Source organism: Corapipo altera, unplaced genomic scaffold, assembly GCF_003945725.1.
Source record: "Corapipo altera isolate COAL_440 unplaced genomic scaffold, ASM394572v1 53, whole genome shotgun sequence".
Taxonomy (NCBI): domain Eukaryota; kingdom Metazoa; phylum Chordata; class Aves; order Passeriformes; family Pipridae; genus Corapipo; species Corapipo altera.
The window spans coordinates 5794314-5851975 of record NW_020884900.1 but is presented as its reverse complement, the minus strand read 5'-3'; the positions used below and the strand labels follow the sequence as shown (position 1 = coordinate 5851975).

General features: G+C 40.6%; 2 protein-coding genes across 5 annotated transcripts; one reads left to right on the top strand and one right to left on the bottom strand.

Annotated features, from left to right (window-relative positions):
• The first annotated feature begins 1168 nt into the window (after positions 1-1168).
• Positions 1169-34627, top strand: LOC113950113 (putative threonine dehydratase). 4 transcript variants are annotated; one of them, XM_027649491.1, is made up of 12 exons: positions 1169-1342; positions 5634-5660; positions 8883-9225; positions 14278-14394; positions 15298-15539; positions 19826-19991; positions 20443-20539; positions 21441-21516; positions 22209-22334; positions 23564-23731; positions 24042-24099; positions 31970-34627. In XM_027649491.1, exons 1-12 carry the CDS (start codon positions 1242-1244, stop codon positions 32066-32068), a joined length of 1620 nt encoding a protein of 539 aa, XP_027505292.1. In that variant the 5' UTR covers positions 1169-1241; the 3' UTR covers positions 32069-34627. The 4 variants fall into 4 exon arrangements, with proteins under 4 accessions (XP_027505292.1, XP_027505294.1, XP_027505293.1 ...); XM_027649492.1 differs by having other exon boundaries at positions 1247-1536; XM_027649493.1 differs by lacking the exon at positions 5634-5660.
• A 6145-nt stretch (positions 34628-40772) lies between these two features.
• On the bottom strand, positions 40773-46652 carry TMEM254 (transmembrane protein 254). The gene is made up of 4 exons (XM_027649490.1): positions 46507-46652; positions 44932-45035; positions 43636-43695; positions 40773-41238 (listed from the first exon to the last, which is right to left on the bottom strand). Exons 1-4 carry the CDS (start codon positions 46606-46608, stop codon positions 41118-41120), a joined length of 387 nt encoding a protein of 128 aa, XP_027505291.1. The 5' UTR covers positions 46609-46652; the 3' UTR covers positions 40773-41117.
• Between the last annotated feature and the right edge of the window lie 11010 nt (positions 46653-57662).

Sequence of the window (57662 nt, the reverse complement as noted above, 5' to 3'; positions counted from 1 at the left end):
AAGCGCTGGCAGCAATGTGCTGCTGAGTTGGGGACATTTGTAGCACATGGCACAACCACAACCTGTCCTTCTACTGCCTGGAAAGTGAAGAATTAAAAGGGTTTGGGGTGGGAGAAAGTAGAAAAAATTGTGAATCTGGGGCTTCATCAGTTCTGATGAAGTCAGGGGAATATGGGCTTGCCTACCACACCAGCGTAGGGAAGGCTTCACCAGCATAGCTCAGACTTTCTAGAGATCCCAGAAGACTACCTGATCATTTATTCTGACTCTCCCATATAAATCAGATTATAGTATTTCTCACGATATCCTGTGGGGAGGGTTAGGTCACAGCTTGGGTTAGATTTTATTATGTGTCTGTTCTCTGTCTTGGAGATTAAGGTTTTGTACTGTACTGGCAGAAAGCAGAGGGAATTGAGGGTACACTCAGTCCTGGAAAGGGACACCTGGTCCATCTTCAAGCAGCCTGAAGCCTGTGTTCCCTCAGGACTATATTCTAGAGGATTAGTTACCACAGAAGGACCTCCTGCCCCATTCCCACTGCCCAGTCATTCCACATCTGGAACTGTGCCTTTTGCTAGTGCACTCTCAGGGCAATGAAAAACAGATTTAGATGGGGATTTACGTACATATATACACACACACATACACACACACACACACACACATATATATATGTTGCTCCAGTCTTTTCCATAGATGGTCTTTTGTATCTGTATGATCTTGGTATCTACGTTTCTCTGCTACAAGGACTTGTGCCAAGAGAAGACCCAAAGGAATTAATCGGTTTCCTCTGTGCATCAGTCATGAAGACCCATGTCCCTTGGTGCTGCCTTAAAGGATCCCTGCAGTGACTCAACCACCCCAAGCCTGGCATCCCTTCCTGCCGCTCTGCCCATCCGGGTGCCTGCTGCTCGGTCGCAGGCCCTGCGGCAGGTCGGGATCATGCTCCACAGCTAAGCAGTAAGTAACTAAAGCTTCAAGTGCCCTGCTAACAGAGCGTCACCCAAGCATAATCCAGGCCCTGACTCAAATCGACAAGGACAGGTTGGGCTCTGAAATAATCTCTTTAAATAGCAGCAGCCATGTCTTTCAAAGGCACTTCTCCCCCAGCCAGCACTGAGAGCTGCTTACAGCACGTCACCTGCTATTTCCCACCCAGCCAGTGCAGGGCTGACACTTCTCACAGGCAAGTGTGTCCCCTGCCAGCAGTCTCCCAGCTTTGCTTTGCACCAGGAATTACAATGAATTTTGCAGCACAGTTTCTCTACTCCAGGGTGTTAAAAAACAGAAGTCCCAGGGAGCGCTTCAGGGAAGATGAAGACTACGACCCTTTCTGGCAAAGGTTGGAGAATATTGCTGTCTGACTTAGAGCTAGAGCTCTCCTTTATCCTCCTCAGGGGTCACGGTCAGCCCTTGGGGTCCACCCAGGGCCAGGCCAATGGACATGACAACCCCTGGACCCCTCCTGCCTCCTTATGGTGTCGTAGTTGGAGTTTTGCTTCGCCTCGTTGCTTATTTAGTCGCTCTGCTGTATAGGTAATGCTTTCTTTTTCCTTTCCTTACTTTCTAAAAAAAAGTAAAAAAAAAAAAAAAAACCAGGAAATTGTTTGTGATTTTCCAATATCTCCAAGGGTTCTGTGGGTATGAGTTGCTCTTGCAGTCATCCACTAGAAGAAGGGGAGATTTGAATACTTGTAGCCCATGGAGTTCAGCTTTTATATTTCTTCATGAGCACAGTATCAGAAATAATCTTAGAGAGGCTAATGGACTGCTGAAAATTTATCTTGGGTTAGCCTGTGTCAGATCCTGTTATTACAGGTGTTCTGTGGTTGTCTTTGTTACGGTGCTTATGGTGGTCTTGAATTCCTGTTTTCAGGAGGATGCAGATGGAATTTAAGAGTCATTTAGTGCCCTTGTGTAGCATGAACTGAGGGTGTGCATCCACATGGCATGGTTGATTTGTGCAAACTCATTCTTAACCTTTTCTGTAGTTATTTTCTCACCCAATTTTATTATTCTGACACCACTAGCAAGATCACAACCTTCTTTTGCCAGATGTAGTACAAATAAGAAACAATTCTTTCCTGCATCCTCCCAATAGTCACAGATGTTGCTAATATTTAGAACACAAATTGTTTCAGTGGGTTCAATGCTGTTAATAAACCGTCATGGAAGACCAAATGGGAAGACAAGACCACATTTCTGCACTGCCAAAATGGCTTGCCCAAAGTTGCACATGATGTGACCTGTTCTGCAGTGAACTGAGAATCTTAAACCAGTCCTTTCAGCATAGGACCGCTCTTTCCTCTAGTTTGATTTATCCTATTTGTTCTTTATTACAAGTGATTTATGGAGATGAGTTAGTCACTAGAAAACCTCTAAACTCAGAACACATTCAACTTAGGGAAAAAGTTTAATTACTGCCAAACCTTAGCTGCCAAACAGTGTGCAGTGTTTGATAGTGATCATTTGACATTCACAGCTGTGAATGTCCTTTAAGAACTTTCAAGAGGGGTGGGTCTGTGTGAGAGACAGTTGTTTACCTCTGCTTTACCACCTTCTATGAGAGGTGGCCTTCTGATTTGTTCTTGCATTCAGATTACTTTTTCTAATGTTATGTATTTGGCAGCTGACCCAGTTGCCATTGCCAGCAGTAAGCAATGACATTTATATAGCGTGTACAGAAGACTGGCAATGGATTATGACCAGAGATGAAGGCAAATATAGTGCTAGGCTCAGGCTCAGGCTCTGCTAAATCTGACAAACTAAGGAGAGATTTTATCAGAGGTGATAATGCAGCTTGGTTATTTCTTGTATGAGCCTGAGCTTATTTTGTTGCTGGTGTAGCATCACATGGTTTTGTCAGACCTGTGTACAGGGAGTAGAGTTATAAAGGCCTGCTCAGTCTCAAGGTTTGGTTATTATGCACCCATCTGTGCTGGATGGTCCCAGTGCATACACTTTTGTGATACAGGCTAGTTGCTAAGCCCTGATCTCTTTGTCTTTAAGACACTCTAATAAGTCACCCTGCGGAAGTCTTAGGCAAGTCACTCGATCTGTCTGTGCCCCAGTTTCTGTCAATAAAGTTGAGCTAATATTTGCTGAATTTGTCTCTCTGTTAGAGGAAGATGTTGGTGATTCCTGTATGATTTAAGAACAACCACCTTGTATAGGGTTTGGGGATATAAACATCAGACATGCATTTTAAATTTCCATCCAGTTCGTGCCACTAGTTGGAGTGATACAGTCTCGAATGGGTGTTTCTAAGTACTAGTGTTACACAAAATACTGATAATTCAAGGAAGTAATGTTTGAGTGCAGTATTGCCTTTGATTTGTTTTAATTGTACTGTCAAAGAGAGATCTAGCATATTTCTTCCCTGTGCCTGCAGGAGTGTACTTGTCACCCTGTAGTGCTGTGGAGGATACTCAGACACTATACAGTGCAGTAACCTAGAATTCCTGGCAGTGAAGATGATTGTTATGATGCTCCTTGCCATTTTTATCTCAGCAAGCTTCAATTTTTCTACCATTTCTCTTTCATAAAGTCCCACTTGCACAAATTGCTAAGATGCTTTTGATAGTTGCTGCTATTGCAGTATTTGAATGTGTTTGGGGACAGAGAGAAAAAAGTTAGTATGGAACACAAATGTTTAGGAGCTCTAGGGAAAGGGGATTGCAACAAAAAAGGAAGGTATCAGAGGAGTGCTGGGACATGGAATTATAAGGATTAATGAAGCTGGGGAAGTTCTGGATAAAAGGGATTTGGATGAGGGAAAGGGTCCTCTCTGTCATATCCTGGGATTACCTCTTCCTCACTCCTTTGAAAGGAGATCCCAGCTGCAGTCAAATTGCAGTCATAAGCTGAGCAGGCTGCTACTTGCAGGAGGCTGCTCCCCCTGCCTCACCCCCCTACATGACACATCTCTGCTCAACACATTGAGGAAAGAGGCAGAAGTGACTTTAAAGAGGTCACCTTTTGTTGTAATAAGTATTCTGAACTTGCAGGCATAAGACCTGAGCCCATTTATCCAGAAAGCAGATGACAAATATGTCTAAAACTGTATTTTACCAATGTCTGTTGGTCTGTGTGCTCCAGGAAGGTGTTCAGGGGGCTTGAAGATGACAGCAGCATATAGGTATGAGCTTAAGAAACCCCTACACCCAAAACATTAAAGAAGAAGGAAATAAAAAATCCACATATAGAGAACATGTGTATATGTGTGCTGATGAGTTAATAACAGGCTAGCCCCTGTTCATTGAGGCAGTTTGAAGGGGTATTCAAGCTTAACATTTTGCCACTGATCAGCTCAAGCAGGGCATTGGAGTTAGAAATTCTTGTAATTGCAAATGGATATACGGATGCTACAGAACTTGTACCATACTGTCAGTCTCTCTTAATGGTGAGTATTATTGTGAATGCAGATGATAAAAGCTGCTGGACAAATGACAAAGAAATGCCAAGTTTTCAGTCTTACCCTACAATTTGTTTCCTTTTGTTACAATTTCATTTCCATCTGCAAAGCAGTACAGTAACATGGGAATGTATGTCCATAATTCCAACTCCATGTCTGCCTGAAAATGTGTTGTTGTTTAAAAGAGGTACAAAGGCCGCCCAATGGGCCAAATGCTGCCGTTGGTTACATCTGCAATTAAAATGGCAACACTGGTCAGGCCAAAGAGCAATCTACCTCTGTGTGCTCTCTAGCAGTGACCTGTAATGGGAGCTGGGAGAAAAACAAAAGCCACCTAACATGCCTTCTCTCATATGCTTTCATGGAGTCTGCCAAGTGAGTGTTTAGGGGCTTCCTGAATCTCGGGTTGATTCTTGAACAGTGTGTTTACTGGTCACTACTTTCATGTAGTTGCACAATTCTTTTAGGAGCCCATTTATACTGTTGTCCTTCATAGAATCCTCTGGCAACGATTCCTGCAAGGTAATTATTTTCCCTAAGAAGGCAACTTTTAAGTCTTCTGCCTGATACTTTAAGGCATTCATATGATCTCCTCCCTAACATTTATACTGGGAGAAACAGTGACTAATCCAGGGAATTTGTTATTCCCTGGACGACTGTGGCTGCCAGTTTTTTGCTGCTTCAGTTTTAGAAGTTGAGGGGATCCAGTACATCAGTTTAACTTGTTTAGTCTGTGTCATGGATCCTGAGGGAGGCAGTCTGCATGTGCTTCACTCAGCGGGGACAAGTAACTGTCCCTCATTGCAGGATAACTGCTTGGACACTTCTTTCTCTGTATAACAAAGGCAACAGTTGTGGTCCTTAGGTATAGCATGCACTACTGCTTTTTATCTTCCTAAATTATTTTTGCTGGGTTTATTATTTTCTTGATTTATTAATATTGTTATTTTTTAAAATTTGTTTTCCCTAGTGCTATTTAACTTGATGAAAATTTTCAGCATGTTCAAAAAAACAAACTGGAAATAGAAAAATTATTCATTCCGAATTGTTGCTTTTTATCATTCTAAGAGCACGTTCCAGTACACACTGTCTTTGCATTCACTTTGAGACTTTAAAATACATAAAGCTATCTGCTTAAACAAGTGATATTTTTTCCTGTGCCTGAATTATTTATGGAATGTCAGCATTTGGATCGTCTCTTTTTTTTTTTTTTTTCCAGTTATGCTGAGCAGCTGTTCTTGAAAAAGTAGGTTTATAAACTGTATTTTCATGTTTGCTTTTACTAATCACTTTAAAGGTAAAATGTTGCAATTTATAACCATATAACTAAGCTTGCCAGCTGGGTATTTGTCTTATGGCTGGAAATAAACAGATTTTTTTAATGAAAACTTTCCTAGACAAACTCCAAAAAAGGAAAAGCTCCATTTGAAAGGAGAAATGTTTTATTACGCTGTGGTTTGTATTTATGTTGGCTCAGATCTTCATCTGGTGGGCATGATTGCTGGAATAGGGGCTATATTTTGTTACTGTGCATGAGAAGTCACATGCTGCCTTTTTGTGAGTACTTCCATGGTTTGCTGCCTGCTTTGGCTGTTCCTGCAAAAGAAATCCATATAGAGATAATCTCTGCCAAACATATGAGCTGCTTTTGAGGCAAGAAATTCTTTTGACCCAACAGGAATTTTAGGGCTCTAGGAAGGTCTGTGGCAGAGCCAGGTGGGCTCAATATGGAAAAACACCATTTACTAATGTAAATGAAAGATATGGGTGTAGAAGGAGAATCAAAATTATTCTGAAATAAATGCATACAATACCTGCATATGCAGTAGCATGATGATATTCCCTTGGTAAAGAGGCTGCTGACCTTTCAGATGCAAGTGGATGATGGTTTCCGTATTAAATATTGAAATGGTAATATTTCAGATGTGCTTTAAACCCAGCTCAAGCTTAAGAAGCTGTTTGACTTTTGTTCTTCTTCTCCAGTGGTCACAAGGTGTTGTCCCCATCAAGGTCCTGAGCAGATACTCACTGTTCATGAGAGTGGTGCTGCAGATCAAAGACCAAGAAACTGATTTACTTCTCTCCTTTTTTTTCTGTTAAAAAAAAAAAAAAAAAAAAAAAAAAAAAAAGAAGAAAGAAATCCAAGAGTAGGACCAAAAAAATCAATATCCCATTTTGGTCTTTCTTTTTGCAGATAAAAATATTTGGTGGCACTAGGGTGGTGAGGCATTACTACTTTCTCACAGAATCCTGTTTCATCAGTATAGTTATTGTGGTCATCTTTGGCTAGTGTTTTTTTAATGGGCTTTTTGTAGCTGTTGCAACAGATACAATGAAAAAGTGAGACCTTTTCTCCCATCTCAAATGCTAGTCAATAAAATTAAGAATTGACCCAAAAAATCATGATTTTTTGGTCTGCCTATTTTTTTTTTACGCTACATATACCCTTTTAACCCATTTCCAGTGTAAGAAATATAATTCATTGCTAATGCTTGCTGAACATTTTAGATAACATGTTCAGAAATAAGATGTATATGTTCTTTTTTTTTTTTTTTGAAGTGGTTATGGGTTACTGTGATATGGAAAATGAGGTTTTTGGAGGGAGAGGTAGGGAATGAACTCTAACAGTGCTGTGGCCTCCTAAATGATGCTGCTGTTGTTTATGCCAGGGGCTGTGCTGTAACTGGTCTGTTACTTTACTGTGATCTTTACTGATCTTTAGTGTGTAAAGCTGATCTGATTCTCAGCTTTGCATTAACCTGACTAATATGCACCAGAACTAACACTGGAAGCTTAACACCTTTATGAAATGTTTCAACCACCTAACCCCAATGGAGCAGAAATGCAAAAAAGTATAGAATAGAGCTACTTGATAGTTATTTGTTTTGAAGATAGAATGCCTGCTGTTTGGGTGTGTCAGCTTTAAGATACAGTATGGGGAAAATATTTTAAATCATAAGTTTCAATATAAACAAGTTACGTGCATATACTTTATGTATCTAAGAATATTAGTGTTCTCATTAATTTTGGAGAGAGAAGACCTTGCCACAAATATTGTGTCCTGTGAGGGTATACAGAATGATTGATGCTACTTGGTATATTGCTTGATTCAAATAACAAAACATTTTATGTTGCCCATATTGTTATGTGAATTCCTCTGTCGAACAATTGGAAGTGTAATAGGAAGCAGAGCTACTGGCACAGATTATTCAGACCATTAAGAAAATGAATGATACTGCCCAAAGTGGGGCAATTGCTCAAAACCCAGCTGTTTCTAAATATTTAAAAATTCTCTTTGGAATTATAACAAAGGATATTACAGTGCTGATCGCTGCTGTAAAACTAGGACAGCATTTGCTTTAGCCAGCTCTGCTGATAAATTTAACTGCATAACTTAAACATAAATTATTTTATGAAGAAGGTAAATATTTTTTTGTGGGAGATAATGGGGAAATCTCTGACATAATTCAACATGCTTGTCTTTTAGAAAACCCTTTCTACCAGATGGATTAATACTGAGTCATGTAGAGGAGCTTATACCATTTGTGTAGCCACAGACCAAGGTGGTATCAGCTCTTCTTCAAATCACTGGTCTTCTGCTTAAATGCTCCTTTTTCTCCACATTATTCTCCAAATTCCAAGAATTCCTAGAAGTTCTGCATTTATTTCTTAGTAAGGGTGCAAAATCCTGCACTACAGTGTACTGTACATTGTGGACCACAGAGTTAAGCATTTGAAGGTAGGAAAACTGGCAAGTTTTTGTAGCAGTGTTGTCTCTCCTAAATTCCTCGGGGAAGGAGGTTTGTGTGGCATCACATTGCTGTCTTATCTGCATGTGTTTTTATCTATGAAGTGTTAACTCAGAGATCAGGATCTTCAGCTCTGTACTAGGATATAGCTGTTATCCCTTATCAAAGTAATTTCCTTCCCGCCATGAGGCGGCTGACGGTTGTCAAGAGTGTGCTCTGCAAGCATGCAAGGGCAGAGCAGCAGAACCTCTTGTGTACAACGTAGTGACATTTGTTACTGCTATTAGTAGTTTATGGGAATGGTCTGCACAGCTATTTTGCCTTTTTTGAAGAAGATAGAGCTGCATACAGAAATTCCAGTTGGAATAATTCCAGTTATTCCAAAATTTCTGGAAGCACTGAACAAGGATCATTGCCAGTTGAGTGCTGAGTACTAAGGAAGGTCTGGCTGCCCAGACAACATAGAATATATATTTGTTACTTTCTTGGGTATGACAGTTTCCCAGTTTGTCCACGTCACGTTATCTGTGGCTTTTCTAACAGCTGGAAAGTTACAGTAGCTTTCAGTGCACCTACAAGATAGGTAATATGACAGTAATAAATTCAGTCTATTTAAGGCTTGCAAGGAGCAACTGAGATGTATATCCTTCTTAAATGCTAAATTGTCAAGCCTTTAATCATCCAAGCTCTCCTAACAAGTTTCTTTAATTTGTTTTTAGGGATGACAATAAAATAAAGAAACAAGATGTCCCGGGACTTTGTGATCTTCACCGCTGTAAGGATGGGTTGATGAGAAATGGCCTTATTGCACAGAAACCACCCTCTATCAACCCTGAGAGACTGAAGGATTTTGGTGAGGAGGATTACCTGAACGGGGATGTGAAGACCTGGGAAATGAAGATAGTAAGCCGAAATGAGGAGTTACTTACTGATACCCTTTCCCGCAACCCTCAGTCAAGCAGCACAACCATCCTGTCAAGCTGTAACAAGCTGATTCGATTTGAAGATATCAGTGCAGCAGCCTTCAAAATCCAGTGCGGTGTTCAGAAAACCCCCTGCATGGTAGGGAGTCTTTATGGCTTTGTATTCTCTCACTGTTTCTTTTCTTGTTCCTTATGGAAACTGATCTGAAATGAAGGAAGAGCATGTGTGAGCTGCAGCAGATAGACCTGTGTAAGAAGACTCATGTTCATACTAGTTGTATTTAACTGTCAATTTTCTTCTTACCTGTTTACACTAACCTAAATCCTCAAAGATATCAGCAACCTGTAAACAAAGGATAAACCACATTAGGCATAGACTTAATGCACTGTGGTATTATGCTCCCAGTGAAAAACTCCTGCTACAAGAAACCAGAGTTTGTGACGATGGGCTACCGGTGTTTGGGTAAAGAGTCTTGTGGTAGTGTCTGCTTTGGAGCCAGCCCCTATATTTGGAGATTTTGAAGGTACAATTTACCTTCTCAGCCTGGCCAACCTGGCAAGGCTGGATATGTTCTGTAATGAGGTGGTTCTGCCATGTGTGTCTTCAACAAAATAAGGACGTGAAGATGGACACACACAAATGTGTGCACCTGGGATCAGTCTAGGAACGAAAATGACTGAGGCACTCCTATCAATGTAAAGCTTTTGCTAAGGCATAAGAGAAGTACAGTGGCAAGCTATATAATTCATAGTGTATTTCTACTGTTGGGAGCTCTTCAGAAAGTCTACTCTGGGCACTCTGTGGTTAATCTCCTCTGTTCCCTTTGGTGTGTGAAAAGAGTGTCTTTGCCAAATGGCAATTCCTAGCAGCAGCCCCAGATCGCGCTCTCAAATGAATTCTTCTCTGTTGCTGACCAGGACACCCCACCAGCATCAACAGCTGTGGATTGTTTTTCTGGCATGCACAGGGAAAGGACCTTGCAATCTTGGTCCCTGCTTGGGGTTAGCTGTCCCTGGAATGGAGTGGTTGGGTCCTCAAGGTGCAGCAGTTTACCCTGGTTCTTAGTGCCTGCTGATCCAGAGATATCATAACTACTTTCAGTGTGATTTTTTTAGCCTAGAGTTCCCAAAACAAGGATAGCTGTGCTTTTTGTAGCACACTACTGAAGAAATGTGTCTTGTGACAGAGGACATGACATAACACCATTTGGGGCAGTAAGGTGGCACAAAAGGTTTGGCTGCAATGCAAATGGAAGCATTTTGCATTCATATACTGCCTGTTTAGAGTGACATGAGAGTAAACAGTCCTGCCAGCTGCACCTGGGTTTCCTTTCAGAGTGGAAAAGTTGGCTTGCTCGGGAATGCAGCAAGGCAAGCGAGCAAATGTGCAGCAAAGGTGGTTGGGGGGTCAGTGCATGGGTGAACAGGGGGAGTGTACCAAACTCTTCATATGGTATCTTTTGTCACCAAAGCTCTCACTGTCACGTTTGAGAGTAAGACAGAAGTGTCAGTCTTCTCTTTTTGTGGAGAGACTTCCCAGGAAGAGAAGATTTGAATTTATATTGCACTGCCCTTCTCTGTATTTGGCAACTCTGGTCATATTTGTTAGATGGGTTTAATCATGTTGTAAAAAAATTAGGTCTATGGGCAGGGAGCGGGAGAGTGTCATGGCTTAATTTGGAAAGCAGAACTATCTAACACTTTGCCCTTTGATAGCCATCTGTTCCCTGCACCTCATGGCGTTGTGCACTTCTGCCAAGCAGTTATAGGATACTGCCTGTGTACATCTGCCAGTGTGAGACTGCAGCAGCCTTGGCCATGTGAGTTGCTGAAGGACCACATTCACACCTTCAGCTCAGATGGATCAGATCAATAGCTCAAAACTAGTAAAGTTTGTCTTGGCCCCATCCCTGAGCCATCTACTTGCTCCCAAGGTATGACATGAAAATGGTTGGTATGAAAATTAACCAACCAACACATCCTAATGCAGGCAAGACTGCACCATAGAGTCCAGTCCATCAGGTGTCTGTGTAACACAAAACTTTTCATAAACTGATAGTGCTCCTGCTCACAAATAGTTAAGCTCACTTTGGCCAGTTCACACCATTTGTTCTCAGACAGCTTTGCCCCTTGTGCTGGTTTTTGGATAGGGTGGAGTTCATTTTCTTCACAGTAGCTGGTATGGGACTGTGTTTCAGATTTTTGATGAAAATATTGTTGATAATTCAGGGATGTTTTTGTTAGTGCTGAGCAGCTCTTATACAGAGTCAAGGCCTTTTTTGCTTCTCACCCCACCCCCGTGAGAAGGCTGGGGATGCACAAGGAGTTGGAGGGGACACAGCTGGAACAGCTGACTCCAACTGACTCAAGAGACATCCCATCCCATGTGACATTGTGCTCGGCAACAGAATTAGGAGGAAAATTTGCTGGGGGGCCTGCTGCTTGGTTGGTTGGTGGTGAGCAATTGTTTTCAACTGCATAAATTGTCTTTCTTGGGTCTTATTTACCTCTCTTTGTTATTGCTTTTAATGACATTGTTGTTGTAGTTGTTAATACTGTTGTTATTATTATTATTACTATTATTACTGGTTTTATCTCAGCCCAAGAGATTTCTCACTTTAACCCTTCCAATTCTCATCTCCCCAGCAGGATAGGGGGAGGAAAATGAGCAAGCGGCTGGATGGGGTTTGGTTGCTGTCTGGGTTTAAGCTGATGCCCCTCAACTTAAATAGTTCTTTTCTCTTGGGTGTCCCTGGCAAATTTATGCAACTCAGTTGTATCCCCTTTCTGCATTTACTGTGTCAAGCTAAATAGGCTCACTTTCTTTAGTCTCTTTTTATGAACATTGTTTTTGAAAATTATCAGAATAGTGGAAAACCTATATCCCCCCTTGTTTTATTGTGAAAATAGCCCATGACTGTTGTTATCCAAAGTAATGTTCCTGCAGAAGTCATTAGTGCATTTCATGCATTGGTTCAAAAGCACAGAGTGGTGTCAAGAATAAGTGGTGTCAGATAACCCTTATTTTAACTCGTTGTTGAGAAGTAAGAGCCCCTTTCAGGGATATTTGTTTAGATTAAAAAAGTGAGCATGACTATAACCCATTCAGTTAACTGAATGGAGAAACACTTTGCAGGGTGATTTCTTATCTACGGGTAAGACCATGGATGCAGCATCCCGGTTCCTTACACAGGAGTTTGCCTGGAGAGGCTTCACGAGTGAATTGTAACATATCAAAGAGGTAGTGAGTATAGGAAAACAAGGAATTGACATTAATTTGGACACTTGATTTGGTTACTGATTTGGGAATTTAAGGATTGTTTTGTGTTAGCTTTGTGGACGCCAAATGGAGGGTGTGCTGTGTGTTGTACCTTAGACATGGTATCTGTAGTCCTTAGAAGATCACAGTGACAAAAGGGAGAACTTACAGGCTGGTTCAGTCAGTCTTACAAGGTCACACATTGGGTCAGTACAGCTGAAAATAGCACTGACAGCTGATTTGTTAGAAGTAATTGCTATATTTAGGCTATGTGAAAAGACTCAGTTAAAGGAAGCAGAAAAGGATAACCTCAAGAGTTAAAACATTGAGTATCAAAATTAAAGAAAAATAACAATCTAAAGTACACCACCTCTGTGGTACAGAATGACTTAATTACACATTTTTAAATGTAGGAGACTTAGCAACTTTATAAATTCACAGGATTCATCTTCTTAAATCCTTTTTCTTATCATTCACTCTGGGATCCAAGATTCTGCACAAAAAAAAGTACAGGATATGAAGAACTAGTAGTGTTTCTTGTATAGTGTTCTTATTCTATTTTGCATAGGCATTCTCCCTAGATTAGGCTGTTTAGGATATAAACTATTATCCTATTAGTGTACTAAGCACTTTCCATTGTTTCAGTTCTGCAGCCAGATCTGCAAAGGAGCAGCAGGTGGTAGCTCCTGCCAGGATTTTCAGAAGCAAAATAGAGAATCTGGCCCCACCTGTGGGTGAGGAACTTAACACATGCTTGTAAATCCACTAAAAAGGCCTGAAACATTCACCTGAAATATTCAGTTTAACTGTATATTTTAAAGCAAATATCTGTTTCAGATATATTTAGTTGATATAAATTGACTTTGAAAGTCCCACAGTCTGAAAAATGTATTGGTACATATTACACTGTATGCGTGACACTGCCAGATACTGTTTGAGATAAATATTTTGTCATAGTGTCTTTTAATCTCTCTCTCTTTGTGACTTATCATAAATGAGTACTTGATCCCCTAAATCCCCAAGTCTTTGTTTGCTTTGGCAGCCAATAGAGGACATGAAGCCAATTATGAAATAGAGATACAGTAAGCCCAGGGAGCTGGAACCCACAGGCTTACTGCAGCTCTATTTCATAAGTTATCTTGTTTAAAACTCTTGGCTTAGTGAATATGGTAATAGGAAATTAATATGTTGATGTATTCTTGGAGTATCTTATTAAAAAACTTAATAAATATTTACCGTTAAAAAAATATTTAAAAAATCATGCACTTGGGCACTGCATCATATGTAATGTGCTTGCTAATTCCTCTCAGCTCAGGGATCCTTTCTGTTCCAAACAATAAGCGTTTTCAAACAGCTACTGCTTACACTTGCAATCCTGGGAAATAATTTTTTAATTATTTCCATCATTCTTTGGGTAAGAAATGCCTGTACTAATGTTGTACTGGCCTTAGTGTGCAAAACAGGCAACAAGGAGTAGTGAATCAGTGGCAGAAAACACGGCAGAGCCATAATGGGGCTCAAGGAGGAATTTTCTCATGGCTTTTCTATCTATTAGATGACAACCTTATTTTTTTGAGTATTCAACATCCAGTTCTGGCAAGTACTGGAAGCATGAACTTTTAAATAATTGAAAATACTTATTTTAATATCTGTATTTGAACAATAAGACCAAAACAAGTGCTCTTTTCGGAATTCACAGTGGCATGTGGTCCATATTTCGCTGCTGCGAGTTTGAATATGACTTCCATAAGCCAGAAGAACCTGGTAGGTAACAACACACTGCCATGTATTTCTAAAGAAACAGATGACAAATTTTACTTTTTAGAGCTCACATATAGCAGTGGAATGCATGCCTCACCAGGCAGCTGATGAGACGTGGAAGATTTTTCTTAATTTTAGCTACATCCCCATAATATTATTTATATCCTCCAGTATTCTAGGCTATCCAAGCAGTATGGAATGGACATCTACCTGAAGAAGGAGTACCTCCAATACACAGGATCTGTGAAGGAACGAGGTGTACTTTACCTTCTGACATCATTGCCTCAGGTATAACAAAATGCCAATGCTCAAAAAGAAATAGATTAGTTCTGCTTCACAAAAATTCAGCAGAGTTGAAGATAAATTTACCTGTAATCTCCATGGAATCACAATGTTTCTTGCCAGAAACCATTGCACTGAACACAGTATGTAAACATAGATAGATCTGCAAGTATCTGAATGTAAAATACTACTTTAGTTATGACTGACCGATCTGCTGGCAAAATGCTTGAGAATACTTGAAAGAAAATCTTGCAAAAAGCAAACATCAGCGTTTTTCTGTGGCATTTATGTGCGGGTGTTTCTATGTGTACTGTGGTTCTGACATGTTGAAACCGCCAAACTCATGACTGATGATGAAATTGAGTTACAATGAGTGATGTGAAGGATCTAGATCACCGATTGATTTTGTAATGAATTTCAGTATCATTACAGAAATAGCTTGTTTATCGTTTGTCATAGGAGGTTATTGAGTCTCTGCAGCAATAATAGTCATAACTGGCATGACCCAGCAGCCCAGAAAAGTGGCTATTCCTGCACCTTTGTAATAATATAAATGAAATCTTCTATTAAAAGGAAACTTGAAATGAAATAATTTCATACAGGCAGGGAAGAGTTATCGGTTCTAAAGGGACCAGATATCAGCTCTTCTGTGATCAGCTGGATCAGCTATACCCAACCGAACAAGAATTAAACCCAGAGGAATGCAGGAACGGGGATTGATCTTGTGCTATTTTAGCTTTGTGCGTAAATCTTGAAGTGACACCAGACACAAATATAGTGTACCATAATATCATGATTTGATCAGCTAGTAGAGGGGAAAAAAGGAATTTAGATCATTAGAATGATCCATATTCATATGGGACAACAATGTGACAATATAACGTGCAATAAGCAACCCTCTTTTTTTAGGATCAACAAAGAAAAGGGGTGATCGTGGCTTCAGACAGTAACTTTTCCATGGCTGTTGCCTACCATGCCTCAGAGCTCCGTATTCCAGTCTTTGTCATCATGTCAACCAGCACGTCTCCGGTCAGGGTGAAAATGTGCCGTGAGTACGGAGCCATGGTTATATCCTACGGAACCACTGCTAAGGATTCCCAGATACACGCAAGAAGGTTGGCACAGGAGAATGGTTACCTCTACCTCGAAGAGTAAGTGGAAAGTCAGGCTGATTAGAAAGAATAGATTAGTTGTTTGCACAGCTCTGCAAAAACAATTAGTTTTGTTAAATTGTGGTCACAGGTCATCAGAATGTTCCTATTACCAGGAATATGGACTGTTCCCAGGCACAAATCATGTGTCTTTCTGTAACAGCTGGGGATGGAAACCAAAATGAAACTGTTCTCTTCCCCCAGATTAGGCAAACTTCCTTATTAGGAATTTCTATGGGCTAGTATGACAATGGATATATGTTAATTCTTTAGGAACTCTGTCAGAAAGCACTAAGGCTAGTGTTCATTTTTGGTCTTGCTGTTTGGAGTTAGGTGGGTAAAAGTTAATCTTTAATGCAAAGGGTTCAGTGGCATAATGTAGAGCAAGAGAAGGTTAATACTGTAAAATTTTCACATATCTGATGTGAGAGACAAAACTGTGATTCTGCCTTTAAAAAAAGATGATTAAGAGGCTACTTCACACATATATTTAAAGTAATTAAGGATGAGCATAAGTCTAAATTTGAACTATTTGAGGCCAACACACAAGTCAGATCTAATAAAAGCATGACTAGAATGAGATAAGACAGGCAAAAATATTTAGAACAGATAGATTTTCCCTTTTTTCTCTGCAGTCTCTTCTTCCTTTTCCTTTCCTTTTTCTTTTTTCTTTTTTCTTCTTATTTTTCTTTTTTCTCTTTTCTCTTTTCCTCTTTTCCTCTTTTCTCTTTTCTCTTTTTCCTTTTTTCTTTTTTCTTTTTTCTTTTTTTCTTTTTTTTACCTTTCTTCAAGTAAGATTTCCTAAAGCACAGAGGGTTGAATCATTAACATGAGGTAGCCAGCAGTCTCTCTGATGCACTGAGCAGGAATGTTATTCTCCCCCCACCATCACTACCTCTGTGCAGGCTTCATCCACCCCCTCATGTTTGTACAGCATCTCCTGCAGCGAGCACCCGTTCCCCTTTGACTCCTGGGCACTGCTGTCTTGAACATGGTAATAAGAGTGATGTTGCTTGGAAAGAGGATCCCAGAGTGATCAGAACAGAGGAAGTCCTCTCTTCTTTCCCAGCTGGTGTATTGGGAAGTCCATATTAAAACTCGTACTGTTCAAACGGTGCTGTTAGCTCTGCCAGTGACACACGGGGCTGGTTCATATGCCCTGTCTGTCACCATGGGCACAGCCTTGTCCCAGACTGGGACTTTCAAAGAAACACATGAATGAGGTGTCCTATATCCCAATGAATTTTATACCCTTTTAGGCTCCCTTGAAAACCACAGCTTTCCATAACTTTGTGATTTCCAAATTTCTCGCAGCCATTTTTCAATTAATGTGTTAACTCCCAGCTGGCTTGCATCAGCTATCACGTTTGCACATAAGAACTAAATTGTCTTATTGTAACTTCATCTTTAAATCTTTCCCTCCTCCCCAAATAATTATTTGTTACATAAGGTAGATATTCTTCAGTGTCATGAAGCTCCAGGGACAATGCATGTGAAGGAATTCAGCATCTAGCTCTGAGAAACTCTAAATGTACACGCTACCATTAATAATATTAAAGCACTCTGATTTATTTCAGGTTTCAGATTGCAAGAAACAGAGTTATTCAGTCTATTACTATGTTTAACTAAAACCTCTCAGATGCAATTTTTCACATTTTGGATTAAAAAAAAATAAGAAAAAAAAAACCCACCACAACTGCAAACCTTTTCATGATGGGATGTCTGAAATGTATCTTGTTTGGTGTAGACTGGGAGAGATGTCCCAGATAAATGTATGCCTATATGGATAGACAGTCTTCTTCAGTGTGTGCCTGACACACACACTTTGTCACTTGCCAAAGCTGTTTTTAAAACAACAGCTGATCTCCCATGCTTTAGAATGGAACTTCTGAAATGTCATTTTGTTTCAGTTTAATTCTAGCTTCCATAAAATCCCTAGCAATTTCGTCTCTGAATCTCCTTACCCAATAATTCATTCTTTCCTTCCTGAAGTAGACATTATGTGACTGTCCTTGCTTGTACCTGCACGGGCAATGCCCTCTAGCTGGGTGTGTCATTGTCAGTTCTTCCCATTTCTTGAGTGCAATTAAAACACTGTGTTATGCAAATCATATGCAGGAGTTCAATTAGAGGTAGGGCACTTTTTATACAACTGCAACTTCCTGGGAAATTCCAGGAAGGGAATGTGATTTTTCAAATTGGAATTCAGTCATTCAGTCTGCCTAATTGCTGCCTAGGTGACATGAAATTGTTCGTAAATACAGGGGTTCAGGACCTCATTATAAATGCAGTGTGACTATAGCCAATAGGTAACTCAGTACCTCTGCAATGATGTGAGAGAGATTCCTTTGTGAATCAGAGAGGTAAGAGTGCTGCAGATTGAATTACACACCTTCCTTCCTTGAGAGCCCATTTTTTTCTTGTTTAAGTCCATAATCAAATGCTGATCAGACCTGATTATTTGTGATTTGGTTGGTCTGTTGCTCTACCTGATGGCTTCTGAGCCCTTTACTTGGAATGGATGGGAACGCTGCCTTCTAGCTGCCACACCAAGATTTTATTGGGAAACTGAAGCCTGACAGCCTGTCTTTGATTGCTGATATATCACATGTTTCAGAAGACAAATATCCAAATTTCTAGCTCTGGCTCAAAAATGCTTGTTTAAATTTACAGCCTTTAGATTTAGCTGCCCTTTTCCTTCATTTTGCTTCAATGGTATATGATACTTAAAAGAGATATGTTAGCTTTCACAAAGCAAAAGTAATCAGCCACAGTGCAAAGAAAATCACCCATTTTATTATGAAAGCTGAAGGCTGATCAGTGAACTGGTGTTTTCACTGGATGTTCGCAAGGAACACATTGTTATCTGAAACATTGATTCAAACTGCTAATAGTACTCCATGCCCAGAGCAGTCTCCTCCAGACAGTTTTCAATTGTTAGAGAAGCTTTACTCCTAAATTGAATATCCCAGATCCTCATTCATTTTTGCAGGTCCCTGTGGCTTCCCACGTAATCACAGCAGAAGTAGCTCCACAAACTCGATTCTGAATCTTATTTGGGAATAAGACTCCAGAATTGTTCAGGAGACCACTGATATATTCTGTCACGTACAAGAAGGAGGAGAGAGCTCCTTCAATACCTTCATAGGGGCAATAAATTCAAGGGTTCAGTTACCCATCCCACTATTATTTCTTGCCTTTGTCTTTAGCTGTGCTACAGGAGTGAAAGTTCTTTACTCCCATCCTTTCTTATGTAGTTATATAGTCTCTTACCCTGAGGACTTTTCTGTGCTTTGATATATATGTGAGGTAACTTCACAAGGGCCTTGGTCTCTACCTTGCAGGCATTCTGTGCTCCTGAGCTGAGCCTCTCTGTACGTGTCTAACAGTAATAAAAACACAGCTTCCTAGTACCCAAACATCCTTGGGTCAAATAAATCAAGTGAAGTCATTGGATCTATAATTCCTTTTGCATGTCTTTTTGCCTGAAAAAACAGACCATACAGAGAGCTCATATTTTTTTTCTCATATATCATTCTACATTTACATCATTGCTAACTTATAAATAAAATGCAAAACAGCTTTTAGAAATAGATCCAACTCAGTTGTGTGACTGTATAGTGGAGTTTTCTTCAATCTTTTGACTCTGTCCATGTTCTGCTCATTATATTACCTTTGGATGATAGTGTTTTACCAGTGAGTATTTTGGCATGACTAAATACTTCTCTTACCCTTCCACAGTCTTTCAGAGTAATGTGAAGATATCAGATATTGGCCCTGGACTGTGGAAAGACAACTCTGTAGAAATCTGTTTGGAATTTGTGATGCTGAACACAGTGCTTAAATTTCATGAAAATTTCTATTTACCACAAACACTAAATGCACTAATAAATAAAGAGAATGAGATTTCCTTTTGAGACTTTGCTTTTAGTTTGGACTGCAACAGTTAAAATTTGTGAAGCTGAAGGAAGTGATGGCAATGGAAACATGACTTCTGCCCGCCAGCTCTGTAATCACCTGATGCTGGTAACAACAGAGTTAAGTGCTCTTCAGCCTGAACTCTATTTAAGGGGCTTTTCAACAGCAGGAGTTTTCTCCCAGTGGCTAACAGCATGTGATGGTCTGTCTGATGGCACCTTTCTGTTGTATCCCCTCCTCCCCTCATGTGCTGGTGATTTACTTTCACATGTGTTCTTCTGCTGAACGATGTTTTGAAAGTGATAGATTGAATTACTATTGCACTGACAACTGTGACCTCTGCTGATCTGTGCCCTTCCTTCCCACAGGGAGGATAGTGCTGTGTACCTGTCAGGCCTGGGGACCGTGGGGCTGGAGGTGTATGAGCAGGTGCCAAAGCTGGATGCTGTGATTTTCCCTGCAGGAGGCCACTGTGGCTTGCTGGCAGGATCAGCTGCTACGCTCAAATACCTCAACCCACATATTTCTGTAATTGTAAGTTTCCTTTTACCTTTTAAGTGTTGCATTTGGGCAGCTTTCACCACAGATGCTTTCAAAAGACAGTAGTATCTAGTGATACACTTGCAGAGACTGAATATGCGGGGGACAGGAACTATCTGATCTTGTGGGGTTTGCCTAGAAGAGCCTCTGAGAGACAGGGAAGCTCCTGTCTCTTGGCTGCTTGGTTTGATTTCAAAAAAAAAATGTGGGAATATGTTTCCAAAACAAATGAAATCCAGCTCTGTGTTTTGAAATAATTTCTTACTGGAAAAATTTGGTCCTAATTAAGCCACGGAAAAAGTTTATTGGTAGCTCAGTTGTTACGCAACTCAAAATTAATTGTTAATTTGAAGAGGAAACTTTCTGTAGGTTTTGGTGTCTACTTTGGTGGTGACTTCTATTATAACTGGTTCAATAAAAAAGTGACAACACTTGTCTTCCTCAGGGGGTTGAATCTGAAAGTTTCCCTGTATTGCAACATTCCTTAAAGGCTGGCCACCCAGCTGAAGACCAGGCCTGCAACAATCATCACTTTTATGGAGGTGAGAAAATGTGTTATTCTTTTGGAGGTAAAATAAAGGTTGTAATAGATTTCTTCAACTTTATTATTTTCTCCTTCAGTTCAAACATGTATTAAGGGAAATCTCTGAAAACTCAGAATTTAGTTCAAACTGTGAGAGCAACTTCTGCCACACTTTCCCCCACCACCTCCCTGGAGTACAATGCTATTTCCAGTGCACACGAACACTTAGAAATATGAGAATATTTATCTGACCATTGTGCTCACAAGCAGCATCTAAAACAGTGAAATCAATGAGAAAGTTCTTGTGCAAAAGATTGAATTGTGAAAAGGCAGGAAAATGGAGTGCTTAAATATTTAGACACACAGAGCTGTTCTCAGAACAACAGTGTTTATAAATTACACAGTTTTTTCCACATCATTTGCTCAAAAAAATCTCAACTGTTAAGCAACTTAAGAACATTCTGTTTACCTGATGTCCAAATCTCTGGAAGTTCTGGGTTAAATGGGAGTTTTATAAAAAACTTTTTATCCCTCTTGGTAAACTCTGCCTGTGTCTGCACCCCTTTGCTAACTGTCCTGCTGTAGCTAACAAGCCCAGTGCCGTGCTTGGGTCTTCTCTCCTTCAAATCTCATTGAACAGTGAAAAGCGTTGGGCTGCAGGGTCACTCTCACAGTGCAACAGAGCCAGTGAAGTATCAGAATTTTCTTGGAGGGATCCAAAATGGCAAAATCTTCCTGTAAGATTTGGTCTTTCATTACCAAACGAATTTTTGTCATATGAAAAAAAAAATCAAGCAACCTAAGGTCATCTAACAGCAGTGTGCTGCATTCATTAAGGGCACAAACCAGCCAGGACGCCAAAAAATCTTGAATATGTCTAAAGCAGCCAGCTTCATAGTTTTTTCTTTTGAAATCTGCAGATGTGAGTGGAGTTTGCTTTGGCAGCAATTCTTTGCAGCTGACTGGGAAACTTGTGGATAAAGTTGTTGCTGTGAGGTAGGTGAAGAAATGAATAGCATTAGACGAACATTGTTGTAAATGACAAATGCAGTGTACCACCAGGGTATGGTGGTTCTGCTTGTGCAGTGGAGAGCAGGTTGGCAGGACATGCCACCATGCACACATTGTGAGAGTATGGGGATGGGGTACCTTTCATTTCAAGAGGGGCACTGAAGACATTGAATCCAAACCCACATATCACACAATCATAGAATATCTCATACTGGAAGATACCCATGAAGGATCATCAAATCCAACCCCCTGCTCCTCGCAGGATTACCTAAAACTAAACGATACACTAAAAGCATTGTCCAGACTGGGCCCTTGGCCAGTACTTCACCTGCTGCCAGGTGATGCTCTGGGTGTAAAACTTGTCCTTATTGTGTTCTTTGACACTTGAAGGCAGCCCTTGGCAAAACTCCTCTAAATCTTCACAGAAAGGCCAAGTTTGTGGAATATAGTTACTACTAGGATTTAGTTAATATTTATAGTAAAAAAACCCATCCTGTCTTTCAGTTAATAATGATTCTGAGATGTACAGTCACTCCCAACAGCACAGTGTTCTGTAACGCTACTTTGAGGTCATATGTACCTGGGAAAATGGAAAGTACCTAGTCACACATAAATGTATTATCTTCTGCTTTTGGTAGCTCTTTTGATTTGTTTTGACACAACTTTCCTGCTTTCAGGGAGGAGGACATCCTCATTTCCATGCTGAGATTGCTGGAGTATGAGCGAGCCACAGTTGATGCAGAAGGAGCCATTGGACTTGCAGCATTGGTGGCAGGGAAACTGCCTGAGTTGAAGGGTAAAAGGTACAGCAGCTGTTTCAAACAGAGAACCATGGCAGAAGCATGGGGCTGAGCACTTTGGTCCCAGGAAATGGTGAAAAGCTACTTGTTCTATGAGTGACAAGGTCGTTCCTGCCCCTGAACTGGCAATGGGCTTGTCAGTGGTGCATGATTCAGGCTGAATAGATCAGTCACAGGTCATAAGACTATGCTGAAGAAGACCAATGTCAGCCAGGAGACCTGAAAAATCTTTTCCTCTATTTTCAAATGGTTGGGGGAAAGGCAGTTACACACAGCTCCACGAGGCATGGCTGCTCCTGCCAGGACAGTAACCTGCTCTTGTCAGCCTGTTGCCTCCTCCCATTCCACTTGTGAAAACCAGCCCTGTCTGTGGTGAGACAGAAGCTAGGCTATCTTCAGTAGTCACCCAGTGGCATCTACCTTCCAGTCATGAGAACTGTCCACATAGTCAGAGGGATTATCCTTGTGCTTGATGTTGAACATGTGGGTAAGTGCTGCCTTGCCTCTCAGCTTGAGGGTTCAGCACTTAAGTGGATTGAGCCTTGTCTCAGGACATAGTCCAGGATGTATTTAAACATACATGCCCTCAAGACAAAATAAAATTTCCAGTGCACAGCATTGTACACTAAAATACTGCTGAGGCACTTCTTCAGAAGAGGCTGACAGAGTACATACAGAGCAGCAGTGCATTCCAATTCAGTACAGCTAAAATAAAAGGGAAAATGCAAAGATTCAGTTTTAAAGAGGTCAGGTTTGACTCTGCAGAGAGAGATTATCATGGGCTGACTATGTGGCTCTTCACTTGCTCTTCAAACATTTCTGCACTCATTTTTCAAGTTGAAGTGAATTTAATTAATGGGTACAGAAAGCATTGACATATATGTTGTCTGATCATTAAGAGGCTGAAACTTAGAACTTCCAGGGAAAAATTATGTCAAACTTCAAAACTTGAAACAGACCTAGAGTTCTCCAGCTAATTATCTCTAGCAAATTTCAGATCTTCAGGAAATGCAAAATGAAAACATTTCAGACCAACTAATGTAGCCAGTTTCTAGGCTCCCCCTGCCTGCTCACAGATGATACTGAGCACCAGCAGCCCCTCTGACATATAATACATATTTATTGCGGTAGGTTCTAGCAGACCTTAAGCTGATATTGAATACAGTCTGTGATTTATGGTTCCTTTACAGACAAGTGCTAATCAAAACGCCTATTTTTCTCTCTGTTTTCAGAGTGGCAGTTGTTATATGCAGTGGAAACCTGGAATTACATTTGCTGCAACAGTGCATAGCTCGTGCCCTGACCCTTGACAACACAGTGTGCAGATTTTCCCTTGTGATTTCTGACTGCCCAGGAGACATGTCAAAGCTACTGGAAATTTTGGCTCGGGAAGAAGCAAGGTAAATCAGACTAGTAGCAGGGAAATACAGTCACAGAATAGCACAAAGATTATTAAAGGTTTGGAAACCTTTCCAAAGGTCTCTGAAGGCAAGTGTGTAAGTAACTAATTAATCAAGGGGTTTTTCTTGTTATATTTCAGAAAGATTTTATTTACTTCATTTTTGTTCTGGCCTGAAAGCACCTTTGTAGCATTGAATTGTGTCTAATTCAGAAAGAAGCAAAGCTAGTTGCTGTCTGAATGCTTACAGAAGCTATTTTGCAGTGACAGGTGATTGTTGTGATCTCTAATTTGTCCCTTATTTGATCTAGAGTTTTGGATATCAAACAAGAACGCACATTTGTGACGTCTGAGCTCTTCACCGTTGAGGTAAGATGAGCTGCAATTTCAGTTTCTTTAGTAGTACTGGCCTCCCCTAGTTTGCTCTGTTTTCCTATGTCTCTCTATGCTATGTTGAAGGAGTCTGATAGTGTGCACAGTGATTTGGTGAGCAGTGTCAGAGAGAATTTCTTCTACGTTATACAGCACCTTGCCAAACACTTAGCAGGCATATAAAGAACATAGGACCAGTTTTACCTGCTGTTGTGACACCCTGTGAAATACTCCAGCTGTTGTATTGCAATGTTTCTCTTGCAAACCCTCCTTGCTGGCGTGGCAGTGTGCCAGAGGTGGTGAGCAACCTGCAGCATCCGTCCAGAACCTGAAGAGCCAGCTATGTAGGCTGCTGTAATTGTCTGAGGTGTTTGCCTTAAAGCAATGTGGAGAACACCCTTACTCTTAAGGAACCCTCATTTTTAGCTAGGGCCCCAGTTTTATTCCTTATCCACAATGAGCATAGAGCAAAATAGCTATTCCTTTGTTGGGTGTTGGATATAGCAACAGTCAAGAGGTGTTAACATGGCATCTCTTAAAAGGACCATTTTTCTCATGGTATATCTCTTACTTCAACTGGTTTGGCAAAGGTGTGGTCCTACTGATTTCATGCTACCCCTGTCCAAGTCCAACCTGACAGTTTGTGAAACCACAAGTCAAATTAAGGATCTTTGCTAAACAGTCTCATAGCTGAGATGCAGTGATGCTCTTGAGTAAGCTAGTTCTTCGATTTTGGCCTTTATATCTAATTTCCTGCCTGGATACAGAAACCTGCCCTATATTTTCACTTGTGGATATAAAGAAGAGGTAGATTAAATTTCACTTTAGCAAGAGTACAATAAAGTTCATGAACATTTTTCAGAACATGATATCATCAGTTCTCTCAAGTGTCTGGGACTAAAACTTCATTTTTCCCCAGTATGCCATGATGACAGGCCAGCTTACAGCTTTGGGTAACTTGGGGATAGCATGGCACTGCAGGGGTAGATAAATCCCTCTGAGTGAGTGACTGACTTAGCTCTGAAAACCCTCTTCACTCAAGGTGAGTTTCAACAAACCCTGTAACTCTTCTAAAGTTGTCAATGCAATTTTTTTGAAGTGAGGCTTGTAGTTTTTGTTACTGCTACTAAGTAAAATAAATGACATCCACTTAGTTTTCAACTGAGAATGTTAGAACAATTTTCTGTTGCTCTTGCAACCTCTCCCAATGAGGCAATTGTATCAGAACATGTAGTAAATACAGGCCCTGAATGAAAACAGTGCCATGTGCTATTCTCTGCCCTTTAAATACAGTGTGCTTTCACTGACTGTCCACTTCGAGAATCTAAGTGTTGTACTACAGAAGGGTCAAAGGGAGGAATTTGCGTTCCTGAATATTTTAATTGGATGTTGGATTTGCATGATGTCTTTTAATCAGTCTGGGAGAGGCTATTGGATAATCAGATGTGAAGAACAACGTAGTGACACAGATGTACAGAACTCAGTGCCTTTGGAGGCAGCTTTATCTGGTGACACCTGGTGAATTGGAAGGCTTTTCTTTGAAAACTAAAGCAAGTGTAATCAAAAAGGATAAAATACAGGATTTATCTTTCAGCATCAAAATGAATTTGCTCTAACCAGACACAGAAAAAATACTTATTTTCCTAGTAAAGCTAATACACATGAGGGAGGTTTTGCTTTTTTCTTTGTTGTTTCCAAGAGCCAAAGCCCTGTGTCATCAAAGCATTTTAAACATTTGCTACTAAAGCAAACCTGAAATGAACTTTAGCATTTTTATCAGTGTAAATCTCAGCACATAAAATTAAGCATGCATTAAAATCTGAACCAAGAATCAAAATGACCACATATTGAACTGGTGGTAATAATAAGAAAGGCATTACAGCTATTCCCACTCCATTCTAACTTTAATGCATAGTTTTGACTGTGGATATAGATAAAGTGTTTGACAGAACAGAGCAGTAAGTGTAGTTGCTTATTTGAAGCACTAAATCAGTCTTGTCAAGATTGTCGTCTCAGTATTTAATAATTTTTTTTAGATTTACCCCTTCATTTCCAAAGAAGAGAAACTTGGCTTCTATTCACTGCTTATCAGGAAGATAGAGCTGGTGTTTTATTTATTTTTTTTTTCATTCTAATGAAATGCCTTTCTCAGTTAGTGTTTATTGATCTAATGCAAGTTTGGAACACTCTGTGGGAAGATCCTTGCTGATAGTCTGACTTCACGGAGGAGTAAGGACTTTCCAAATGAAACTTTATGTTCAGATTGCATTTCTGGAAAAATAACTTTTGAAATGTTTTACTGGCTAAAATAAGAGATTTAAAAAAAAAATAAAGAAGGAAGGAATATGGCAGATTAAGCTCATTCTTAATGAAGTGCCTTATGCAGTGGGATCAGCTGGTTATGTTCTTTGGAACGATATGAGAGTTTTTGTAGGATTCTGCCTGCTCATTCCTCCAGTTTAGATTCTCTTCCCTTGTGACTTGTGCTGGATTTCTTTCTTGGAAAGGTCTACACCCTACTTCACTCTTACCTGAGCAGTTAGGAAATTACTTTCCAAGTCCCTATATTGAAGTAGATAACTCTTAGCAAATCATACAAATAATCAACCTGGTAGGCTTCACATTTTATAGCTATTGCAGCAGGTTAGATGACTGGGAATATCTAGACAGAAATAAAGATCAGAGCTAATGAAAAAAATCAGCTAGTGTCACTGGTTAACTGGATGCAGAGGTCTAAAGGATTATCCAATTCGTGGGAGGAAGCTACAACTTGCCTCTGAGAACTTTCTCTGCTCTCTATCAGTAATATTCCTCAGATTCAATTGGGACAATTTATCACTTAAATTGCTTCCATCTGTAAACCTCTTTATAACGATTTCAATCCCTTAAATTTCATATTATTATTGACTCAGAGAGAAGTCAGTGAGAAAAATCAATAAGCACCTCAATAAGGTAAGGACAGTCTTTGCTATGAAGCCATGCAAGGCTCTGCTGTAGATCAGCATCTTGCCTGCTTAAGGGGTGTCTCATTTTTGGATTCAGGCAGCCCAGTTGAAATAAAATATCTTTGAGCTCATCAATTTTCTAGAAAAGTCTTCTTCTCACCACAGAAACTGTAGTGTAATCAGACTGGCAGGTACAGGAGCGTCCTGGAACAGAGCAGTGAGGGCCTGCAAGGTCTTGAAGTGCCCCAGGAGCTTTTTAGAGCAGCTTCGGTGGCAGTGTTCCTTCTGACCTCCCTTCTGTCTCATGTTGTGGGCTTGTCTGGTTTGTTCACCTCAAACCTCTAGGGAGCATCACTCTGCTGTGGTTTTAAATAACTCAGAAGAGATTAGTTGTAAAAAGAAGATCCATTACATCACTCCTCCCTCTGACTGGGCAAGAAAATTCTAATTCATAAATCAAATGTTGCCTTTTCAGTAACATTGCACATTATCTCAGTGGTACTGGAGTTCCTGGCTTGCTTTGTGTGGTGTAATACCTTTTCTTTCCACATAGTTTATTCACCTCAGGCCAGAACTCAGTAAATTATTTTAGTCTGCTCTGGTCAATTTGAGTAAATGCCTTTGGGTCAACTTGCGTTTTGTAAAAGGCTGGAGGGGAGTATTTTGGGCTAGAGTCCCCAGTTGCCAACACATTCCATGTTTTTGCCCTGTGAAGCAAATACAGAGGAGCAGGCAGCTGTACAGCTATGAGAAGAATGCTATCATTCCTAAAGCATTTCCTGCATGACCCTGGGCAAGGCTGTGTTTCCATGCTTCACTTCCCCAACTACGAAATGGAGACACTTGGAGTGGGAAGTTCAACAATGCATTTCTTCTGAGGCCTCCAAAAGGATTCGGTCATGGTCTTTAATGGCATTCCAGAGCAGACTAACAAGGTACAGAATATCCTGCCCTAGTTGTAGAAATTAGAACCCTGCTCTGGGGAGGGTAAGAGCAGACCTGTTGGATTATTATCAGATTTACGTAATGTGTCAGTCGCTCGTTCGTGCTCCTGCTCACCAACCCGACTGCACAAATATGCCAAAAGATAAGGGCTCAGGTTGCACAACCAAGTGACAGCTGTTACATTCTTTCTCAAGCGTTCCATCACTCTGACCTTGGGGACTATCTGGCAGCTGATCCCCAAACCATAAACTGAAGTGCTGTTACCAAATAATCTGTAATGTTCAGTAACCTACACTGGGTGTTTACTGAATAAATCAGAAAATTGCCCAGTTGCTATTTTTTTCAAATAGAAATTAAACCCCTTGCTTTAAATGTAAAACTGAAACTAGCCTATATAAATAAAGTTTTCATTCCTAACTCCAGTGATTTTCATTCAAACAAACCTATAATATTGCTAAATGTAGTGTATCATGAATATTAAGTTATGTGAATTCTCCAACAACAACATCTTAGAAAAAGATGATGAATATGGTGTCTAGGACTGAAGAAATGAGGGTTCAAAGGATGAGTCAAAGACATAACGAACTGCACTAGCTAGTTAGGATCTACCTTTACATGGAGCCCGGAAAAGAACAAAAGACTGAAATCTCTTGACTCAGCAACACTGCTCACATTCTCTCTATTCTCTAACATTGGCTAAGCATGTCTACCCAAAATCTTTATTTGCACACACAGCCTACAGATAGGAGGCATCAGGGAGGCATGAGAGGCATGCCAAACTCATTTTTAAAATCTAGGAAAATAGGATCTAAAAGGCAAAGCGCCCTGACTATGAGACTTGCAGTTAAAAGGGAGTAGAGGTGCCCACTCTACTCAGCACAGAACTTTGCAAATTTCTTCCCCTTGTGAAGTTATGAACTTTCCTCTCTTTGAAATCAATTTAATTCCTATAAGTATGTAAATTTATACATCTGGACTTTGGTGTTGCACAGTAATAACTTGTGATCAATTTTTTGCTTTATCTTTTTTTTTTGCCTTTGTCCTGCTCTCTCAATTATTTCTAGTCATTAAATAAAACCCACAAGCCATCAATATTCAGTGAAGTCTCTTCTGTCTTCAACTACTTGTAGGCCTGCTACAAAAAAATCCACCAGGCTACCTAAACCCTTAGGCTGGAATCAATCTTCAGATTACCTGACACAGGGAGCGGAACTCTAAATACAGTACAAGAACCATCTGGTTGGTTATTTTAGTGGTCTTACCGGACTAGACAATTTTATACTTATTTAATCCAGCAAGGATATAATATATGGGAGAGAAATGCATAAAATGTACTCTGTTGTTGGTTTTGTGGGATTTTTTGATGCACAGGAAAGAAAGGTCTTCTGTGCATAGGTGGCCCTGCAGCCAATGAGAGCTCTACAAGGTCAAAAATCCCATGTATAGTTCTGAGACCTACTGAGTTTGAAGTAAAAGTAAATTTTAAAGTACTTTTTTCTCTAGTTGTCATGTGTTATCTTGCCTGGAGCACAAGAAACATCAGGCAATAGGTTTTGTCATTTGTTCTTAAATAAGAGCACTTTTGAGCACTTAGTTGTCAACAGACAGACAACCTCCTGTAGCAAGTAGTACCTGGGTGACTCTTTATCCTAGATAAATATAAACTCATATACCTCCCCATGAATATGAGGATTGCCCTGATGGTCACTCATGTAAATTATACTTCCCAGGTGAAGCAAGTAAGAGAGAGCAGTTCTGTGAAAACAAAACTGCAGTGTAAATTGGCTTAATCTGAGCAAGAAAATAAATTCTTGCCTTCCTTGCTGTTGAGATCTGTAGCTGCTGTGAGGTAGAGTGTGATTCTCTCTTCCCTCCTGCTGTGAGCAAATGTTCTCTGTTCCTCAATTTGACAAGTGTGAAAAATCGGGTAAATTTCTGGAGTTGTTTGTTGTCGCTGCTCTTGCTGTTACTACTTTATGACACACTACAAGGTATTATCTCCCAGATCACATGTTGGATGCAATACATGCACAGAACAAAAGGACAGTATTTATCCAAACTGTTTTCAAGGTCTCTGACTCCAATCTAGCCAAGGCTATCTGGCTTCAATCATTAGCAGAAAGGAAAGGGCAGAGAGGATAGTTAGTTCTATAAATCAAAATGCCTTCCCATGCTGGCACCCAGTGCAGAGCAACTGCTTGCTGCCAGACATTCAAGGTTGAACCTGGCAAGTTCAGACTGGTTCCAAGAGCAGCAATTGATTTACTCGGCACAAAGCAGGCATGATTGCTTTGGCAGAGGGAAAATGTTGCTTTTTTTAATTACAGACTCCATGAGAGATGAGTGTGTGCTCTTGAAGATATGGTTGCAAAGCTTTAGGGATTTTATGTGAACCAGGGAGTGGATAATGGGTATTGGTACATCGGTGCCTTTAGATATTTTTCCCAATCTTTGTGTTCTCTCATCTTCCCTCATTATTAATTGTCCTCTATGCCTGTCCTTCTCTTGAGACTAAATCCCACTTTTTTTGGAGGAGGAAGAAATTAGCATCCAATTTGCACTCCAAAGAACCAAAAGAATAGAACTATGTTCAGCACAAGAGGCGAAGAATTACAAGACCAGATCAGAAATGTGGCTTATTTCATGATGATATTTAAGAAGTTGTAGCCAGTTTTCTAATTAAGTGAGCTCATGGTTATTTAGAACAACCCTGAGTGTTAGTGTTCTATCCTTTCATTCAACAGTTTTGCTAAAGATTTATTGTTATTTTAAGATCGTTCCAGGAAACATGAATTCACAAAGTTCTTATTTAGAAATCTGTTTGATTAGACAAAATTTTGGTTTTTGCCTTGTTGATTTCTGAAAAGGATGCAGCTCTGACAGCAACATCATACAGGGCATCTGTCTCTAGCAGCCCAACATCAGTTGTTTCTCTATTCTCAGTAGATTTGCCTGTTATAATGAACTCTCTGTACTTGCACCATGACTCATCTTGGATCCTTTCCTTGCTAGATTTCCATGTTTCTGTGAGGTCTTTTTTGCCAAGTCGTACTTTCAACATCAGTGATAATGCCAGTAGGACCAGCTGTGATGGAAGTTAGCAGTCTAAAATTGTGAGGTATAATTTTCCTTCTGCACCTTCACATTGGTGCTGCATCTTTGGTAGCGCCCAGATTTTCAAGTGATGTGGCAGAGATGTGAGTATGTAGAAAAGAAAGATTATAGAAGAATTGAAAAAATGACATTGAAGTTATTATCTTCAGTGGCTGCATGACAGGATTGTCAACAGTATTTGTGGAAGTAAGTGAAGAATTAAATAAACTTTCAAGATTAGTTTTGCCTGAGATTAGCTTGATTTAGCAGCAGAACACCCGTAACAGAAAACTAGAGGTGACGCAGTAAGCAAACAAAAATCAGAATAAAGCAAGAAGGTGCATGAGGAGATGAAACTAGCCAGAACACTGCAGAGATTAAAAAGTACAGGAGAATAACTCCATGAGTGAGAAGAGGAGGAGGAGAATATAAAAAGCTTGAAGGATGGAGGCATTGGAACAAATACTTCCTAGAAATATGGAAATGTGGTGAGGTAAGAGTCAGAGGTGGTGAGGTGGCAGCAGTGCCACGTACATACCCCAGGGAACAGAAAAGAGAAGCTACTAACAGATGATTTCAGGGAGGCCAAGAGCAGACAAGCATCTTGCCCAGGAGCCAGCAGAGGATCAGCCTGTCTTCTTTAAACTTTGAAGGCAATAAAGTAGGGCTTTTGGAAGGTTTTATGACCACGCAGAAGGACTGGATGAGCCCCAGATATCTGCAATGTCAGTTTTCTTACCTGCGTAGACAGGAGATGTGAGGTCCAGAGGTTTTATGTTGAACTGATTGTTTTGTTTTTACGACTGTATTTTAGGATTAAGTTGGAAATGCCTTTGTCTGAGATTGCTGCCATGCATCAGGAATGGTCCTAATTCTTTTTCCAGGTCATCTGCACTGTGGAGACCAGAGACAAGATCCACACAGCCCAGCTGAGGAATGCGCTCTTGGAACGCTACCCCACAACTACCTGGACTCAGCGGTGATGGGCACAGCCCAAGGGAAGGGACTGGGGTCCTCTGACAAGTATTTTACAGAGCCCTAATCTTGAGGCTTTCAGAACACATGTTATCTTTCAAAGCTGAACAGTTAGCAAATAGTTTCAGGATATTTATTTCCTGCTAAAAAGGTAGTGAATGTCTTTGGGGAAAAAAGTTAAATGCAAGACTTTAGCTTAGCTAAGGGAAACTTCTAGTCTCTGCTGGTGTTGGAATTCAATAATTCTTTATCAGCTGGCTGGCTGGATTTTGGCTAGTGTGTAGAATCCAATGATACTCAGTAAATAAACAGGGAGAAGGCATTTCTCTTTACATCTAAATATAGATCTCTCAAAGGTCTTCTGATTTTGATGCTCGTAGTTAAAGTAATACAGCTCCTTCTGCTGGACTTTGCCATACTGCCAGTACAGAAATTTTCTGTTTCCAAGTCAGAAGCAGTTTTCCATTTGATAAATCTGCTTCAGGAGGTATATACATGTGTGTTTGAACACACTTCTGTTCTATCTTTGCTATCACGTGAGGAAAAATCATGCTAATAAAATGTGATTTAAACAAAAGCAAAAAAACTCATTGGAAGATAAAAGCCAATATTGTATCTTTTTTTTTCCAAGGGAAAATGATCCAATTTACAAAATAAGATTCCAAAATACGTTTCAGAAATAAAAAAAAAAGAGTGTTCTGAATACAATTAGACCTGATACACAGAACACAAATGTAATTCTCTCCTCAATTTTTGGAGACTCAGTATAAAAAGTAGCATATAAAATGGCTTGTGTTTCTATATAAAAAGGGATCTCTCCACCCATGTGAATTTTGTAACTAGCATTCCACTGATCATCTTAGTCTGTCTAAAACAGACTCTATCCATCTCACCTGACAGATTAAGTACACAGTTAAGAGTGAAATATATTTAAAGACCACATGTTAATAGCCAGAGGCAGTGCTGGGAAAAGAGGAAGCCTAAGTCTTTAGGCACATGGCTAATACAATTAACAAAGAACACATTGACCTAAATACCATTTCATCACTACAGGCAGAGACCTACTGATAATATAACAGAGTGGGATGGTAAGAAATATAACAGAAATTCAGGCTCACTTCCAAATGTGTGTACAATGGTTGCTTTTCCATTTGGGTAAAATTTTATTTAAGCCCAGCTACAACAGAGCAAATATGCTGAATTTAATTGGGATTTACCAAAATTTTAGGTATAGGTATTTTAATGAGAGATCTTAATCCTGCTTCTAACATCAAGTTTATAATTAGGTATAGACAATAAATATTATGTATTTAGCAGTGCCCTAGCAAAAGCCCAGGGGAAAATCCAGCAGAGTGAGCATCCTCACAGGATGCAGGGGATCAATACTCTGTTCCTTCTTATTGTGGCTCATGAAGAAGCAGGAGTATAGAGTCACAGTGGTGGACAAAAAATAGAAGCTCACTGATTTGGTCTGGATTTGGAAGAACCATATTGGTTTGCACATGAAACTGAAAAGTATTGATGGCCCAAAGGTTAGTTTTGTTCCCTTCTTGCCATCCAGTATGATGAGTATAGGCTTTGGTCCTGCAAATCAAAGCCTGTCAGACACAGCTCCTCTCTTCATGGTCAGAAGAGTTTAAGAAATCTGTATGGAAATAGATGACAGACTATATATTACATAATTGCTACTTCCATTGAAACAAGCAACGAACAACATCATCAAAAATGTAAAATCACTATAAATAAGGGTATAATTACCCCCTCTTGTCTTTTGCAAAACTCTCAGGAAATTCTGAGGATGTCTCAGGTATCCACATGAGAAGAAAATGGGACTTAATAACCAATGTTCTCAGTAGTGGCTTCTGCTGTCTGAGTACTTGGTTTATGATCTTGTATTATCCTGGACTCTTTTTTAGAAGCTCAGAGCATTAATGACTTCCTTTCTAATCAGTCTTCACAAAACTGGGGCAAGAAGATGTAGCAGATAGAGGAACCAAAAATCGATGCACTTGAAATCACCACAGGATTTTGAAAGTGTATTTGGGGTGGGGGAAGAAAGGAAAGTGATGTCTAGAAGCTACTTAAAATGTCAAACTTGATATGTGCAGTTTGGTTTTATTTTTATTGTTTTAAGCATGAACATACATAAAAGTCTAAAGTGATAAACACTTTATATGTAAATATAATGAAACAGAATTGATTATTATTCTGTATTGCCTTTATTCAAGTCCATTGGCTTCAAAGATAAAATTAATATCTTCCAAGGGGAAAAAAATATCAAAATTAAACATTTAAAGGAATGTATGCAATTGGAAAGAGTAATGAAATAGCTGTGCTACTAACCTTTTTGCATTATAAAATATAATAAGATCTATGGCATTTCAAAGATGTGGTTTTGAATGCTTTATTTAAAGAATTTTTATAGAATGTTCCTATGTACCTTGAAAAAATAAATTTAATGGCTATGTAAACATTTCTCAAATTATTAAATCAGCAAAACATAAATATAAGCATTGTATTTATTCGAAAAATAATTAAAATTGTGCTCTGCCACCTCAGCAAGGAAAGATTTGTCCTTCTCTCACGTGGTACTGATAGCAGTCTCATACTAAAAAAATCAGAGTTATTTTTTTCCCGTGTCTGTCCTTGACATTGACACAAAATCCTCATTGTTCGTGCACGGGGGGAGCTCTGAGCTGCCAATGAGGTGAGCACAGCTGGGCAGTGTGGCTGCTCTTGCCCTGTGGAGTGGGATGGGAGATTTCTGGGGTGCTCCCCAACATGGCTAGGTAAGGATCTCTCCTCACTGGCTTAGAAGGAGGTTCTGTTTCATGTATTAGCCCAGCTGCAAACACTGCCTTGCTTGTACCTGGCTGTGTTCCTGGGCAATGTGTAGAGTCTGGGAGCAGAGGTGTCTTGGTCTGGGCTTGTGTTGGTGAGTGAAGTCTGTGATGTCTGGTGAATTAGGCCTCAGGGATACTTTTTGTAAGTATCATGAACTTTGGTAAACCAGTCCCTCAATTTCAGGGTGCAGCAGACCACCAGCTAAAATGCACGTACTTATCTTCAGTGGAAGAAGATGCTTTCACCCAGGTAATTCCACCAGTGCTAAGCTTCTTAGCTTTGGGAGCTGCCCTTTGCTTTCACAGTTTGCCAGAGGCACAGCATGACTTCTTCCAAGGACTGATGCAAACAAGGTGTACCTTTAATTGAAACAAAATCTCTTCCCACATTGATTCCTTCATTTCTTCAGCCAGGTCCTGTTACCTCTGGATTAAAATCTAAAACTCTGCTAGTACATGTTTGTGCAGCATCAGGAGCAGTTCATCTCCCCATGCAGGTGGCATGTCCTCACAAGCAGCGACTTGCCTTCTAGAATACTGCTTATGGAAGATCCAGAAACATGTGTTAGATCTTCCCATCCTAAAATGCAGTAAGTGCATTTGAGGTGTTAGTATTAAACTTTTGCTAGACCCTAACCTAGGCATGTGGTTTATTGACTGGAAAAGGAAACTGCAAGACTGTGGGGTTGGGCTGTAATTCCTGCCAGTCATTTATTTGATAGCCTCGGTTCTCCTGTCACCTTCTTTGCTGTTTGTTTAACAGCTGTCTGCCATGTATGGGATATTGAAGTTCGCAGAGTTTCCTTCTGTTACAAACCTTTGCTTTCATATGCTTCCAACTTTTTGCTGCATCTCAGTGGAGGGGGAATCCTTCTGAATGCTGTACCCCCCTGAGCAGGTGAATTTCCCGTGGTTCAAAAGCACTTATTTATTTTAAACAAAGCTACAGCAAAAATTGGTGGCTGTGGTTGGAAAATATTCTAACAAAATATGAATGTTTTGAAGTATGTCAACAGTGATCAACAGGGTCCCTAAGCCCGTACAGATTTTCAGTCTGAAGAAAGGAAGAGTCCTTAAAGGGCCGAACTGGATCAATCACACCTGAATGCATCCACCAAAAGGATACAAGGGGCTTGCCCTATGCTGTTGATGTCTGAAAACTCTTCTAAATGCAGGTATTCTGGTTTACTTGTTTGTGGGGGGATTTTTGCAACTATGAAAAAACCCCTTTTTTTCCACACTTTTGAAATTTTGGAGAAGGATGTGGTTTTCCTTCTGATAAGAGGTCTAGAGAGTCTTTAGAAGGACATTTTACCTTGTTTAGTTCTAGGCTTGGTAAATTGTCTCCCTGTGTATTCCCTCAAGAGGCACCTAAGTGTTTTTTCTTTGTGAAATGGTCTCAAAGAACACTGATAAATGATACAATGATGTTCCTTATACCTCTCTTTCCTTCTCTCCCCTCCTTCTTCCCAGTCATGCATATGCTGTAGTTATGTTTGGAGTTGCAGGGGCCTTGTAAAGTCTAGTAGAGTACGTGGATTGTGCCACATTATTACTTCTCTTCTGAGGAGCAACAGTAAAGGAAATGCTGAGGGATTTTTTGTTTCTTTTGCTTTCAACGAATGACGGTAATTTCTTGAGCTATTCATGCTATACAGGCACCAGTCTGAATAAACATGTTACTTACAAGGTTAATTGAATGTATCGGCTGTTGGCCATACAGCAAAAGTTTTCAGGTCCTCAAATGAGTGGAGTCACTAAAAAATCTCTAGAAATATCTCTTTATTTTGTATGTGAATATCACCTACTGGGAGGCTGGGGAATAATTTTTATTTGTACGAAAAAATTTCTTTTGATCACCAGTGCAGGTCAAGCTTGTAATGAACAAGTAAAAAAGCAAAGCATTTTTTAACTGGGTAACCTTGTAAATAATGAAGTGAGACTGACAGCCTTGTTAACGAGGGCTCGTATACAGCAGTACTGTAATTAAAAAATGGAAATTGATGTTCCCCTCTCTTTATTCAAACATGTGGTATAAACAGAGAAGGAACCTACAGTTCAAATTCTCTCATTCATGGAAGCATTGCTGCATTGGTTAATTTTTTCTTTGTAAAGTTCATTTGCCTGGAAACCTTAAAATCAGTGAGCTAACAGTTGCTTTCCGTAACCTTCCTCTAAAATCTATTGTATTTCTGTGGAAGGTTTGCAACTCTGACCCCCATCCCCTACCCACCCCCCTGAGATTGTGCTCACAAGCAACACACTGTAGGACCTCAAAGACATTTCCTATAGTGGTCAAATGTACTGCAGACTCTATGACAGTGACCATGGAGGCCCTTCCCTCAACTTTAACTGGGCTCTGTTGCTCTTCAGGAGACCAGTGCCCAGCCCCAGAGGAAATTAAATGTCCTTAACTAACCAACACTTGGGTATTTCCAAAGGCTGGCTCATTTGACTCCTGTTGTGTTTAGAAAAGTCTAGGTCAGCATGGAATAGAGGCAAAGCAAGACAACATATTGTGATTCTGAGAAAGATTCCATCAGTCCCTCACAAAAATGAGCTACAGCCCTGAAGGCTTTGGAAGTAGCTCTTGAAAACGGGTGGGAAACCTCCTACTGTCTCTGTTCAGACTCAGCAAAGTTTCTGAGCTGATGCTGCCTATCCTGATCCAGATTCTCCTCAACAGAGCTTGATTTGAGCAGTGATTTGCCAAATATGCTGATCTGGATTACCTGCCTTACTTTAAGGAGTACATTACACTCATTTCCATATATTCCCATATATTATGACTTAAGGGTGAAAAAGGACCTGGGTAGTTTCTTTTTGTTTTCTTCTTCAACAAAGCTACCAAGAAATCACAGCATAAAAGTACTGTTTTAAGTGATGTGGTTATTTGTGACTTGTATGAAAAAATTTCTTTTGATCACCAGTGCAGATCAAATAAATAATGACCTTTTTTTATATATATGTCTAGAAAAAACAGGCATGGTTGTTTTAAATTTTTTTAGCATCTACTTTAAATTATTATGCAAGACTGCATACCCAGTCTTGCACACAGACTTTCATAGCAAGAGTTGTTTTGTTGGTTTTTTTCTTGTTGCCAATTTGAAATGGATGTCTAAACAGTATTTATTTCCCTTTAGTGATGTCAACAGCCTAGCTGGCAGAAATACCCATTCTGAAAAACCTTCTGAAGCCCTTCTGTAAGTTTCATTGGAGTTTCCTTTCAGTGGGAAGTATTATTTTGAAATATTTTGTTAAGTACTTATGTTTGCAAGTGTTTTCTTTCGGCAAGCAGGGCGGGCTGGGTGTTGGTGTGGATGGTTTGACACTCAGCCCAGCCTTTGGGAACACACTTCTGTTGCTCTGCCCCTCTGTTGTGGAAAGGGCATTTTGATTGCAGTGGAAAGAGTTGCTCCATGTGATTAAGAGTAATCCTTTGTTGTTGCTATTAGGATAGCCTGGAGCTTAGCTTACACCTGGTGAAACCAGCACCGTTTTTCCAAAGAGCCCATCGTAGCCATGCACGTTATGTCTCTGTGAGCTGTGGCAGGTGCTGACTCAATTCATGCCTCTGCTCTTTTTAACTAAAAAATTTTGTGAGATGTTATGGTGTGTTTATCTTACTGTGATGCTAGAAACACTACAAACACCTATTCAGAAATGGTATCTCAATATTATTTTGAATCTTGTTATTCTGTGGGTTTCTTCCTTTTCCTCAAGGCCAGTCAGCATTGCTTATCATAACCCTGCTGCTCAGACCTTCAGCTGGGGAATCTCGTCTTGGAACCTGAAAAACAGGCCTCTGGTCTGCTTACAGCTCTGGGACAGAGAGTGAGAGTAAACACTGCTTGGTTTTGTTTGGTTTATTTTTTTACACAAGTGTTAAAACTGAACTGCTGCCAAGCAAGGGTTGGGAAGAGAAAGTGTCTGAAGGTAGATAAATATCTAGTAGTTCTATTTCTAAAAAGCTTGATAAGCAATGCCCAAAAACCTCCATGCTGCTGAAATCTGTCATGCTAAACAAAAATCCCAGAGAGGCTTCAAAAAATGATGCTGAAGTCAGTGTCTGGTTAAAACTTGTTCTAACTTGGACATACTTTTTAACCAAGGCAGTTATAAAATTTTTCTACTATAGCTTCCTTGGGCTCCACTGAAGAAGTTTTTGCCATTGCTGCTCTCAAAGGAAGCCCTTCTAATTGAGTCTAACACCACGTAGACAACTTCTCAGAGCTTTTACCTGCAGCCATTCCAGAGCCCAGGTGGAAGGGCTGTGAAGGTGAGCATGACAAGCGCTTGGTGTGCAGGCTGGTGGTGGGAGAGGAAGGTAGTGGAGTAGTTCTGACCTTATTTACAGCCTCACTGATGGAAAGTGAATAGGGGGAAACAAGAACGGACAAAAATGCCTCTTGAGAAGAAAGAAGTATTTTGCCATTTTTCCTAAGTCTTGAACTAGCCCTTAGCATTATTGTTATACCTTTACCTTTGTACAGGAACAATATCATGAAAATGCTAAACCAAAGTTACTTCTTTTATCCCTTCATATTCTTAAGTTAAGACTCATTAAGAGTCAATTAGAATTCATCTTGAAACACAGCATATTATACCAATACTGCTTTTAGTACCATGGAAACTTTTTTTTTTGGTAGGGATAAGCCCCATCAACACCTTGCCCTGTTAGAAATGCTGGACTGGGGTGGGACTTACTCTGTAAAGCATAGAGCCAGCTGATCCTGTATGTTCCAGGGGTGGATACTGATATTTGCAGGTATAGAAATTATGTATTTAGTATAGGCATTTATTGCTAGGATAAATTAAAAAGAAAAACAACTTCTTCACTTTTTTAAAATCTTTATTGGGTCACAGACTATGATAACAAGTTACACAGTAAAGTGCAGCTCAGGCTTTTGACACTCCTGTTGGATTTCTAGGCACTAAACACGAGTTTCTACTTCTCTACAAAATGTTAACCAGTTTACCATTAAACAAGAAAAAAAAACGGAAACAAACCACCATTTCAAACCCTTCAGTTCTTCATGCTTTCAGTATGCACTGAAAGCAAAAACTTCATGTACCTGTGCTTGAATAAGACTTCTTCATCAGAAGTGTTAGTCTGTAGGTACTGCACAAGGCACAAGGTTATTTGTTACTGCCTTGTGGAGCTCTTGGTTAGAGCAAGAGCAACCTATTCTTATCCTTTGTTCCAGAACAGCAGCACAACAAGTGGCATGGTAAAACTTCTCCGACACCAGTTAATACTTTAAATAGTTATTACTCTTAAAAGTGCTAAACCTAGACAGGCTAAATTCTTGTTCAAATATCCAGAAGTAAAAGACAGTATGATAAAAGATTCACTACACATACAGGAAATACTCTGAGGGTGCTTAAGATGATCTCCCAACAACAGATTCCATAACACCAGCACCTAGGAAACAGTGGTATATGTTTATTCACTACACTTAATTTCATTCAGAAATATAAACTTTTCAGCTGGATTTTGGAATGATAATTTTTTTCCTTAGATAATAAATTGCTTCTCAAAAAAGCTGCCCTCCAAGCTACTTTATATTGTAGTAACTCATAGATTAAAATCTTCATTCAAAAGATGAGGTCATGCTGCATGAATTTTAAGGCACATGTATTAAACCAAGTTAAAATGCTTTATGTATCCAAGCTTGGTCTTTTTGATGTGCTTGCAGCAATACAGTGGTCTGTCCTTTAAAATAAGTTGACAAAACAAAGTACAAAGACCAGGCTTTCACAACAACAACGCCAGTACTGTAGAGGAAATATAGTAAATTTAAATCCTATTGCAAAACAGGTGCAAGTTGCCTTGTAGCTGTCAATTAGCTGTAGAAGAAAAATCCTCCTCATGAAAAGGTAATTTTCCAACCATTACTACCAGATGTCAGTGACAGAGTATACAGCCTGTGTCACAAACTGCAGAGAAGCAACTTTCAGCTTATTGCATAATTAATAGGATTAAACTTTGGCAGTGCCAAGACTGAAAGGCTGAATTTCTACTTATCTATCCACAGAGGCCTGTGAATTTTAATTGTTTTGCTTAGTATGAGGAGAGTTGCTTGGGTAGAAGGGCACTGCATCATGCAGCAGGAATGTAAATTAGATAATTACAGCACCTAGACATGTAAGTGAGGATCTTTTCTGAAAAATGAGGATGAAGAATGTGAGAAGTGACGTCTTCCACTGTCTTCTAGTACTGCTTCTTGGCTGAAGGTTTGTAAGCCACCAGAAGACCAAAGGAAGCATACCCGAAAAAAAGGGTCTGAACGAACCATTGGAACTGAACTGACGGGTCAGTGATTCCTTTAGATCTGCAACATTAACAAAAGCATAAAATGGGTCAAAAAACTTATGTTCCTGCAGACTAGACTGTGATACTCACAAAGTGAGGTTAGATATGTCTACCCATCCTGGATATTCAGACTTGATTAGAACATTTCAACTTAGCATCATTAATTCCAATCTATTGAGAGCTGTTTCCTGTGCTAACTGAACATACCAGTTCTTGTGATTTTAGTGGATTTTAAGCTACCTACAGAAAAAAAGTTCTTTCAGACGTTTCATCCTTATAATTTCCTCAACAATATATAAATTGCAACCTCAGTCTATGCTATTTGAAATGACTTATCCTATAACAAATCCTATAAGAAACTGGAGTAGCCTAATACTAATCTTAATACACAAGTCTGAATACAATTTCCTGTTGACTGTAGTAATTTAATTAATTCATAGTAATTAAATATATATTCGCTTATTAATAAAACAATTACTACATAATAAATAAGTCAGTTAATACATACTACTGTATACAAGCAGGGCAGAGACCTGACAAATGCTGTGCAATGCAGGATGGAGAAGCACTCTTATCTAAATTTGTGGCTAGAAAAATACAGGTAACAGGGCTGAAGACACCTGACTTAATTTATGAAGTAGAAGTTTTCCTATGTTAGTTAGTTTTAAGTTAACATGTATGAATTTTTTTGTCTTTTACAGAAAATGTCACTTTTTTCTCCACTTCATTGTTCTTGGGAAATACTACTACTGAAAGGAACACGTACAAATATGACAACAAAACCAAAGGATTTCACATTTCTAGTAAACAAATTCATCAAGCATAGCTGTGGTCCACCTCACAGTTTACAAGGAGGCTCCCTCTACTGACCTTGTCCAGAACAGTTCAGCTGTCCATAGTACCAGAGCATCACACACACAAAATGATTGTCTGGCAAGTGTTAGCACAACATTTCTAGATGTTCGTTCTTAAATTGTCTTACCAGATGTGAAAAACTTTTTTGTTTAGAATCACAGCTGCAGTGTTCCCAAATGAGTGCAGGAACTGGAGAACTAAGGCTTAAGAAATTTACCTGTTTGTATAAAGCAAGCTTACTTGAATAGACCACACGCAGCAATACAGGCCAACAGCCAGTGACAGTACTACTGTTGATTAACAAATTTGTATCTCCTTCCTCACTAGTTTTCCCTTGTGCCTCCTTTGTGATGTTGCCAAGTAGACATCACTTTTATATCAGTAAAAATAAATGGTGTTTGATGCTCATAGAAGTACAACTGCTGGTCATGTACAGCAGGGTGCCTGAAGAGACGATGATGGGCAGGCCATCTATGCTCCCTCTTTCTTATGGGCTTTAACACTACTCTGTAAAACTTCATTAGTTAAACTAATTACAATACCCTGATGTGGTATGTTCACTGGTAGTCAAGTTTCCTCATACTTAAAAGAATCACTTTAATATACCCATCTATCTGCAGAACTAGACTTTTAACTTCAAAGCTACATAACTTAAAACCAGAGCCTCATAAAAAAAATATTACTGACTCTCATTCTGAAGGTGGAAATCATTAATCCATATTCTACTATCTTGAAGAACCACCTTAAACAGCGTTCTGTGAAACAAAATCCCTTTGCTTCCAAGAGCTGTTACCAGAGAAGCCTGGGACAGACAGCTGTGAACTGAACCATGTGAAGTGGAAACCCACCATTTTTACGATGGCAAACAGACTGGCCACCTACTCTCTAGAGCATGAGAACCAGTATCTACATTCTTCTGAAGTACTACAAACAAAATTCAAATGATCAGAAGGACCACGTGTTTGTACAGCACACCTTTCCAGGTAAATTGTTACCCTATTGTAAGAATTAGTTGGCCTTGCTTGTATAGTCTGATTAGTCCAAGTATTTTATCCCACAAACCTGCAGACACAAGTAGATCTTAAATAGTCCCAAATGGAAGTGTCCAATTGTATTCTTACAATATAGATGCAATTGTTTAAGTGTGTAATTAGCAGTATTGAAATTCTGATGAGGTAAGATCTGATAAAGTTGTAACACCCGAAGTTATCAGACTATTTCTACACTATCTATTGTTCCCTCTGCTCCCTGAGGAGCAGTGGTACCCCATGAACAGGGAGCTCAGAGGCAGACAGACAAGCTCTAGCAAATCTTGCTGCTGCCAGTTCTGCAAGTTGCCACCCCTTGGTTTTGCCGCCCTGTACGACAGTAACCACTAGAAGAATCTGCAGTAACCAGTTGTGGAGGTCAGCAAACTGTCACTGCAGCCAGAATTTTATCAGTATGCTCTGAATTCATACTGCTGCTGAGAACCACCAAAATCAGTCTATAGCTTATGTCACTTGTACCAAAGATCCTTTTCAGAGAACCTATGTTGGAGTGAAAGGAGGGAACAACTTACTGGCATAACTTAATACCGTAGAGGGCTTCTACTATGTGAATCAACCAGGAAACCCAGAACCTAATGGAAAGAAAACATGTTTTATTTTGTTGAAAATTAGGGAAAAGATGGTTGTATCCAAGAGGCATTATGCAGAGAATATAAACCTGGAAGCATAGAATTAACATCTTACTTTAACGTAGAAAGGGAGGGGTATTTTTTATCTTAGAAAAAAATATGTGTACACTTAAAAGAAACTGAAGTTTCTCAGAAAATCAGAGAATGTAATATGTAGCTCAGAGAATGTAGCTCATGTAATATCCCTCAACCTGCTATTTCAAGTATCCACTGCAGGCTTCCAAAACTTTCAGCACTTAGATTAAGCCAAAACGACAAATGCTTAGTGAAAGCAGTACAAGTTAATCTTAGCTAAGCATGCAAAATCTATCCTTTTACTTACATGAGTATTTTTAGTGGTCCTAAGGAGCTACCTCAGTTTTTATAGATTTAGTTCTACGAAAACAACTGTATGTATAGATTCAGAATATATAATATGACTCGATGAGTCAAACTTGGTCTACCAATTTTCATGTGGAAGCTTTTAAAAATAAAAAGTTACACAGGATATTCAGTTAAGCTCAATTCAATACATTGCTAAAGCAAAAGGTGCTAAAGCAAAGATGAAGGTTTATCTTCTACACGATGCATGGTAAAATAAGTGAGAAAGCCCTGCTGATTTGTCTTTACAGGAAGTCAGCAAGTGACAGACCTGCTCACAAGGAAATATTTTCCAGCTCTTATGTTAATTAAGGTAACAAACTCTAAGTTTTGTAACCCAGCAAAACTCAGCACTATGCAGTTTGTCCAGCAGGTTATTTCTCATGGGGACAGGATCAGGATAAGTGAGTATGAGGGTAGAAAATGTTCTTTAATTGAAGCTGGAAAAAGAAGAATCCTAAAGAAAGAACTGGACTACTCAAGTAACAACTTGAGAAAAGAACCACTTTTAGGAGGTGGTACAAATATAACTTTACAAATGGACAAACAACTGTTGTCAAAAGTAATATCTTAACATTTTTTCCCTTTCTTGCTATAACATCACTGATGCCAAATTCTAAGCTGAATTTTTAAACTTTCATACTGGTCTTAGCCTATGTAGTCTTCTACATACTTTTTATCCCACATCCTTAATTATAATGAGCTTGAAAGGAGAGCTCTTTAAATCTAATTAACGATTGGGTTACAGGAAAGCTTGTTAACACAGACTAAGCACAAGAGACAGAGACAGGCAAAATAATACAGTCAAATATAACTTACATGTAGCATACCCATTTGTGGTGGTGTTCCACTAAATAATTAAGGAAGGTACCAAATATTCCCAAATAACTATAAGGTATAGTCGAAGGCCAAAGTGTTACCCACTAAAAAAAAAATATAAAAAAAATTTAGTTAGCTTACTTCAAAGTAGAATTACTATCAATTTAACCTTTAATGAGCTTTATTTTTGCTCTCCCCACCCCCCATGTCCATCAAACGTAGTTTAGGGCTTATTTATTCATAGTATTCAAACTCTTTCATTCCATTAACCTTGTCCAAGATCCATATTCTTCAACAAGGCAACTGGCCTTTGAAAGCACACTTACTTAAAAAGATTCAAACTATGAAATTTCTTTTTCTTGACATACAAGGTGCCAAGGGATAAGCTTAAGGTTGCTGTCTGGGTACCAAGAGTGCATCTGCACATTAAGTGGCATTTCAGTTGTAAGCTCATTACCCATTAGACATGGCAGCTGCAAAAAAAACATTGTCTCTGTCCTGAAGAAGACAATTTGAGGAAACTGACCTGAAGAATTCAAACAATGACTAAACTGTTTAGGAGGAATAACTATCTAAAACTAGGGGATCAGTCTTTCTTCTTTTGTCCCTTCAAAAAGAAAATGCCAGATTTTCTTCTGTTTTGAACAGGGTGCAGAAGATGACTGCTGTCCCAAGACCAAAGACGCGCATGGTTTGCTTCCCGGTCTCTTTCCTGTCGCTGTGTGCAGTGTTTGCCGTGGAGCAGAAGCAGGCGGTCAGTGAGCTGTGCCCTGCAGAGTCCACTGGGGGTGTAAGGGGAACGCTAGGCTAGACCAAGGTTCACACTCTGGTATCAGTGCTCCAGTTTCTAACCACACTTAAACGTAGCTATGCCAAGGACGTGGCAAGATGATGCATTTAAACAGGGAATCTGCTTAAAGCGCATTCTGTTTCTTGAAACAGTCCAAAAGCTGTTTTGTGAGCTGCCTGGCCTGCCTTGACCATCATTTTTTCAGCGGTGGTTCTTACGCTTAGAAAACCCAAATAGAAGGAAAACATGTGAAAGGATGACTTTGATAAACTTGTCAGATATATCAAAACTGTCGTTAATATCCCTGCTCCAGCAATGCGACTTATCTTAGTTGACGTCTGGTTTCAGAGACTCGCCAATTTTCCAACCACGCCGTCAGTTCGCACAGTTTGCAAATGCACTTTCCGGACTGACCTGCCCCAGGGCTGTCCCGGAGCGAGCTGTGCCGACACTCGGCGCTGTCAGTTTTGGGAACGCTGGACCCCTCTCCCGGGGCACCGGCACCGCCAACCGCGCCCGGGATGTGGCCTCACCGCCACAGCCTCGCCTCCCAATCCCACTGCTTTTTCCCCTCTGTACTCCCTCCATGGCTCCCTCCAGCCTCCTCACTGCCTGGCCTGGCCAAAGTAGGACGCTTAGTTTCCTTTTTCTGCCGGCTTATATTTAGGAAGAGCCCTTCCCGCAGACACCGGCACGGCGCAGGGAGCCCGTCCCAAGCACCGCGCGTCTTCCGAGAGACGTCCCGCCCGCCCCGCTCCCCCCCCCTCCCTTCCGCCGCTCCTTACGCCGAGGAGGACCATGCCGAAGATGATGGCGACCATCCATATGAGGCGGGAGCGCTGGAAGTGGCAGCTGCCATCGCGCCCCCGCTCCGCCGCCGCCGCCATCGCTCGGTGCGTGCTCTGCGCCCGGCGCGGCCCGCGCGCTAAGGCAGCCGAGGGCGGGGCGGGGCCGGGCCGGGCCACCGCGGGCCGGGGGGGGGGGGCTGGCCACGTCCACCCCCGGAGGGGGAGGGAGGGGGGGGCGGAGGGACACGGTGCCTGCCCCGCAGCCGGGGGGGCCGCGGGTTCGCGGCTCGGCACCGCCGTGTGCCAAGTGCCACACCTGGGGCACAATAACCCCCTGCAGCGCTACAGCTGGGGGCAGAGTGGCTGGAAAGTGGCCCAGTGGAGAAGGACCTGGGAGTACTGGTCGACCGTGGATGAATATGATCCAGCAGTGTGCCCAGGTGGCCAAGAAGGCATCCTGGCTTATATCAGGAATAGTGTGGCCAGCAGTACCAGGGCTGTGATTGCCCCCCTGTCCCACTGTCGAGTCCACATCTCGACTGCTATGTCCAGTTCTGGGCCCCTCACTGCAAGAAAAACACTGAGGTGCTGGAGCAAGTCCAGAGAGGGGAAATGAAGCTGGTGGAAGGTCTGGAACACAAGTCATATAAGAAGCAGCTGAGGGAGCTGAGGTTGTTCAACTTGGAGGAGACTCAGTAGTGACCTTAACTCTCCCTACAACTACCTGAAAGGAGGTTGTTGCCAGGTGGGATCGGTCAGCCTCTTCTCCCAGGCAAAAAGTGACAGGACAAGAGGACACAGTCTTAAGCTGCACCAGGAGAGGTTTGGGGTGATTAGACGTTGGAATGGGCTGCCCAGGGAGATACTGGAGTCCAGCCCTGGAAGTTGAAGGAAAGACTGGACACGGTACTGAGTGCCATGGCCTAGCTGACATAGTGGTGTTCGGTCACAGGTTGGACACGATGATCTCGAGAGGTCTTTTCCGACCTAAGTGATTCTGTGCCGAACGCGGTATGGAACAGCGCAGAAGCTGGAGAGAGCTTTCCAGCTTGACGCTTTGCCACTTCACTGCAGCGCTCCGCTTAGGGGTGGAGGAAAAAGCAGAAAATGCAGGAAATGGGACAATCTCAGGAGGTGCGGCCCGAGATGGACCTGCTGGTCCCGGGCTCCCCGCAGGGACCGGGGCGCCCTCCCGTGGCACCGGGAGCACCGGGCGGGATGGGGAGGTGCCTCCCGCGGGAGTCCCCGGGCCCGGGAGGGCACGGGACTGTCCCTGGGCCAAGGGCACAGTGTCTCGGGGCTGTCCCTGCGACAAGGGCACGGTGTCCCCACCGCAGCCCACCCGGGGGTCACAAACTGCAGCAGCGCTCGCTACGGGGCTAAAATAGAGAGGTGTTGCCCTTCTGCCACTGAGCAGTTCAGTCATTATTTGGAACAGTACATAATACCTTTTTGAAAACTACCAATTCAGATTGTATTAAATCCAGCATTTTCTACTCTATGCCCTTTTGGGACACTGGACTCGGAGATGAACTTGTCCAGAGAAGTCACCAGGACCTTGGGAAAGGTTCCCACGAGTGGAACTGTTGGCGGATGGGATGAGGGTTCGTGCTTTCCTTTGAACTTTGCTACCTTTTTGCTTGACAGTGACTTTGACAGTCTAGAGACAGTGAGGAATGTTGACTGTGCTGTTCCCTCTCCTCGCCTGACGGCTAAACACCTGCTCTTTTAACTATGTGTTAATGACGTGCTTGTAAAGCTGTTCTCTGCAACAACTAATGCAGCATGTCCTGACATATCCCCAGCATGAATCCTGTGTTTCAGAAAATGGTTACTATAAAAGGGTTAGTTTTGTTCTGTCCTGAGACTTCAGGACAGAAATCTTCTGTTTCCCTGTCTCTATTTCATTCCAGGCTGTTCCTGCCCAGAGCACCGTACGGGGTTTTTCTTGTTTGTTTGTTTTTCTGGGGTGTTCTTTGGAGATTATAGTAGGGTTTGGTAAGAAATTCCTGAAGTGGCAAAACTGTTCCTGGGAGCCCATCTACAAAACCCAGTGAGGTTGGCTACGTGGAATTCCACCTGCTTAATAAATTTCTCTGGTTTGCTTTGCTGATGCAGGAGAGCAGAGCGTGTGGCCCCACTTACACCTTAGTATCTCGCAGAAATTTCTAAAATTCTATATTTTTTTTAATTTTTTTTTTTTGTTCCTCTTCAGAACATTCTACACAGACTTCTGCCTGCCTGTAATTCCATGTCCAAAGGTTGTACTGAGATCCTGAGATGGGCCGAGCTTTGTGGTAGAAGTGCCTCGGACTGCCCCACACAAGGAGAACCCACCTTGCCGCGCACCAAATACCTCATCTAAGGAAGTAAGGCAAGTGTACGACAATGAAATCCAAAAGCATCTCCGTTGCCGAAGGGATGGATGTGCTGCTGCGCGGAGGTGACTGGAGAGGGCGGTCAATACACAGGAAAGATACGGGCTGTCTGTAACCCAGCGCTGCGGCAGCATTTGCTTTGTTAGGGTGGGTTTGGTGGCCAAAAGTGGCCAGGTGAGGTCAGAGAGGATGTCATGTCACCCGTTCTGCCGCACTCCCGTGAGGACTGACCTCACCGCGATATCGTGGGCGGAGGAGGGGGAGCTGGCCTCCTCTTCCTCCTCTGTTGCCAAAAATAATTGATTTATATTTTATTAAACCATATTCTTCCTGGGCTGGATAGACCATGGTCACAAAACAGCTTCATGTGTGACAGCAGCCCCCACTCGCTGCCAGTGACACAGGCAGCTCTACCAGCCCTGGGCAAGGACTTGAAAGTGAAATAGTTCATGAAGACAACCCCCTGCTCAGACCTTTTGTGGGGGGTGGACTTCTGGAAATTACATTTCAAATCCAGGACAGTGGCTTTGACCTGACTTTTTAAAAAAGGCTCTTTCTTTTGACAAATATATGAGTCTTTAGAGTATTTAAGTAGCTGAATAGAGTTCCAGTTTTAATAATTTAAAGCCAGAAGTCCTCTTGCATCATCTGGTCTGGCCAGCACAGGCCATTCAGTTTTATCTTGTTTCTCTGAATTGACCTCAGTGAGTGACTTGCTTTTACTTAAAGCATACTTTTCAAGGGACATTTTATCTTACTTTGAAGATGGCAAAAGACAGAAAATCAACTGCTTTCAATGATTATTCTTTCTTGTGTTTCTTAGGTTAGATGCACCTAACAACTACTTTTGAGGGAGTAATTTTCCAGAGTAGCTGAAAAGCTTGATGTTTTATATTTTGCAAATATTTGCATTTCTGCCCTCATATTTTGGACAGACCAGTTATCTTTGTGGCTTCAACACTGGAAATCTGATTTTTCAGTGAATCGCTTTTATTGGCAAGTATAATCTAAACTGGAAACTACAAATCCCAAACACTGTTACGTGAATTATTGAAAAAAATGCAGAACAAATTCACTTTGCCAAGTTTACAGGAAGTAAAACTGTTTCACCACAACTTCAGAGATTTCTGCTTTGACTTCCTTTCCTTTTCTCTTAATCAGTGCCAGAAAGTGACTGAATGAAGCCCTGGCACACCAAAATATCACCTGAGTGCAGACAGTGGGAAGCTCTGGCCATGCTTACTAGAAGCCAGATTTAGATTAATACTTTGGAACAGACATGTCAGTTGTGACAGGATAACCACAGCTCCATGTTCTTTCTCAGGCCTTTCCTGTGCTAGAGAACATGCAGATATTGGTAGCTATCAATTGACACAGCTGCCATCACGGTGACACAGCTCTGTAAGCATTTGAAGAAGACGAGCTATCCTAGCTTTGCCCAGCTTCAGGCTGCACAGATTGCTAAACTGAGTCTGTTTTTACAGTAGTCAAGGCCATAGAAAAGAGGGAAAGCATCATCTTAAAAACAAGCTTGAAAGGGAAAAAGCATATTCCTTCATAATTTCATACAAACATTTTTCTTTCATTTGCATTGCTTGGTTTAGATTTCAAATTAGTTTGGTATTAAAGCCATGAGTACTTATTAAGAATCTAAGACTAAAAGACATGTTTGCTACAAGATCAGCAGATAAGGTTACTAACCATATGGTACCATGAGAATGGGACGTGTGATCCTCTTTGACATTTCAAAGACAGCTACATTAATTTTTAAAAATGTTTTTTTCACTGAAGCTCTGTCCATAAGGTCCTGAGGTCTCCATGGTGACTGGGTGTGTACACTGAGTGGGTTAGTTCTGCTGAAAACAATCAAATGGACCTTTGCATTCTTTCTGCCTAATCCCTGTAAAACAGCTACCTCATTTCCTATGATGTTTATATCAATAGATCACTCTCTTCAGTTTTCAAATACTAAAGTTTCTGCTGCACCTAGTGGTGGAGAGAACTTGTTCCCTCTTCGGTTTAGAAACATTTGCTATCTCTAACTTAGAGATATTGACTATCTCACTTTCATTGGGAAGTACAAAGGGTATTTGCCAGGTAGTCTGCCTCTTTTGTTTGGTGTTCTTGGTAGATGCCAGAGACTAGATAGAGACATGTTAGCTCTTTCCTGTCTTTTAAAATTCCTTAAAATAAAGGGGGAGGGAGGATTAGTCAAATTCAGACCAAATTTTAGGGTGTGAGTCATTGTACTGGAGTCAGTGACTTGACTTCTTTAAACAGCAACTTTCTCTATAGGTAAGGATTAAGGGATTGGACTTTTTTAGGAAGTTACTTGAAAATGAACTGCAGCCAGTTTTAAACTGGATTTGAAGCTGATATAAAAGAGATGAGATGCATTCAGTTACCTACGTTACCTAAGGAGATGGAATTATCAACAGGGCTTTTTATTATCAGGGTTAAATGACAAAATGCTATAATGAAACTAACGCAAGCAATGTCTGATTCCTAATGTAACTAGTTAACATGGCTGTTCCCCTATAATTTTTAATTTTTAATGGGGACTTAAAATTGTATCACCTTAATCGTTTAGTTCTAAGACCAGAGAAGCTGAGGAAAAGTATGGTCTTTAAAAGTATTTCATGTTGCAGTTTGACAGGCATTACAGTTTTGAAGTTAATGGTCAAGATTTTTCAGCAGATTCCCATACTTGCAAAAAAAATGTGAAGTGTAATGAGATGTGCATTAGAAGAAACAATGTAGTGTGGTAATTCTGCTTCTACTTGTAGTGAATAGTCTTTGCAACATGGAAGTATGTATCCTTCTCATTTGTAGTTGGATTCCTTAGATGTTTGACAAAACTAGTTCTCTTCTAACACATTTATAACATAACTGTAAGCATAACTCAAGCATTGGAAATTGTCAGCTATAAAGGTCCCAGACAAATACTTTATTCTTTGTAAGGACTAAGAACTAGGTAACACTTACAAAGGTATGAATTTCTCATTGATTTTACTACAAATTCAGTCTGTACATTCTAGAGGCGAATTTTTGTCAGAGTTCCATATGCTCATCCTAACAATATCACTGTGGGTTTTTTCTGTTATTAAAATAGAAGAGAAAGGTGAAACAGCCGCCTTTGTCATGATGTGCTTCAGCCAATGTTGCATTAATAAGCCTTTGTAAATAGACAGCCAAGGCTCACCCGTTTGAAGCCTGGGTTGCACAGAGATCTTCAGTTTTGAGCAGCTGTGCACTTTACAGTTCTGTATTTGTTTTTACCAATATCTGCTGGAAGTCAGTAACTCGAGTCCTACTAAAAATATTTTGTGAACATCTCTCATAGCTTTCTTTTATCGTGTGAGGTATCTTTAAAAAAATTAAATATTAACAAGTAACCTCCATTTGAAATCTCAGTTTATACATGTTGCATTTATGCTACAAGTATTTGGTGGAATTTTTAAAATTGGATTTGAGCTTCAAGTATTTGGCAGGATTTTTTTTTGAAAGCATGTGAGTAAAAGAAATTTTATCTTATTTGGGGAGGTTATTTAATAATACTGAATGTACTTTGCAAGGATAAATTGTGACCAGACAGCCCTGTTCATATTGGTCATGCTGGAAAAACTTGAGTAGCTTAGACTGTATTACATACAGATATAGGGCCATGATTCACCATACTAGCATCCTACAGCATATATACAGTGGCTAAAACAGGCTGAAGAAGTAAAAGTCCAGCAAACTGTCAGCATTTTGATGCCTTGTTCTGTCCTTTCACCACTTGATGACAGTCCATGTGTATTTTAATATGCAATGTTTGGTATATGATACCACTTCTTTTTTCTCTCTGAAGGAATTCCAAACTCTCTATTTCTGCTTCCTATTTTGAACAACACTGCCTTATGTTTGCAAATGGTATGGTAGTAAACACAGGAGTGCAGTGTTGGGAAAAAGGAAAGGCTTCCAATTAGTTCAACATTCTTGAGGGTCCATTGGGACTAACTAATGGATCTTTATTGTGTTTGTCAGCTAATGAACAAGTCATGTCAACTGACAGTTTTCTAGCCCTGAATATTTTTTTTCCCCTATATGTCTGGAATAGGAATATTGTGATGGACAAGCTAACTGCAATACAAAAAAGTCAACCAACATCTAGCAAAGAAATGGGGTCAGTCACTAGCAGATGGGTAAGATGGGTGGGAAGCATGTTTTGTTACAAACACATGGGTGGGGATATTATTTGGGGGATGAGAAGCAATAGGACTGACAAGGGAGGTTAGAGAAATAGTTCTTTGAACAGGGAGGAGAAGACTCCAGACAACTTGTCTCCAGTCCTAGCAGACTAGCCTTAAGGCCAAATTCACTCATCTTTAGGAGACTAGTTATCATAATCAGGTTCAGCAGGCCATGATGTTGTGGTTTGTTGTATTTCTATAGTATCATGTGGGTGCTTGTATTCTGTCAGCATAAGAAAAAGATAGTCCTTTTCCTAAAATGTCTGCAGTTCAGAGGTCTGATCCTCTCAGAGTCCACAAGTGTTTCTGGAGCTGATCAGTCATTGAGTATATGGTGACAGACACGTTCTTACAAAAGAAGGGAGACAGGGAAGGAGATAGCAGAGATCATGAGGAAAAGGATTACCATAAAGTAACACAGACTGTGAACCTGACTCTACTGGGCATGAAATACTGCTACATTTAAATGAAATCATATTTATCTCAGTGGTGCTGGAGCAAGAAACGACTTGCCAGACTGAACTGCACTCAGTAATCCTCTGGAGGCCTAGGCTAGATATCTGGAGGATATTTTATACACTAATTTATGTTTCTTGAAGCAGGATTTTAGTGGCCACAGGTTTCCTAATGCATGAGTTCCTGTGTGGCTTTCCTACCCTGTGCTCAAAGAGGTCAAGAATACTCATAATCTGTTCATTAGGCTTATTAAAAATGGAAATCCTACTCCAGGCTGTTCCTGCACTGGTGCGGACTTTGCTCTGCTAATTTTCCCTTCCCTGTGGTCATCCTAATCCTTCACAGGCTCAGGCTCAGCCTGTCCAAACTCCAGATCAGTGCTCTGTGTGGCTGTGTGAGGTGGGTCTGTCCCACAGAACAGAGGTGTCCCTCCACCAGAATGGGAGACATTGTATTGCATGAGACTGGGGGCACTAATCACTACCTTCCCAGCTATCCTACTTCCATCTCCTAAGACTTTTTTTCCACTGCCTAGAAAAAAATGAATAGTGTTGAGCACACCAGGCTACCACTTAATAAAGACAAAATGTTTGCAAATACTTTGGCTTCAGTTTTACCTGGGGTCTTATTCCCTTTAAAAATTAAGGTAGCCTTCTCCTTTAAAGGGATGACAATTTTTTTCAAGTTTGTCACAGGACTAAAAAACTCACCAGTAGGCAGCATAGTGACAGTACAAATAAGGAACTATTCTCAGGTTTCACAATAGATTACCATTACAACTCAAAAATGAGATCTTGGAGTTTGATAGATAATTCTGTGAGAACGCAAGCTCAGCGAGCATCAAAAATACAAAGCAAGTGTTAGGAGCTAATAGGAAAGCAAAGGAAAAAACCCTGCACCTCATCTTCATAATAGGTAAACCACCATGATTCCTTTCCATCTTAAATTCTGACAGTCATTCTATCTGCTTGTCTCAGGAAGGACACGGGCTCTGAAAAGGGCAATGTGAATGATCAAAGGCATGGAGCAGTTACCATAGGGTGAGTAATCATGGACCAGCTACCACAAGTAAGATGGGATTCTTCAGTCTGGAAAAGAGGTGGTTTAATGTAGAAAGTGATGGGGTTTGGTAAAAAAATGGGCAGTGTGATCTGCTGGAGTCAGTGAAAGTTACTCCACATCTTGTGTGGGAGGCAGTGAGCACAAATGATTTTAGCAGGCTACATGTTGAGAACACATAAAGGTAAGCATTGTTTAATATAACCTAGTTAGAGGATGATTAGGAAGCTAAAATTTTACATACATTCAGAAAAAGACTGAACAAATTCACAAAATAGAAACTCTCATCCATGTCAGGAAATCTCTGGGGGCAAAACGACCAAGGTCATCATCATAATTACTAAGTAAAAGTACCACTACATCGCTTACTGGGCTGGTTAGAGATCCTAGACTGGTATCCATTTTTGGTTATCACTGAAGAGTTAAATATCAGGCTAGCAGACATTTAGTCTTAGCAAGTATGACCCTTTTTTACCATTTCTCTAGATTTCAGATAATTACAATCAGTTCCATGGATTATTTTAAGAGTTAAATATAAGAAACACTTAAGTGTGAGACTATTCCAAGTTATGTGAAACCGGTCTAATGCCTTTTTCACCTTGAAATCTACAGATTTTAGTGGGAACTAAGTCAGAGCAAGATTGGTAGGTCTCAAAAGCGAATGTTGTTTTCAGGAATATTGTTTTCCTCCACCCTGAAGTGTTAAAAACAACATTCATTTCACATAGGAGAAAAGGCTAGAGCAATGCTTTGACATGATAAAGATGTTTGCTGTAAGGGAAAGCTCAGTGCAGGTGACAGCTCTCTCAATAGCCAGTTATGGACTGGGGAATGAATTTTCTTGGAAAGCAAAGATTATCATAAATTTCACTCTCTTTCTGCTCAAGGTCCAAAATATGCCTCTACCCTGCTTGTCCTGATGACATATCATCGAAGTGTGCCTGTCTGTACATTGAATTCTTTTTCAAAACAAGAGAGGCTGCTGTAAGTGCCCCTTTCCCCAAAGAGCAGGTGAGAACACAACCTCACTTGTCTGCTCATGTTCTCTGGAGGGTTCCTGGACACATCTGGCCATGACAGTACTGAGCATAGGGTGAAATCTTTGTGGGTGAGAACCCACGTTGCTTTGCTGAATTCTACCATTTTCCATTTCAACATGAAATCTCTTTGCAGTTCTCCGGAGTTGTTTTGTAGCATTTTTATTTCAGTAAGAGCTGCCTTTTACTGCCAAGCCCAAAATTAAAGCAGTGGTAAGTAATGGGCTGCAAAAGGTGTACCAAAAGATAATTACTCCAGATAAACAGAGCATGAGCATCCTTTTTATGAGGTGTTAATGTCTGAAGACCAACTAGTGAAATAGAGCTTGCCTCCTTCAGGATGAAAGTTCTGCTCAAACATCAATAGCATTGTACTGCCCTAGAAAATGTTTAATGTAGGAATTTCTTAAAGGGTGTTTGTCCTAAGACTCCCCAGGCAGGCGCCTGTGACAGCCCATGCTGCACTGGGTAATTCGGCATCCCATTCATGCTAGCAGGATTTTGGGGTCACCTTTGCAACTCCTAACTCAAGAAGGGCTGCTCTGGAGGGAGAGAAGTGAGGTTCTCCCAATGCCCTGGATTAAATAGATGCAACCCTTTTTTTTGAGAACCATTTTAAAGAGCAATGTGACTAGTCATTGTCTGACAATAATGTTGTCTCTCCTAAATGCACTTTACACGCATATCTTCCATTTCTGTTCTATTTTGAGTATATTCCACATGTGATTTGGACTCCTCTGCAGATGTACTTATACCACAACTGGCATAAAGGAACTTTGACAGAGTGGGTTTCCACACTTGGACTCTACTTCAATCTATAGCAAAATGCCATGGATTTTTGTGGAATTCTGAAGACAATCTATGAACTAAAGAGATGCTGGTTTTGTTAAGCATGCTGCTTTGGGTATTCCTGCTTCTTTCCCCACACTCATCCCATTCCCATATTTGTGAAATTAATCAAAAATAGGTGGCAGAATACTGTTTTTCCAATAGAGTTTAGAGAGGAAATGTGAGAGCTCACAAACAGTTGTTTTGATTATCACTGACATGCAGCAGCACAACGATGCCAAGGGAACTCGGACAGCAAGAGCTGGTCAGTGTTGTTGCCTGGATTAGTGTTTGTGGCAGAAATTAGCTCTTGTGTTAGGCCAAGTCCATATGTCTCAGCAGAAGAGGGGTAAGAGGAGGGGGAGGAAAAGATTGCTATCTTCTTTCCTGGAATGTCACTTAATAAGAAAACTCGCAATCTCTTTAATTAGCATTGCAAAGAAAATCTTTGAAAATGAAGGGTGCAAAGAGGCTGCCTGGCAGAATGCCTGAAACAATAACTCCGGGAAGTGTGAACTGCTCTCTCCATAGCTAGAGGATGTTAACAAAAGCCTAGTCTATTTGACCCGAGCTAATAGTGGTGGACAGTCACTATTAGCAAGCAGTGCAAGTCGGTGCAAGCCTCTGCTGGCTCCTTCTTATCTCTTCTGCACTGGTTGTGTCTATAAGGTCTGTATGTGTGAGTGGGAGGAGATGATTTCCCTGTTCTTTTGAGATCGGTATTGCAGGCTGCCTGCAGGGGCAGCTTTGTGTTGTAGTTATTTCTATGACATGACGTTTTCTGCTGTGAAAATTGAAAATCGAGAAAGAAAACTGAAGATATTTGTTCTAGTTTTCCTTGTGGCCAGACTGAATGAGTGAAGTCTCTGTGTACCCTAGAAATATCCTTGGTATCCTTGATCCAGTTTATCAGGCACCCCATGGACAGTTCTACCAGAATTATAGAGAGATGGAAAAGTCATATGCAATTCCATACTTTATTGTGCCAATTCAAATCGAGGCTCCCCCATTCTCTCTTACCCTCTGCTTCTCCATCCCATGTTGGTGCTTGTCAAAAACTATGCTGGCCAAAAAGAAAACCGTTGTCTTTTTTTTTTTCCTTTATGCAATGGGCAGCTCTGTGAGCTCTTGGCTCATTTCTAGGCAAGTGTACACTGGAGATG

What these genes read in the sequence shown, in the direction of transcription:
- LOC113950113 (XM_027649491.1), top strand. Translation starts at nt 1,242, where the DNA reads ATGAATTTTGCAGCACAGTTTCTCTACTCCAGGGTGTTAAAAAACAGA. An exon ending in TTCAGAAAACCCCCTGCATG is followed by an intron (nt 9,226 to 14,277) that starts GTAGGGAGTCTT and finishes TATATCCTCCAG; the next exon opens with TATTCTAGGCTATCCAAGCA. An exon ending in GGTTACCTCTACCTCGAAGA is followed by an intron (nt 15,540 to 19,825) that starts GTAAGTGGAAAG and finishes TCCTTCCCACAG; the next exon opens with GGAGGATAGTGCTGTGTACC.
- TMEM254 (XM_027649490.1), bottom strand. Translation starts at nt 46,608, where the DNA reads ATGGCGGCGGCGGCGGAGCGGGGGCGCGATGGCAGCTGCCACTTCCAG. An exon ending in TCGGCATGGTCCTCCTCGGC is followed by an intron (nt 45,036 to 46,506) that starts GTAAGGAGCGGC and finishes TTTTTTTTTTAG; the next exon opens with TGGGTAACACTTTGGCCTTC. An exon ending in TACGGTATTAAGTTATGCCA is followed by an intron (nt 41,239 to 43,635) that starts GTAAGTTGTTCC and finishes TTAATGTTGCAG; the next exon opens with ATCTAAAGGAATCACTGACC.